The sequence below is a fragment of the Coturnix japonica genome, chromosome 37 (genome assembly GCF_054131305.1).
Source record: "Coturnix japonica strain WE chromosome 37, WE-NBRP24, whole genome shotgun sequence".
Classification (NCBI taxonomy): Eukaryota; Metazoa; Chordata; class Aves; order Galliformes; family Phasianidae; genus Coturnix; species Coturnix japonica.
In genome coordinates this window covers 3493141-3563935 of record NC_140699.1, presented here as the reverse complement: position 1 = coordinate 3563935, position 70795 = coordinate 3493141, and the positions used below count along the sequence as shown (strand labels likewise).

The 70795-nt window shown below is 42.2% G+C and overlaps 5 protein-coding genes and 1 long non-coding RNA gene across 6 annotated transcripts in view; all 6 read right to left on the bottom strand.

The window, feature by feature from the left end:
• The window catches only part of LOC146754959 (uncharacterized), a 9475-nt gene extending 1194 nt beyond the window's left edge, over positions 1–8281 (bottom strand). Inside the window, exons 1-3 of the long non-coding RNA XR_014938551.1 lie at positions 7416–8281; positions 6970–7103; positions 5830–5989 (exon numbers count right to left, since the gene is read on the bottom strand). This is a non-coding gene — a long non-coding RNA (uncharacterized LOC146754959). The remainder of the gene's footprint in view (positions 1–5829; positions 5990–6969; positions 7104–7415) is intronic.
• A 17052-nt stretch (positions 8282–25333) lies between these two features.
• On the bottom strand, positions 25334–28359 carry LOC146754958 (kinesin-like protein KIF20B). The gene is made up of 4 exons (XM_085526646.1): positions 28114–28359; positions 27259–27385; positions 26576–26718; positions 25334–25564 (listed from the first exon to the last, which is right to left on the bottom strand). Exons 1-4 carry the CDS (start codon positions 28150–28152, stop codon positions 25484–25486), a joined length of 390 nt encoding a protein of 129 aa, XP_085382772.1. The 5' UTR covers positions 28153–28359; the 3' UTR covers positions 25334–25483.
• A 709-nt stretch (positions 28360–29068) lies between these two features.
• On the bottom strand, positions 29069–34240 carry LOC146754957 (uncharacterized). Its single transcript, XM_085526597.1, has 7 exons — positions 34089–34240; positions 32970–33160; positions 32391–32529; positions 31539–31661; positions 30981–31142; positions 29867–30031; positions 29069–29232 (listed from the first exon to the last, which is right to left on the bottom strand). Exons 1-7 carry the CDS (start codon positions 34140–34142, stop codon positions 29089–29091), a joined length of 978 nt encoding a protein of 325 aa, XP_085382723.1. The 5' UTR covers positions 34143–34240; the 3' UTR covers positions 29069–29088.
• A 1192-nt stretch (positions 34241–35432) lies between these two features.
• Positions 35433–41941, bottom strand: LOC146754956 (kinesin-like protein KIF20B). The gene is made up of 7 exons (XM_085526502.1): positions 41750–41941; positions 38103–39306; positions 37524–37662; positions 36672–36794; positions 36214–36274; positions 35845–35970; positions 35433–35581 (listed from the first exon to the last, which is right to left on the bottom strand). The coding sequence occupies exons 2-7, from the start codon at positions 39248–39250 to the stop codon at positions 35433–35435; spliced, it is 1746 nt and encodes a 581-aa protein (XP_085382628.1). The 5' UTR covers positions 39251–39306; positions 41750–41941.
• A 1128-nt stretch (positions 41942–43069) lies between these two features.
• LOC146754955 (uncharacterized) lies at positions 43070–46305 on the bottom strand. The gene is made up of 4 exons (XM_085526683.1): positions 46079–46305; positions 44049–44316; positions 43481–43542; positions 43070–43277 (listed from the first exon to the last, which is right to left on the bottom strand). Exons 1-4 carry the CDS (start codon positions 46109–46111, stop codon positions 43071–43073), a joined length of 570 nt encoding a protein of 189 aa, XP_085382809.1. The 5' UTR covers positions 46112–46305; the 3' UTR covers position 43070.
• Positions 46306–53343: 7038 nt separating this feature from the next.
• LOC146754954 (obscurin-like protein 1) lies at positions 53344–56903 on the bottom strand. Its single transcript, XM_085526577.1, has 4 exons — positions 56516–56903; positions 56080–56192; positions 55209–55363; positions 53344–53506 (listed from the first exon to the last, which is right to left on the bottom strand). Exons 1-3 carry the CDS (start codon positions 56772–56774, stop codon positions 55307–55309), a joined length of 429 nt encoding a protein of 142 aa, XP_085382703.1. The 5' UTR covers positions 56775–56903; the 3' UTR covers positions 53344–53506; positions 55209–55306.
• Between the last annotated feature and the right edge of the window lie 13892 nt (positions 56904–70795).

Genomic DNA, 70795 nt, shown 5'->3' with positions numbered 1-70795 from the left:
GCACTTCTAAAAGAGCAGAAAAAAACCTAACAGGAGAATGCTGTCATGTCAATAGCTTTTCTAGTGAGTGTAATGAATGCAGACAACACAAGAGTACTTTGATAGAGGAATCCCATCTGTGTCTAACGAGTAAATCCATGCCACGCAGTTTGCGTTCAGTGCAACCTGTTTCCTTCCTGAGAAAACAGAACACCAGGAGACTTTGAGGTAGAGAATTTAAGGCAGAACCAGTTGGTACAGCCTTATTCAGGATAAATATGAAAGCTCAAGGCAGATTCTCTTGCCCCTACTGTAATATATGCTATAAGTTAAGATCTACATGTATATCCAATCGCATTTGTGAAGGTAGGGAGGGGAAAAAAATCACCGTGTAGTTAGACACAATTAAATGAGTTACATAAAGGGCACATCTTTAAAAAAAAAAAAGTCTGAAAACTTTGAAACTGAAGTGGAATGGAATAGCAGCATGAAATGTCAGAGCTGAGTTAAATCCCAGCTTCAGAATCAGTCCTCGATCCAGCCAGAATAGGTCACCCAGCCTTCATCCTGCCAAATTTACACTGTTTGTTGAAGTATGCAACTCAAAAAGTTAGAACCAAAAGCTGTCCCTCTCCACTGCAGCTCAAACACACCATTCTCCCTACTGAAAAACTGCCAGCGTTTTCTGTTTTCTCTTGTTCCCTTCCAGATTTATTCTTTCCATGCCCAGCTGTGAGCAGGGCAGTGAGCAGGGGGTCGGGGCTGTGCAGGCTTCATGGGGCAGCCTGGGCACTAGCTCCTGTATGCCTTGTGCAGACCCCATACCATGAAGCCATTAGAATTCCTCCTGCAAGCAGCATGCTGAGTCCCTTAGCTCCTTCCTTTCACTTGACCTGAACTATAGATTCTGCTGGTTGTGAGCTCAATCACTGTCCTCCCCAGGTCTGCTATTAAACCTTGGCTCTAAGAAACCAAGAAATTAATCTCTGGTGCCCGACTTTTTGCAGCCCAGCGTGCTCTACAGCAGCTATGCACAACCTCTGATCCCCAACTGCACGGCCTCATCCATAAACAAAGGTACCTTGTGGAGACTGGTGAACCCAGCTGATCCCTCACTAATATCTCCTGGAGCAAGCAGAGCACAAAGCCTTTCAGCTTGGAAGTTTTGCATTCTCTTACTCTTGGATTAAGAAATAAAACAAATTAAACAAGACCCTCACATCCCTACGGTCTTCATTTTCTACAGCACACCCATTGCAACGGGTGAAAAGCATTGCTTTTGCCAGTTACCAGACAGAGTGTTAGTGGGTGAGACAATGCCATGCATCCCTCTGCACTGCAGACCCAGCGTGGCACTGGGGCAGCACAGTGAGGAACAAAGCCACTGTGCATTTGTTAATCTGTCATTCACACTAACAGCTGTGGGTACACGCTGAGAGCCACGGGCAGGGGACAGCCACCAAACCACAGCCAGCAGCACTATCAGAGCAGAGCTGAAGCACTGGGACCTCAGGCCTGTCTGCAGTAATTTTCTTTTGCTGATAGTTACAAGGATCGCTGCAATATAAATTCCGCATGGAGTGCTGAGAAAGGAACGAGGCCCCGCTGCACCAAGCGCGGTGTTAGATAGGAAGAGATGACCATGTAAATAAATGGGGCACAAAGGAAGTATTTTTCCCAATTTTACAGGTGAGGAACCATGGCTAAAAGCCATAAATCAGTTTTATTGAGGGGATACATGGTATTTACAGGAGAAATAAGAACTGCGCCTCAAATCCTTATCCACTGCTCAGTCCCATTTTGTTCCTTTTCTGCTTTGAGGGCCAACAAAGCCCACCAGAACCAATCTTCGTGTCTGCCCATACAGGACAAAGGCAACTTACAATGTGTCCTCCTATCCCTCCAGCCCTGCAGCATGCAACTGCTGCCCCCAGAGACCACCACAAGGAGACCATCCTCACAACACACAGACGTGAGGCTGTCATGGCCAGGGCTGATGCAATTTGGGCACATCCCTCCCCTGCCCTGTCACCCAGCTGCCTGGTTGGCAGCACGTGAACCCATGCTTTGCATCTGCATGAAGAGTTCAAAGCTGGCAGTCCTTAATAATATAAGCACAGCTGCTTCCCTCCACAACTCCCCTCAAATCAAGCAGCCAAGATAGCTTTCTGAATGAACGAGCTATCTTAAGGCACTGAGTGAAATAATTTCTCAGATGCTCAATCTAGTTTTTGAAACAATCTGGAAATGACATTCTCATTAATTACACACCACGTATCTGGAAAATGACAGCGCTACTGAGCTGACAGTGACAAGGAATCAGAAAATAGCTTGTGCAGGTGGAACAAGTCATGGACAAACCTTCGTGTCTATATGGAGGGGATGGACAGAGCTGTGAGGGGCAGCACTGCAGGTGCCTAGAGACCATTTGTGCAGCAGAGCCACAGTGAGCAGTGGGTGATTTCACCCTCCTGGCACTCACAGAGGGAACTTCAAGCAGTGTTTCCCCTTTAAAAACCAAGACAAGCTCAGCCTGGACAATCATTTATATTTGCTTACTCCTTGAGCTTTGGTGCAGTGATTGCTTGCTGGGCTGGGAGCCTCCCAGCCATGTCATAGACCAAGAGGAAAGTCAGAGGTCTTCCCTGGGCTGAGTCCTGAGCAAGTCAATGGGAAGTAAATATAAACCATAAGCACTGAAGTAAGTGAAAATAAACTGTTTGGTGCATGCTTATACAATGACAGAAGTCTTTGCAAATTCATAAAATGGAGAACATGAAAAGCAGCAAATCCTTTTTAAAACAGGAAGGAAGTCAGGTAGGTGAGCAGGAAAAACAGCCCAGTAGTTAATGTGCTAATGTAGGACCTGGAAAACCTGAGTTTACAGGCCTGCAGTGGGCCCATAAACTTCTACATGCTATCACTGAAACTGGAGAACCACACTCCATTACCCCCAAAACTCAGGAACTGCTTATAAGAACTTCAGGAATTGGGTTAAGTCTCACCAAAAAGGGAAAACATGCCTGTTCGACGGAAGCCAACAGCAGAAGGCAGGAAAGCTCACATCACTTGAAACCACAGCTCGCAAGGAACCCAAACTGCCCAGGAGAACTGAGCCCACAGCTCCATGCAAGGCAACTGATCCCCTTCTCAGTGCACAAGAAAACAATACTCTGACCTTTAAGTAACAATTTTAGTTGTATCAAAAAACTGAAGTGACTTGAGAGCCATTTCTCTTGCTCCCTGGAATCATTTACAAGGGGATTTTTGCACCCAGGCAGAGCATGCAGGCAGGGGGCTGCACCCAGGAGCAGTCCATGCAGCCAGAGTTTGTCTTGGCAGGGAGCTGCTGGCTTCCTTTGCATACAGGGAGCAACCCGGTTCTGCTCAAGAACTGCCTGGTTTAGGAACACGCACCTCAGCAGGTTGGAGCCCTGCAGACAGGCTGCTTTCGTGAGAGAGGGCGTGAAAACAGATCAAAGTCTCAGAAGAAGTTTATTTTAAAGTATTTCCTACAGCCCGATCAGATTATGTTTTTAAAAGTTCAATTATCTTCTGATAAACTCAGCAGCCAAATTAGGAAACTAAATACAATTATTAAAGCATAAGAGAATAATTTCAGATCTGCTACAAGAGCCAATTCAAACTTAACAAGCCCACAGATCCTGGCAAGTAACTCCACACAGATCACTCAGCTTCATTTCAAACTAGAAGACCAGATGAATGCCTGGGATATGACTTACATTGATTCTCATGTTTTTAATCAAAACTTACACAGTCCTTTTAGCTGGCCAAACCCAGAACCAAGATTTTGTAGAAAGGTATTCAATTTCTCTATGGAATTGGGGGATTTGAGCAACCCCGTGCTGAGCTATCAAAGCAGTGCACAGAACTTACCTCCGGCGTGCAATGCAAAGCCTGAAAACTTGGAAGAAATATTTCACATAGTGCAGCATTTTGCAGAGCAATCTTTAATCCAGATGCTATCCCAGCAGCTGGGCTGATCTCCTCAACAACTTCAGTACAGTTCTGTTGTGGTCTTTTTTTCCTGAAGAGAACTTCTAAACTCACATCTTGTTGGCCAGTAATTCTGAATTCCCATTCACCAAGTGACCAGCAATGCACCCTGCCATTATACCATATAGCCATGCTCACTTGGGAGCACGGCAGCTGATGTCCCACAGCACACACACATTCATCAGAAGGGAGATGCCCACAGCTGAGGTTATCAAGAGTGGAAACTTCAGTATGCAACAGTGCTGCAGGTGAAGTTTCATCTGACACATTTAACCTTACATATTGTTGCATTTTCTCTCTTCCTGTAGGCAGCGTGGGCTCCTGGACATCACACATCAGTGGCACTAATGAGGAGAAGTGCTGACCACCAGTCAAGAGAAAACGATACCTAACACACCATCTCAGTCTGTAGATTACTGATACCATCATGTTTAAAGGGCAAAGGCCAAAAAGCACGAGCACAGGACCCTTGCCTTTAATAGGGTTGCCATATATACCCAAAACAAAACATACTTTTAAGCTGCCTGCATTTATAAACTCTTGAGGCCCATATTTGAAGGAAAGGGAAAACCTTCCATGCTGACAACTCCTCCCAGCAAGTTACAGAAAGGAGGTATTTAGGGGAGAACATGAATTCCAGCCCCTGATGGAAAAACACACTCCTCTTGCAGCAATTTCTGTTGTTGTATTTTTGTATGGGGGTTAAAAAAGGTTTGATTTTGCAGTTTAGCATGTTGAGGCCTCTCAGTGCTCGCTGTCGGAGGGTGCCGATTACCCAGCTTCATTCATCAAAGTGTCACTTTTCTGACAGCCATTAATAAATATACTGCCAGAGCCCCTCACACCTGGCAGCCATGGCACACTGCAACACACCGCTAACCTAATTTGCTAATTGCTGCTTTCCCCATTAATTTTAGTCCTGTCTTGTTTGGTGTTGACATGGAGGGAAAAAGAAAGAAGAGTGGGGAAAAAGAAGCAGGCAAGAAAGTAAGCTTTGGGAGTTTTCTGATTATTTCTTCACTTGTTCTTCCCCCTCCATCACCATTTACTTGGGGGTATCAGCTTCCTTTTTATCCTTGCCCTTTCTGAGAGGGCTGGCAGCAATGGCAATTTGGGCACTGTGGTGTGAGGGCTTAACAAGCTGCACACCATGTGTTACCCACATACAAGCCCAGACTCTGGCACTGTGTTTCTCTCAGCCCCCCACCCTGAGCTCCCAGCCTATGGCTGCACAACAGTGGGGCTTGGGGTGCTCTGTCCCCCAGACATCATCGGTCTCAGCACTTCACACCTGCCAAAATCCCTACTCTGTTAATTAAATTCCCATCCACTCTCAAGCGAACATCACTCAGTTCCATTAATCATATGATTTTTCTGATAAATATCCTCTTTAAGGCCCAGGTACAGACCAAGTCCTTTGTGACTAAGCTGGACTGAAACGCAGGTCTCCAGCCGAGGTCAATTAAGACAAGGAGTACCAGACCCATCAAGCCTTCAGGCAGTGATGAATTATTGTTGCAGCGCTAGTAAAAGTCTCCCTGCAGGACACTCACCAAGCTGTTGCACTTGGACCACACATTGGGGTCCATATGCTCCAAAGCTTTTCCTTGCCTGATTAGGTCTAGTGATGGCTGCCCGCACCCACTGCTCCAGCTCTGCCTCCCCTTCTCAGGAACAGTGCTCAATCACTGGGGGCACAGAGGCTCCCTGGGCTCTGCACAGCCATCACTTGGCCACCAATGCTTGGTTAAGGACACAGACACCTGTGTTCTGCAGACCTTTCCAGATCATTAATTCTTTTCTCCAATTAATGCAAGAAAAGGGTGCACTTACCCCACAGGTAAGGCCTGTGTGCATGCTCCTGTCCCCTCAGCCAGGCAGCTTGGGTCCATCTTTCTTGGTAAACAGAGCTTCCCACTGCCAAGACACTCAGACCACAACCACACAACATGAGGAATGGTCCTCTCAGTCTGGGACAGCATCCACTGCCAACCTGTGCCAAATACAAGAATTTTGGATGCTTCCTTAGCATTGGGAGGAAAGGAATGAAGGTGGCCAAGTTCCACCTTAAGTGGGTGATTGCAGTCTGCTAAACCCACAACAAATAACCGAGTCTCAAATACAATCCAAACACAGGGCATGTTTTAAAATTGCTTGCAACGAGACACTAGTAGATATGAGCATGAGAGGTTTTGCTGCTTCTGAGCAGACTTTGGTGCAAAACGCATGTTTTTCCCTAAAAGAAGCAGAAGGTTTAAACAGTTTTAAATTGGATAATACTACAAGAAGGCTCAGACTGTTTCGAAATGATGAGCTGGTAAGAAAACCCTTCTTTGAATCAGGATTATTACGATGATATTAGAGGATTAGCACAGGTCTGGGAGCAGGATTCAAGCAAACCTGCCAATTCTGGACATTGGACATTTTGACTGCCTTTGAACCCTTTAGCTATTCTGACAGTTAAAACTGTGCTGCCATGGCACAGCCCTGCTCCCAGCACTTACACCCACAGCTCTCCCTAAGCCACAGGTGAGATCAGTTTGTATTTCCTTTAGCACAGAAGGGCCAGGCTGGCACACACTCACCTTTATGGCTCGTTGCTACTCTGCCAGGGGCAGGACCCACAGGCCAAGCCTTCCAGGAGCCTTATAAGTCAAACACACTGTCCTGTTCCAAGTGGAGTTAAACAGGCCCAGTAAAAAGTAACAGCACTTCAGCTTTTAGCCAAAAGCCTCCATTCACAGCCCTTTAAAGTTAAATTTACTGCCTCCATTTAGCAACATCCCTGTGAAACTCCCTCCTGGTTCAGAACAAAACCTCTGTGCAGTTCAGCTGCGCTGTGGCAAACAAAACATTTCATCCTAGGGATCCAGCCATGCATCTGTCTGCCTTTATTCAGATCTCTGTGTCTCTTTATTCCCTTCGGTTTTCAACAGCTCCAAGCAACCAGATAGCACACCTCGTCCTGCTCACCTTTCTGCTATGGCTGAAGAGCTGATCACAAGGAGGAAAGCCACCAACATGTCTTTTTCCCCTGTGACAGAAGTGGATGCAGCTTTATTGAGCTTCTTGGGCTGCGTCTTCCACCACAGGCAGATCAAGAAAAACTACACAGGGCAGAGAATGAGTAAAATGATCAATGCTCTGCCCTGGAGTATGATAACTCCCATTTTTCAGGAGTCAAGGTTAGCTCAGGGCTTTAGCTGCTCTGCAGGATCAGCCCTGCCCTTTGAAGAACCAATTCGTTCCCTTGCACGAGGCTCACTGTGCCCTGACCCACCACACCACTGCATGTGCCACATGCTTTCTGCACACACACAGCCTTCGTGCTGAAGCCAAAAAGCAAGAAAGCAAGAAAAAAGTTTAGAGCATTTCCTAACAAAAGAGAAAATAAGGGAAAACATTCTGTTGAAAAATACCAGGTCAAATGGAGAAGGGAGTCCTTTCATCTTCCATGCTCTGGGTTGGTTTTATTACACTGCGAAGCCATTTTACTGAATTAGTATCGTAATCATGGCAGGATAATGGGGGTATGGAGCACTGCAGCACAAGCCAGATCCCTCAGCTGGTACAAACCAGCATGGCTCCATTAACTTCAGTGGAGCCAATTTATATCAGCTGAGGATCTGCCCTTTAGTTTTTACTACAGGAAAGCCAGACTACAAATGGGAGAAACCTATATTAAAAACAAATATCTTCAATCACAGCAGCAAGAATGTAGAAAATATTGGCTGAGTCAACTTTTATAGCAATGTTTTCTTTCTCTCCCAAGTGCTCAATTTTGAACACTCCCCTATAAAATTTTCCAAGCCTGGAGCAACTTTCCTCTTTCCTTTGGTTAAAGCCCACCTCACCTGATGGAGGCAACAAGGCTCTGGAGATGCTCAAGTCCTTTCCAGAGCAAAGTAGGGCTTAGGGAACTGGTAGCATCCCTGCACTGAGCCATCTCAGACCTCCAGCCTGCCAGCAGGGCAGTTGTGAAAATGGAGATTGGGCCACAAACATCTGCTCTTCTTGGGAAGCGTGACCCCTTCCCACAAGGAGAAGGTTACTCCAACAGCCCCCTTTAGGAATGCCACTGGGTCCCTCAAATGAAAGCGCACAGAAGAGCTCAGGGCCCCTCAGCAGCCTTGCAGCAAGCACCTTTTGTTCAAAGCCCAGAGCTGTTAATTAAAGGCTGGTGATTAATGATTAAACTCCACGTGGTTCCCATCTCAGGCTTAAAAAGTCCTCAGGATGCTGACTTTGCTGAAGGTTTCATTGTGAAGTTCTGGGATGTGAGGGGCTATTTATAGAGAAGTCCATCAGAGCACTGAAAGGAGGTGCTCCTTCCACATAATTAAGAAGAAAAAGAAAAAAAAATACAATTTCCAAAAAGCATAAAGGTCAAATATTTAGATGAGGTAAATAAGTGATCTGCCTGTATGAGCCGCAGCCAGAAACAAGAGACTATTTCTGTGTGTGCTTTCCCCAGCTGGGCACGTTCAGTTCTTGGACTCGGGTTTCTACAGGCAAATATTCTCCTCTCCCAGGGAGTTCAGAATTCATTGTCCATAAAGATCATGGATCCTCATGCCATATTGCATTCATGAATAATGAATACAAAGGATTTCTACATGCAGGATCTGATGCGTGGATAAGGGCAGCATTTATCCATCCTGCTCACACCCTGGCCTCTCTGCACCCAGCTCAGCCTGAGTGGCACAGGCTGTGGAAATGAAAGCTGGAGATCTCTGAGTTCTACATTGTTGTGGATTAATGTTTTTGGAAGCTTTGAAAACTGACTGAAGTTTAAATTATTTTAAGACACTGGTAATATAAATAATCTGGGTTCCTAGCTTTTGGTCCTTGCTGACCCATGACAGGCCAGGTTTCTTTCCTGATTATAAACTCTTTCTCTGACCGCATTCTATTAAAGAAGGTTGGTTTTTCCTATGAACGTTTGGAACAAACCTCTCTTCTTACAGAAATGTATATACTAGAACTCTTCCCAAAGCTAATAGCTCCTCATGGCACTGAATAGCTGAGTACCATACCAAGTCATACAAATGTTTTCACAGCTCCTCGTTTGCTTCAGCTCAGCAACCCACAAAATCTAGGAAATGATGGTTGGAAGGGCCCTCTGATCCCACCTGCTGCTCCATACTGTTGCCAGCACTAGGCTATGGTTTTAGTTCCATAAATAAGATGGGCCGCTTTGTCCTGTGCTATACCCATACAGTTATTTCTTAACCAAAGGCAGCTGTGCTGCTCAAGCATGATTTGCCCTTCATAAACCCATGCTGATTTTTCAGATTCTCACCTTGTTCCTTCAAACGCTCAGGTCTGAAATTCACCTTTGGGTGGATTCTCTCGGACCCATACATTCAAATACATCTGACTTCTCTGACAAGCCCCTGAACGCCCATTCCTCCACTTTTGGCTGCCCTTTTCCTTCCCATGATGGTTTTGACAAGAACTTCATGTACGTTTTCTTTGGTTTCACAACAAATGCATCAACAGTAAACCTCTGCTGAAACACCATATTTTCAAAACACAAGCTGAAACAAATCAATGTCTCCTCACATAAATACTGCCAAGTCTGAGCCCCACTGCCACCATTTTACATCTTCCAGTCTTCCCGTGGTGCAAAAATGTTTAATTGTGGTTTGGGGTTTTATCTCTCTCCAGCCTTCAATTGTACTTATGGGATGCATGTTAGACGTATTTACATTGAAAACTTAGATAGGAGATCTCAGAGCTTAGTTATGCCCTGTCACAGTGCTGTATATCCTAGATAGCTTGCATAGGTTTCAAGAGATTGCAGATTATTTTTATCCCCTTTTGTCCTCAGTAGTTAGCAAAAAATTTGGGTACTTGCAAGTTTTCCTCTTGTGTAAGGGGAAAAGGACAAACAGCGGAGTCAATGAGCAGATCCTGTCTGTTCACAAAGGACACTGAATGTCCCTTGTTCCCTTCCATGGCATTAAATATGAGAAGAGATTGCTGTGCAGAATTGCCCACACTGTGGCTCTTCTGATCAACACTCAGATCCAAATCCTCCCTCTAGTTTTTCTGACAAAACTATATTTGCAGTATATTTTGCAATGCTATCACTTTCCAATTTCATGGTCTTTCTACAAATATAGTTTATAAACCAGTCTGTAGCTTTTCCATGTATTCCACATGCTCCTGTTTCATATGCAGAAATATTTTGGGGTTTTGGCTGGTGGCTGCTATCATTTGAGCTATGTGGTTTCAAAAATGTCTTCTTACAACTATCCTAGTAAAGGAGTGGCACTTCTGCTTAGTCCATAATGTTACATGACTGGAATTCATTATATGGTTTTCTCTGCTTTGCTTTAGCTTGTGAAAGAATGCATTTGCAACACAGTGCCCCAGGCAGTTCATCAGCACCAGGGCTCAATCCCAGCATGACAGACATTACAGAGTCATGGAATATTCAGAGATTATATTCAGGTTACCGACACTGTGTGTATATCCTTATCCATCCTAGTGATGGTTCTCCTGGCTCCATGATTAAGATAAAAACTGCTTCCAGGGAAAAGAAAGAAAGGAAAAGGAATGGAAGATGCCTTTCGTGGTTAATTAATGCAAGCCTTGAACGAAGTACAACGAATAGGTCCGTTCCAGAATGGGAATAATTAGCCCTTTAATTAAACTTATCTTGCTGCTAGACAAGAGCAATGCTCAGCAACACCTGGCCTGGAATGTTCCCGTCTCTGCAGGCAGCAGATGGAGCACACAGACATGATCCACCTCCCTCCTACCAGGTACACGGTTGCCTGTGCCAGCAATTAAGGTCTGGGACAATGTCTGAATTATTGTGAACTCTGCCAGATATTTCCTAGTCCGATTTGTTCTCGGTAGGTAAAGCAGGACTTTTCTTGCTGCTGACAGTCCCCTCTTCCTTACCTTCCTCTCTGCCATTCTGAGACATGCTCCCCTTGTCATCCTTGGCAATGCAGAAATGAACTCAGATTTTGCAGCGACTTGCATGCAAGTATTTCTCAAAGACCTCAGCGGGGCCTTGCTGGAACAAACTCATCCAGGTGGCAGCAAGTGCAGTCCTGAAGGTGTTAACCTCCAAGATAACTGCTTCTTGGACCCTTTGGTACACTGATGGGGAAATCAATGAGATGTCAGGCCTTGGGGGATCCTTTTCACATCCCTCCTGAAATCATTACAATTAATGACAGAAATGGGGCAGCTAAAAGCCCATCTGATTCTGTGACCTTCCTCCAACCAGCAGCCAGCCTGGGAAAAACAAAAAGTAGGAGCAAGTCAAGCAGCCTTAGCAAGATACGTAACAACATATTCAGTATCTAGTGATAACATTATTCCCATGTATCAGGATACCGGAACCCAGGCAAACTTCCATCTCCCATTACTGCATGGCAAACAGCTCCTTAATGTAACCATATGTCATATGAAAAAGTATCATCTTTTGTTTATATTAAATTTGCAACCTGATAAATCATTATGATGTCTTTCATTTTCTCTTGTGAGAAACGCAATGATCAGGTTCTCCCTACGTGTTTCCTCCTGGCAGCTCAGGCTTTTATTCACTTCTATCACAGCAGAGATTCCTTTTCCAAGCTGAAGAATCCAAAGTTCGCATCTCCATAGAGTGTGACTAATTATTTTGTATTTTTACATCACCTTTGTTCCCCTTTGCTCTACCCTTCCGATTCCCAACATGTATTTGAGATAAGAGGACAAAAACATCACTGTCTATTCAAACTGTATACACACCAAAGGGCAAAACCAATGCATGTTTCACTCCCTAAAACATTCAACTTGGAAAGGCTTCCTGGTTGGTTTGCAGCGAAAATGTGCATGAATTTTCCACCCAACAGATTCAGTTTTAATGAGTAATGTTCTTTATCCGATTCATCCAGCGCTCTTAGTGTAATTATTTTGCCTATCCCACATATCTACATTAAGATTAATAAAAGATTCATCCAGCGCTCTTAGTGTAATTATTTTGCCTATCCCACATATCTACATTAAGATTAAATGGCACAAGGAAAGCAGTTTCTGCCATAGCACCATCAGCACAAAGGGGACTGTTAAACGTCCTGAAAAGCCAAAAGTTACTGCCTTTAAAATCTGGATTGCAAAACCAATGAGAAGAAAAAAAGTTCTGTAAGGATAAGGATAGAAACACTGGGAAATGTAAGGCTCACACTGAGGCATTAGAGTTGGTTGAATAATAATAAAACTAGACTCATTAATATGTTCACAAATAAGCATGCCAGATTTCTGGGGTGACATTAATCATGGCTCGCAATTATTCACTTGAAAAATCAGCATGAGAAAATGAAACATGATGTTTCATCCATTTTAGTACGCTTTCATTCTGTGAAAATTCACACCAGAATTTAGTGACTATTATTCTCTTGTTAGGAAAGGTTCTCTCATCCTATGCAGTAACATTGATTTGGAGTCTATTAGAACTAAACAAAAGAGAAAAACAGTGTTCTAGGGTGAGCTCATCCAATTCCAAGAAGGAAAAAAAAGGCATTTTATTAATAAATTAGAATATTTACCACTAGGCAGAACGAAGCGACTGAGTTTCTAACTGATTCTTCACAGGAAGCATTTTATTTGGAGCACTACTTATTTTTCAAGCGTAAGACAATCATTGACCATAAACAAGAGCATAATGGCTAATAAAGTGATCTTTAAGTCAGCTGTATCCATTTGTTGGAATATTCTGCTTTGTTTCATCCCCTGTTTAAAAGGAGGAGGAGACAGATAAAGTAAAAGTAGAGAAAGGCTCTACACACAAACCAGGCAGCTGGAGGGAGGTGGCTGATTGCTTTACTGAACTATATTCACCATTTTGTTACTGGGATGGAGATATTTGCAGTTCAGTTAACATCTGTGCATCAGCAGCTGCTAATATTGCACCCCAAAGCCCACAGTCCCCAATACTTTCAACTCTCCAACACAAACATCTGCAAACACAGTGTAGTTGAGGTCAGAAGATGTCAAAACCTACATCTTTCTTCCAAGTATTTCTGGCAACATCCTTGAACCATGATCCCTGTCAATGTATGACCAGCGTTCCTTAGGGCACAAAAGGAGAGGCAGCTCCATACTCCAGAAGTATTACATCCAAAATGCCAGTTGTGCTTCTGGATAGCCAGGAGACGAAAGCTGATTCTGTTCACCAAGCAATAAGGAGACCATGGGGTGGAGGTAAGCAGACAGTCCTATCAGAGAAAAGGACACAGCCTCACAAAAGCATCTGTTGGATCATGGATCCATTCGCAGCTCAGACCTTGCTTCTAACCCCTGTCCCCTTGCCACATCTCCCTTCCTTTGGCTGCAAAAGCCTGCAGCAGAACCCAGCAGCCCAAAGAGACACTCTGCTCATAGCATACGCAGTCTGAGCACAATTAGAAACACAAATTGACCATTATGTCCTTTATTAATCTACTCTAATTTTTATGGTGTGAAAACACCCAATTCCACTGCTTTGGCTACTGGCCCCGAACATAACAAGTTACATGGGGCTTGTCTCATCAAAATATCATCATGTCTAAATAGAGGATCTGTCTGAACCACAGTGAAAATGAGTAATGATCACAATTATGGGCCGTATAACAGTCCAATAAAATCTAATTAAAATGATCCACATCCCATCTGCCAACAGCACATAAGCAACACCATCCATTGGGGGGGACAAAGGGGGAAGTAAATAACACTGTCTTCTTTTTTAAAATACCAAATATTTCAAGATGAAAAGGCTACATGTATTTTATCACCAGCACCAAACTGTGCTGCCGAAGAACTTCTGTGATGACTTAGAGCAATTCCTTGCCCTAAAATTATGAGATATTTTGGGGGTTGCTCCATGAGAGAGCATCCCACGAAGAAGTTCCCTCAAAACAAACTTCTCAGCAAGTCTGTGCAGTTTGAGTCCCTAGGCATATTTTCAATTGAATTTAAGCACTGAAAATCCAGGCTTTTAGTAGATCTTAACAACATAAGTACATCTGTACCAGAAATGACTTTGGGGCATCATTCCACTGGTTGTTCTATTCTCAGGACAGCAGGCAAATAAAAATAGCATCATGTCTTACTTCCCATCTCCAAATTTGGAACCTTCCTGGGCTTTCTACAGCCGGTAATAAAAACAGTTCAAGTGACTTTCCACCTCCCTTTCTCAGGCATCTGTTCTCTGCTTTGAGTCTGTGAAGCTAATACTATGCTTTCTGATTACACAAACTATGAGGTTACCAATAAGAAAAGTTGTCAGTGGGCAAAACTGTATCACCTTACTACCCAAGAGCAGAAAACATTTAGACTGACAACATGTTCCACTTACCTTCCTATATGTTTAAGGGAACCCAAGAACCAAAACAGAAAAAAACTGAAGTTTAGGGGGAAAAAAAGGGTGATGAAGTCAGATTTAGGATGGAAGCTAGAATACATTTTCTCACTCGGAGGTGCTATGAAGTGCAGTACAAAGCCATGACTGGAGAGAAGCCAGGATGAGAGTAAAGAGGGAGCAAGCTGGAGACCAGGCACTTGAGATGTCTTTAGGAATGGTGAAGATTACCCTCAAAGCAACACTCAGAGTTTGAATACTTTTCCATATATTAAAGAGAAGTGAAACTGGAGACAGCCCACCCCAAACTGCAGGCAGCAAAGCTCATACTAGGTTTCAATACGTTTGTCTGACTGTAGCTTGAGCTTTGTTACAAGGAACCAACCAGTTTTGGATCCAGATGCTGTCTAGAACCCACCTCGCAGCAAACCTACGTAATAACAGCAAATGTGCACTGCTTTAGCTGAGCTATTTACCAATGCCAAAAGTTAGGATCACTCTTTTAATACTTACTTTAATTGCATTTGTGTTCTGTAACTGATAGCTTGATGAAAGGATGAAAACTCCTCCTTTTCTCCATAGCGCAGCTGTTCTTTATGGTTGGCTTTGGCCTTGCAGAGTAGATGGTTGCTGGTGATTTGATCCGCATCCTTGACCAGCATTCATCCAAGCATGGATAACAGTCTGCAGCATTGGTTCCTTGATGTTAAACCATTCTGAGCAGTTCTTTCTGCTTTTACAAAAACAGATGCAAAGAAATAGATGTAATTCAGTCTAGAAGCTGTGGGACCCATTCCTTAGTTCAGTGGGAACTCAGCTTTCGCTCCAGCTCTGGTGTTTTCATTCAAAAGAAATGTTCCTTGTTTGCATGATATCATCCTAAATGTATCTTGCAACCTCATCCTGTTATCACTGACTTGAGAACCACAGCCTTGGCGAGCTCCTTGAGTGCTTGTCCCAGGAGCACACATGCTGCTGCCCATCCTCTGTTCTTCCTTCACATCAACTACAACTGCACTCTGTGTGCTAAGTCCAAAAATATTGCTTTTATACTTGAAGTTAAGAATGCTATCTCTTGAAATTTTATTCAACAATCAATTTGTACATAAAATCCTATGAATGTCTCTATGTCAAGATACCAAAGCCATCAGCGAAAATGAATTTTCTTCTACCTGAATACCCCGAAGATGGAGTCTGTTTTGGCATGATCTACTATTATTCACCATCCATCTGCAAAATGTTTCTGTCACAGCTGCTCTACTACTGCAGACTTTCAGCACCTTACTGCTTATTTACATAATTTTGGGCCAAGCTGAAGTAGTGCAATTCTTTTTTAAAGGATGCTGAAGCCTTCACAGCTTTGCTTTTACTGTGCTTGCTCAAACCTCTATAACCCCTAATTGACAAAGAAGTTCAGGAATGCAGAGACACAACAGTGGTCTCCAGCATAAGTGTTTTGATAAAATGAAAGAGGAAAAGTACATATTATACACATCACCTCTGGGAAACAGTAATCACAAAAGTTATTAAACATTCTGCCAAAGGCTCTGCAAACTCCTTTTCTCTTTTGGTTTTGTTAGCGATAAAGGCAGCTTGCTAATATTTGTCACTTTCAAATTCATAATTTACTACTCAAAAGGCAGCAAAGATACATTATATTTTCATGAAAGACTATGAAGTTGTCCAATTTTCCAGAGCTGCAGGAGGACTGAAACACTGTGCGGTGGCACAGGTCCTTTCATGCATTATGAATAGGGTGATTTTACAATTCAAAACAGCAGTTCTCACCTTTCCCACTGCCTGGCACAGCTGGGCAGTGCTTTAGGAGACACTGCATCTTTCAGGATCAAGAAATGCACACCCCTTATGAAGGCAAAGGGATTGATAAGAGACTGAAGGAGGCACTCAAAATACAATTACTGTGTTTGGGGATGGGATTTGGTGCTTTTGTCCACAAACCTCCTCGAGTAGGAATAATAGTACTTCAATGGTCTGAAAAACTGTGCTGGAAATTACTGGGATCCAAGTTTTCATTGCTTCCTCTGAGTCGGTAACCTACAGCAGAGGCAGGTGAATTTTAGAACCTCTCTTGGTGTATATTGATGGCATTGATGTAGAGGATTTGGCTACCCTAATTCCCATGGCCACGGCATATTATCTTCAAGTTGCTCCATTAGTTACCATACTTTACAGATTAATATAATATCTTTGGATCTCCTCGTTACAACAGGCTTTAATTGGCTTCTGGTGAGGACATTCCTTTTGGCTTGATCTCATGGAGCCTCTGCTGTAAAACTGGGAGTTGCATTCACAATACAGCTCTTTCTGCAGCTAGAACCCAGAACTCACCAGGCACCCCATTGCCATAAAATTCTTATCAACTTAATATCCTTCAGACCTACACACATCATATGCTTAAAACAAACTGAAAAGGGTTGCTGGTTTGCCTACTGCCTGCAGTCAAGCCTCAGTCTTTTCCAGTTCTTGAAGCAAAATCTCACATCTGCACACTCACTGAAGCCAGCTTTGCCTGACACATCAGAGAAAAATTCCATTTTTTCCATACTCCATATAGACACAGAGCACATTTTCTTACTGTACTGTTAGCTCGGATTGGCTTGAGAAAGGTTTATTTAAATTCTTTTGGGGAAATTGGAGCCCATAGACACCGAGTTTGCTATCCGTATACATTCCAAGAGACACGCCAGCCCTCATCGCATCCTGCAAGAAAAGCTCCCATGTGAAAATTAAAGACAGGTTCTGAAAGCTCCCTCTTCCTGAAGCACTGATTTTGCTACACAGTTAATTCTGCAAGATTTGAAACTCTACTCTCTGCTTTAACGTCCTCCTTTTCCTACAGCCTTGAAAATGTCCACTGACAACCATTCATGATGCACTTTTCCACTACAGATTATATCCTTTCCCCCGTTTTCTTCCCTCCCATTTTGAGAGAGCTTATTTCCAAACCTGTATTTCGTACACTAAAAAAAAACCCTGAAATAATTCCAGATCTTAAGTCTGCTCAATAGAAATATTTATTGATGAAAAAGTTCACTGTAAATGGGTCCACCTATGGAGAACAACAGCAAGCAAATAGCAAACATATAAAATGGGCCATATGACATACGTGCATAATGGGGGGGAAGAAGGAGCTGTATTTGCAAAACAAACATCTGCATTTCCTATAGCACATGTAGGTCCCCATGTTGCCACAGAGAGGGCAGTGAATTATGCATCCTTCTATGGTCAGAACTATGGGGGGGCTACAACCATATGAAAAGGACTGGAAAGACCTAGCGGGTAAGGGAGAAGGAAGGTTTATTACATCAAATGAGATTCAATACTAACACAGCTCACTGCTATAGATCCTGAATCCAATATCCTACATGAGACGGACAATGATATAGTCAGTGGGAGGTCCTTCTAAGAAGGGGAAATCTGCAGTTATATTTTTATACAAATTTTTTTTTATACCTTTCTATCTTGAGCCTTTGCAGAAGAAATGGGACATTTGTCTCATCTCTGCTTTTATCACACACACAAGAGACCAAAGTAGTCTTTGTACTAGATAGCTACTACTATTTAAAGCACACTGTAACAGCATCATTGGGCTGAGATGTAGCTGGATGGAGGGCACCCTGCACATGGCATGGCAGCATTTTGTTGAGCTTCAGGAGGGCAGCCTACCCACAGCATGGCAGTTTTGAGTTGAGCTGCAGCTGGAAAGCACCCTGAATATGGCATGGCAACATTGAGTTGAGCTGCAGAAGGGAGGGCACACTGCACATGGTATGGCAGCATTAGACTGACCTGCAGCTTGATGGAAGGCACCCTGCACATGGCATAACAGCCTTGGTTTGAGCTGCATCTGGATGAAGTTCATGATGTCCATGGCATGGCAACAGTAGGTTGAGCAGCATCTGGAGGGCACCCTGCACATGGCATGGCAGCTTTGGGTTGAGCTGCATGTTGATGGACGGCAACCTGCACATGGCATGACAGCACTGGGTTGAGGTGCAGAAGGCAGGCACCCTGCACACGGCATGGCAGCATTATGACGAGCTGCAGCTGGATGGAGGGTACCCTGCACATGGCATGGCAGCATTGGGTTGAGCTGCAATGGGAGGGCACCCTGCCCATGGCATGGCAGTATTAGGCTGAGTTGCCACTCGAAGGATGGCACCCTACCAATGGCATGGCAGCATTGGATTGAGCTGCATGTGCATGACATCCTGCACTAGTTATGGCAGCATTGGGTTGACCTGCATCTGGAGGGCACCCTGAAAATGGCATGGCAGCATTGGGTTGAGCTGCATGTTGATGGAGGTTACCATGCACATGGCATGGCAGCATTGGGTTGAGCTGCATCTGGAGGGCACCCTGCCCATCACATGGCAGCATTGGGTTGAGCTTGAGCTGCATCGATGGCACCCTGAACATGGCACGGCAGCTTTAGGAAGAACTGCTGGATGGAGGGCAACTTGCACATGGCATAATAGCCTTGGTTTGAGCTGCATCTGGATGCAGTTCACAATGACCATGGAATCGAAACAGTAGGTTGAGCAGCATCTGGAGAGCACCCTGCACATGGCACGGCAGCATTGGGTTGAGGTGCAGAGGTAGGGCACCCTGCACATGGCATGGCATCATTGGGCAGAGCTGCAACTGGAAGGCACCCTGCAAATGGCATAGCAGTATTAGGCTGAGCAGCAGCTGCATGGAGTTCACCCTGCACATGGCATAGTAGCATTGGGCTGAGCTCCAAAGGGAGGTCACCCTGCACATGGCATGGCAGCATTGGGTTGAGCTGCATCTGGAGGTCACCCTGCACATGGCATGGCAGCATTGGGTTGAGCTGCATGTTGATGGAGGGAATCCTACACAAGAAATGGCAGCATTGGGTTGAGCTGCAACTGGAGGGCACAGTGCACATGGCATGGCAGCCTTAGGCTGAGCTGAAGCTGGATGGAGGGCACCCCGCACATGGCATGGCAGCATTGGGATGAGATGCACCTGGGTGTGGCACCCTGCATATGGCAAAGCAGCATTGGGTGGAGCTGCAGCTGGAGGGCACCCTGCACATGGCCTGGTAGCATTGCGTTGAGCTGTAGAAGGAGGGAGGGTACCCTGAACGTGGCATGGAAGCATTGGATTGAGCTGCAGCTGGATGGAAGGCACCCTGCACATGGCATGGCAGCATTGGGTTGTTCTGCCACTGGAGGGCTCCCTGCACATGGCATGGGAGCATTTGGTTGAGCTGCAGCTGGATGGAGGGCACCCTGCAAATGACATGGCATCATTGGTTTTGCTGCAGACGGAGGGCACCCTGTACATGCCATGGCAGTATTGGGTTAATCTGCAGAGGTAGGGCACCCTGCACATGCTACGGCAGCATTGGATTGAGCTTCAAAGGGAGGGCACCCTGCTCTAGTCACGGCAGCATTGTGTTGACCTGTATCTGGAGGGCACCCTTCGCTTGGCATGGCAGCATTGGACTGACCTGCAGCTTGATGGAAGGCACCCTGCACATGGCATAAAAGCCCTGGTTTGAGCTGCATCTGGGTGGAGTTCATAATGTCCATGGCATGGTAACAGTAGGTTGAGCAACATCCGGAGGGCACCCTGCACATGGCATAGCAGCATTGGATTGAGCTGCAGCTTGATGGCACCATACATATGGCACGGCAGCATTGGGTTGAGCTGCAAAGGGCGGGTACCCTGCACACAGCATGGTAGCATTACGCCGAGCTGCAGCTGGATGGAGGGCACCCTGCGCATGGCATGGCAGCATTGGATTGAGCTGCATGTGCATGGCACCCTGCACTATTTATGGCAGCATTGTGTTGACCTGAATCTGGAGGGCACCCTGAACATGGCATGGCAGCATTGGGTTGAGCTGCATCTGGATGACACCCTGAACAAGGCAAGACAGCATTGGATCGATCTGCATCTGGAGAGCATCCTGCAAATGGCATGGCAGCATTGGACTGACCTGCAGTTTGATGGAAGGCACCTTGCACATGTCATGGCAGCCTTAGTTTGAGCTGCATCTGGATGGAGTTCACAATGCCCATGGCATGACAATATTGGGTTGAGCAGCATCTGGAGGGCACCCGGCATATGGCATGGCAGCATTGGGTTTTGCTGCATCTGGATGGAGATCACCCTGCACATGACATGGCACTATTGGGTTGATCTGCAGCTGGAAGGAGGGCACCATGCCAATGGCATGGCAGCATTGGTTTGAGCTGCAGCTGGAGTGCACCCTACACATGGCATGGCAGCATTGGGTTGACCTGTATCTGGAGGGTACCCTTCACATGACATGGCACATTTTTGTTGAGCTGCAGCTGCAATGCACCTTGCACATGGCATGGCAGCATTGAGTTGAGCTGCATCTGGAGTGTGCCCTATGCATGGTTTGACAGCATTGGACTGAGATGCAGATGGATGGAGGGCATCCTGCACAAGTCATGGCAGCATTGGGTTCAGCTGCATCTGGATGGTACAATGAATATGGTATGGCAGCATTTGTCTGAGCTGCAGACCGAAGTCACCTTGCACAAGTTATGGCTGCATTCGGTCTAGATGCAGCTGAATGGGGGGCACCCTGCACATGGCATGGCAGCATTGGCTGGGCTGTAGAGGGTGGGAACATGGCAAATGGCAAGGCAGCATTGGGTTGATCTGCAGAATGAGGGCACCCTGCACTAGTCATGGCAGCACTGGGCTGAGCTGCAGCTGGATGGAAGGCACCCTGCACATGGCATGGCAGCATTGTGCTGAGCTACAGCTGGATGGGTCACGTCACTCCCATATATAAGAAGGGGAGCAGGGAGGACCCAAGGAACTACAGGCTGGTGAGTCTCACCTCTGTGCCTGGGAAGATCATGAAACAGATCCTGCTGGACAACATGCTCAATGACATAAAGAATGAGCATGTGATCGAGACAGCCAGCACAGCTTCAGCAGGGGAAGGTCATACTTACCTAATATTGTGGCCTTCTATGAAAGAGTGACAATGTTGGTGGACAAAGGGAAGGTGACTGATGTCAGTTACCTGACCTGAGCAAGGCCTTTGACATGGTCTCCCACCACATCCTCATCTCCAAATTGGAGGGAAGTGGATTTGATGGGTGGACAACTTGATGGATAAGCAATTGGTTGAAAGGCCGCAGACAGAGGGTGGTGGTCAATGGCTCTATGTCCAGGTGGAGGCCAGTAACGAGCGGTGTCCCTCAAGGGTCTGTCTTGGGACCGGTGCTCTTTAACATCTTTATTAATGACATTGATGAGGGAATTGAGTGCACCCTCAGCAAGTTTGCTGACGACACTAAGCTGAGTGGTGTGGTCGATACGGTGGAGGGAACGGATGCCATTCAGAGGGACCTTGACAGGCTGGAAAGCTGGGCTCGGGTGAACCTAATGAGGTTCAACATGGCAAAGTGCAAGGTTTTGCACTTGGGCCGGAAGAACCCCAGGCACCTGTACAGGCTGGGAGGAGTTGTCCTTGAGAGCAGCTCGGCAGAGAAGGACCTGGGGGTCCTGATAGATGAGAAACTTAACATGAGCCAGCAGTGCGCTCTGGCAGCTCGGAAAGCAAATGGGATCCTGGGCTCCATCAGGAGAGGGGTGGTCAGCAGGGATAGGGAGGTGATTGTCCCTCTTTACTCTGCTCTTGTGAGGCCCCATCTGGAGTACTGTGTCCAGGTGTGGAGCCCTCAGTACAAAAAAGATATGGAGATTTTGGAAAGGGTCCAGAGGAGGGACACGAAGATGATCAGGGGGCTGGAGCACCTCCCCTATGAGGACAGGCTGAGGGAGTTGGGTTTGTTCAGCCTGGAGAAGAGAAGGTTGCGGGGTGACCTCATTGCAGCCTTTCAGTACCTGAAGGGTAATTGTTTAGTTTGTGGAAGACTGTGGTATTTTAGTTTGTGGAAACTGAAAAATTGTACTGTTTGATACATGGGTTTTGAAGGGAATGGGACAAACTGCTTTGATGGTATAAGGAAGTGTAATTGCTATTGGTATACAGAAAGTATAATTGAGGGTGTGTGGAAGTGTAACTGAAGGTACAAATAGTGAAATCGTGTAGAAAGGAAAAAGAGTTAAAGAGAAAGTGAGTTTATGTGTGCTGGTATGAGAGCAACCCCCTGTATTGTTTCCCCCCCCTTGCAAGAACTCTTGGAGTGAGAGAGAGCCGGGTACGGAGACTGTTGCTGTAAGCAGCAAAGGGGGGAGGTGGGGAGGAGGGGGCAATGGAAGTGAGAATAGCCTTCATGTGCAGAGATGTAGGAAACCTGAAATCCCAGTGTTAGCACTGGACACCTGGAGAGAAGGAGGTGAAACTGAAATAGGATGTTAGTAGTTTTTGTAATGATGAGAGTTTGGAAAGTGAGAGAGTTTGGGACAGACACAGGCTGGAGGAGGAAGGACTGGCAAGGTATAACAGGGATGTCAGGACTGAAAAGAGGTGAACGATATGAAAACAAAACAATACTGATTGACAAACAGATAGTAAGGGAATTGGTGATAATAACAGCTGTTACTGTTGTGGTGCCGGAATAGGGCCGTAGGACCCAGAGATCCCCTCAGGGAGAGGTGGGGGAGTGGGGGCTTGAAGTGCCCAGGGAGGGCTCCGCCCCACTGAAAGGAAAGCAGTGTGCAAACTGCAACGGGAAATTGCATCTAGGGAAGCAGGATAAAGAGATTTATTTTCTGGTGGATATGGGTGCTTCTTACTACTCATAGATGGTTTTGTAACAGTAATAGAAGCTACTGCCCAACAAGAAAAGGTTTACGGTTTTTTTTGGATTAATTAAATATAAACTAAGTAGGAATACAGAAATTCTTGTACCTGCCAGGTTGCTCTGGCAAGAAATTTAATAAAACTGGAGCTAAGGGTCCAACAATATTGACTGTTTAAAAACTGTAAGTCTGACATTAGCACAAATGGGGAAAAACAATGTTGTACCCCAGGAGTCACAGCAATATCAAACATGATGCACTTAGGGGTGTGGGCATCAGGGCCAAACATGAAGCCCTGAATAGAAGTTAAAAGCAAGAGATTGCCCAGTCAGGGTAAAGTGGTACCCTATAAGGATACATAACTGTAGAAGGATAGAAGACTTTCTGGAGTTTGGACTCCAATTTTGCAAAAATTTTTGATAGCAAGTGCTGTAGTTTGGTACAACACTTGAAGGCAAGTAGTAGAATTGTTGAATGCATACACTCAGTGGTGGCAAATCCATGCACTTTATTAACCCAGTTAAGGAATGAATAGGTGGAGTTTACCTTCTGGATTTGAAGGATGTTTCTTCTGCCTGCTTTCTGTATCACGGCTTTACAAGTCGGTGTGCAGGTTTGGAGGAGCTATCCCCCTTGCACCCGGCGCTGCGCAACGCTGGAATAAACATACCTGCTTTACAACCCATCTCTGGATTATAGAGTTTGATTCCGCAAGTCAGCTAAACATTTGTGGTTGGTTTTTCTTTTCCCTAAACAAAGCAACCTGTTTTCTGCACTTGCTGTGCCTTACGAAAATGCACAGAAATTAGGCAAGCCTGAGACTCACCAAACACCACATGTGACGTTTTGTAAAAGGTCAGTTTTGCAGCAGAGAACCACATATAATTATACCAAGTGTGCAACTACTTTTCCCATGCAGCAGCAGACAGCAATGAGGCTGTTCTCATAATAAAAATACCATTTGAAAAGTAGTGTAATTAAGTGTATGTCATGATGTACCCAGTAGCAACGAGAGCTCTATTAACAGCTTCTGGAACAAGTAGATCACTCCCATCCCCTGCAATGACTTTGCCTCCAATATCGCATGGCTGATAAATTGCAGTCTTCTGGATATGAAATATTTGCAAGTAATTTGCAAACTGCAGCTAATCAGAACCGTCTTCCATATTGTCACCAACCACTTCAGGCAGCACTGTTCCATTTTGACATCTGGCTATGAGGCATTCATGCACGGCATTCACATACATAGGTCAATCAATAGGAGGGTGGGTGATTTCAAGTACTTATGCTTCCATCAGTTTCTTCTGTGTACCTGTGCAGTAGCTGCCCATCTCACCTGGTAGGTACGAATGCTGTTTTCTACTCCAGGTCAATAAAAGCCTCCATGTTGACATCCACATGCAGATTTGTCCAGCTAACACCATGGAGAAAAGCTTCTAAAAGTCAGTTCAAGATTTTAATGAGATTGCTGAGCATAAAACCACATGATTCCCATGATTGTTCACAGATTGTTTTCTGCAAACCTGGATCTCACAAGCCTACAAGCAAGGAGAAAGCTTATCGGCACAGCAACAAATAGTACGATTGTGGGTTTTTTTAAATACAATCAGTATATTGTTCTATCACCAGCTGCTTTTAAGGCAATTCACTCCCATCAAACTCTCAAATATTCACCCAAGTCGGCTTTCATCCATGTTTTTACCTCCTGAGCAATTGAATCTATAGGAACTATTGGACTAGGAGACAACACAAGGACATACTGCCAGCTGAGAACCTTTCAGCTAATTCATCCAACAGTATCTAAAGGTTCGAAGCTCACTGAGGGGGAGAACAGAATTTGGGATATTAGAATTCCCCCCAAATGTATTGGGTTTATTTTTCTAAGTTTATTAATTTAAAGCTGAATTTGCACAAGTGAGGGAAAGCACCTTTCTTCCACACTGAGGAATTGGCACCATCTTCTCTCCAAAGAAAATTCTTTAAAAAGGCCCAAAAATTAAGTATACATAAATATTAATGTGTATTCATGCTCTTCTCTCTGCCAGAGTTCTGCTAAGTACACCAGTCACGTGAAAAAAGCAAGCCAGGCCATCCTGAACAAGTACAGTTATTACTGCACAGTGGGTAAATAGCAATCAGTCCTAGAGATACTGTTCCTATACAGGGGAGGCAAGACAAAAATAAATAAACCCTTAACCACAATAAAATCCAAACCCAGTTTAAGAAAGCTTGTATTTATTTCAGCCTCAATGGAGTCAGTTTGAAACTGTCAGAGAGACACTGTACACCTATATACAAATTTAAGAACACAACGGAGTAACTGTTACTGTTTATTAACAACCAGTTTTAATTATATGATAAAAGTATGTCCTGAGAAAGGGGAACAAACATGCTTCTTCAAGGTTTTTTAGCTGTTCTGGATCTCAGCCGTCGCTTGATGATCAGATGATCACTTTCCTTCTTTTGTTCCTCAGATTCCTGAAGAAAACATTTCAAAAGTTACTCATCTTTTCACACAAGACTGACAAGCTCTTCTTGACCCACGCAAACATATTTCTTCCCCTAAATGGATTTCAGAATGGCATTTGCTTATTATATTTTATTCAGAAAACTATGGGATACCGAGATCATTTTAATGCAGCTTAATCACAAGGAACAAATATGGAGAATGTTCAAAATCCTGTTTATCTTAAAAAAGCACACACATCTGAGGAAAGCCTGAAGGCAGCTTTCATTTTGAAATACTTGTTTTCAAAAGAGTATTATAATACTTGTTTTGTGAAACATGAAGCGTTCAGAAAACATTTTTAGCCTCAATCCCTGTAGCTATGACTTGCCCAGAATTTCAGTTCTCGGTTCAGTTCCATGTTCTCAGAACTACAGTGAGAGAAGAAATTGTCTCATCTTCATCCTCTAACAAAAAAAATATAACATTTTGGTTTCTGCCCCTATCATTCGTCAAATCATCAAAAAATTCAGAGGGATATTACAGTATGGGCAAATGATCACTTTGCTGAACAGAAAAAGGACTCTAGTATAATTAAAAGATGCAGTTCCAACAGAGCAAGAATGTTCTTAGCACAATAGCTGCCGACAGAGTCATGAAACTGGCACATCAGATCCTTTGCAAGTTGGCTTAGACAGGAGATCATAGTTTAAGCATACCTAAAAAGCTGTCTAAGTTGTGCTCTAGAAAAGCGTGTAGTAGAATAATCCCACTCCAACACACTGAAATTATCTATGATTCCAAATTAGAAGACATCTCCGTGATTGCTACATCACCTACTTAGTAAACTGTAAGCCAGCCAAACACAGAGATCTTTGAGGACAAACTAAAACAGAACAGCAGGAAGACCAACAAGAATGACTTGGTAGAATAAAGAAATACCTCAGTACTTTCAACCTCCTCCTGCAAATAGATGAAACCTCCAGTCTGTTTGGACTCCTTAGTAGTTTATTTTAAGCCAAGACTACAGTATAATCGCTTACCGAAGAAGCAGGTATATCTAGAGGGCCAGAAACGACAGTGGAATACAGCTTCCTTTTGCATCGTTTTGGCTTGGTCTCTCCTTCTTCGAGACTTTCAGGTTTGTTTGATTTAGGAGAACTTACTGCTGACATCAGCTTCTTGGCTAGAAGAAATTTGTTTTGATACATAAACCAATCAACTTACTGGTTTTGTGAGTCTTTAAATCACTGAATGCAAAAAAAGCTTCGTAACAAACTTGGTTTATAAATGACACGTAAAATTTAAGTGAAAATACTCAGAAATTGTATTTGTTCATCGAGGTTCTTTATTGCTTCTATAGCTGAAACAGTTTATAGCTTCAGGTATGGCAGCTTAAAGCACGCATTAAAATGGAGTATGAAAGACAATCATGGCTCAGAAGTCGCTGGAAGTCAGAAACTTCAGCAGGAGTTAAACAACAGGCCTAACTTTCGTGCTGACAGAAGCACAAGACAGAACCAACTTTCTCTGTATACTTGTAGGTTTTCACAAATGTAATAATGAATCTCTGAAGAGACGAATAAATGCATTTACTTCATAAATCAAAGGACAACTTAACATGGCAGACAAGTTCTCTAAGAACACATACATTAATAGCCTACAGCAGAAACAAGCCATTCTACAATGTCTAGAAAACATGGAATAAAACTTATTCTACACCAACCTTTAGAGTGTATAATAGAAGGAGAGCTTTGAATAAAATCTCCAACTTTTTGCAGTGTTTCATCCTTCTTTTTAGTCAGTCTTGAAGCATGTACTCGCTTTCTCAGGAAGTAGTCTTTTCCGGATTTCTGTTCAACAGAGATGTGAACATGTGAAACAAGAGCATTGTTTAAACTTCATTTTAGTTCAACGTTATTTTAAGTTGACATTTTGAGCTTTACTACTGACACCTCTGTTCATTATGCTGATGATACCACAACGGCAAGTAATGTAGACAATTTTATACCCTTTAGGAAGTTGTCAAAATCTCAGCTATTTCAAGGCATACGTTTCTTAAAGTTTCTTAATAAGGCAGTAGTTTCTTTAAAAGTAGCTCCCAAGCTGTGGAGTTGTTTCTTACATAAGCTGTTCTAATTACATAAAATAAACAAACATACAAAACAGAAGACAACAGATGGGAAAAATCTACTACTCATACTCTGACCATGCCAAGGATACTGCTATCACATGTGAACATCTGTTTTTAATAACTGCCATGCATATTAATGATATGAACCTTAGTTTAATACAAGGGCTTCACTTACAAAAGCACACGATAATACACTAAAGCTTCTCTTCCCAACTATTCAGTGTGCAATATCCTTCCCTCCAAATCATTACACAGTACAGCCATTACACGCTCTGGGGACAGACTGACTTGCCCTTTGGTTAGCTTATGGAATTTAATAGGAAGAGCTCATAAGCATGTAAGATTCCCATTCAGGTATACACATAAGGATAAGACACTGCTTCTTTCGTGTGACCACACAATTACAGGAAGTCCCAAGCTAGCTTCAAAACTAGAACAAAAACCAACCATTTTCTCGTCACTTGCAGAGGGTGAATTAAAAGCCATGACAGATTTTGTATTTTTCGTGTTCTCACTTTTCACAAAATCCTGGGAAAATAAGACAAGTTTCAGCCATGATTCTTTTGGAAAGAACAACTGATGTCACAAAAGTGAACACTTTAAACACTTTTGCTAATAGTAGGGAAGTATTTGCTAGTGGTAACTATTCCACTGTAAATCAAATAATAAATAAGCATTCAATTATAAAAACAGGACATTAAGATATCAGTATTAGACATCTTATGATGTCTAAAAAGCTGATTTATGTCTACAGGTTTCAAAGAAAATACACAATGAAGTTAAGAGAAATTCTCTTCTCTTAAACCATTATCACTGAGCTTGGCTATTAGTTTTGTTCATTAAAGCAGTTCATTGATTAAATTCTTCAACTACTTTACTGAGGTAGAAATAGCATTTTTTAATGCTTGTTTTTAATGCTTTTTTTAATTGTTGAAAGACAAAAAGTAGTCAGAGCCACTTTATCAGGCTCTGCTAAGAATCTGAATGGAGTATCACCACCCACTGTATTTCCAAGAATTAAGTTGGTTAATAAATACTTTGTTTTTAAAATATATGTAACTGCTGTTTTATGAAAGTTAGCAATTAAAAACTTATATAGGAATGATTAACATCATCTGCTAACAAAACAATATCCAGAAATCCTGCAGAGGAAGAAAATAAGTTCAATTTGCTGTGCCTGTTTCAGTGGCTCCATGAATTTTTTCCAAGTAACTTATCTAATCATGAGCCACTTCATAAGCATTAACATGAGGAGAGTTTTCAACAGCACCTGACAAAAATTCATCACACAATTGTTTCAACAGCTTTTATTCCTATCAAAGGCTATAAAAACAGGTGATCTGATCACCTTGAAAGGGATAAATAAATTAAAACTTGGGAATATACTCATTCCTTATCAAAAGCAATACAATCACAACATTTTCAGATCTGAAGTTTCATACTAACCTCAGATTCATTTAATGAAGTGAGGCTCCTAGTACATGGACGTGACAAATAACTGTCTTCAGCTTTGCATCTTAATGGAATACTTTCTCCAGTTTTAGTTTTGCTTTGTTGTTTCCTAGGCTGTAAATATTTAAAAGGAGTAAAGATTAGGCTATGCATTAGACCTCCAAAATATCTCGAGTTTTCTAAAGTTACAGTGTAAAACCTCAAGCTCAGACGCCACATGAACACGTAAGCTGAAACACAGCACAAGTGTGGGAAGGTAGTAACATCTATTCATTGTGTGATCTTCAGATACACCCTACTGGGTCTCACTAACAGTCTCAGGCAGTATTCTGCCTCCAAAAGAGAGAAAGCGAGACATTATTTAGGGACAAAATCTGTAACGCTGGTCGTTTTGTCATCCATTCCCCCCATACTCTGCACGCTCACAGCTGCTATGTTAGAACACCAAAGGCTAAACCTCTGCCTAATCTTCAGCATCCACATACGAATACATGGAAAACTGCATGGAAAAGTTCCATAATGTACACAGAGAGATGGTGTTCTAGTAAATAAAATATTTTTGAGAAGATGAGAGCTCATGTTTGAGTGGAAGACAAAAAGAACCAACAAGTACTCATCACTGAATATGTAGTTAAAGGACTATATGCCAAGAACAATGATTCCAGCTCCAGTATCTCCTAGGAAAACAGAAGAACAAAAAGGGGTTAACAAGATGTTAAGTACTGACTTTCTATAAATATAATCATACCTTTTCATTTACAGAGTCATTCCTTCTACTTTGTCTTTCTTCAAGTAAAGGTATTTCTGGCAAACACTGAGGGCTACTGTGGTTAATGCGCTGTTTTAATTCCTTTATAAAGTCATCTTTGTCAGCCAGTTCTTTTCTTAACTCTTCTATCACAGTTGCATTATCCTAATAAACAGTAAAAACTGCTGAGTTGTGGTTTGGCAAAAGGAATTATCACACACAAGCAGCATTGCAATTACTTAGTAGCATCAGTTTTAGAATTGCAGGCTACAACACTTAACTATTCAAGAACAGTAACATTTCACGGATTTGTACGGTCACTGTTACAAGTGCAGTAGTCACAGAATTGCCTGGGAAGTTGTAATACAATATATTTTGATTCATCTATTTTACTTATGTGCTTCAGCCTTCATCTCCCTTAAGATATAATAACCCGAGCTTTTATTTGTTCCCAAATCCTCGGTACTGTGAGAAAGTCGGCAGTTGTAGGGGAAGTTTTGCTATGAGAACATCTTTCTTCTCAGAGAAAGTGAATCCAAACATTCTCAAAAGAGCACAACTCATTTAGTCTTCTGTTTAGCTTCTGAAATTCTATGCTACGGCTTAGATTGGCTATCCTGATTAAAAGCTGGATGTTGAAATAAGAAATGCAACTTCCAGAGATCATCCCCCCTCTGCTTTTTGATGCTTCCCTTAATCTCTCTCCACGTCCCCTTCTGTCTTTTCATGCCATTGTAGATACTACCTCAGAGAAAGCAAAGAAAGTAAGAAACCTGAGACAGAACTACTGTCTGAGTATTGAGCCTAGCTTGGGATCCGGAAATGCTGTGAATTATCAGAAAAAGCTACAGATGTCCAGTATGATTGTAGGATCATAAGCATCAAACTGACATCTGCTTATCTGAACTACTGAAAAAATTGAAATTTTAGTAATTAACAGAAATTCTGTTTCTGAAGAACAAAAATAAAAGCTGGTGCTTTTTTTGGTTAGTCGCACATGATGTCAATACGACAGTGTTCAAGAACAGAACCACACCCAGAATACAAAGAGCAGGTACAGGAGTCTTACAGAATTTATGGGTAGCTAATCAGGTAGGAGGAAAGGAGAGCTGACCTTGCTTGAATCCTTTAAGGCAGATTGTCTCAGTTCTGCTATTTCTGTCTCTTTTTGTATGGCATTAGAAGCCAAAGTTTTGAGCTGTTCTTCCAAAGCTTCTACTAACTGATCTCTCTCCTCACGCCACTTTTGAATATTATGGTCCTCTTCCTCCAGCTCCTATATTTCATGTTGAAAGAAAAGCATACACAGTAGAAACAAGCAGAATCTTTAAGACAGACTAGAATTAATAAGTTTTTCATATAGCATAAATAAGGACTCAAGCTGATAAAAAGAGTTTATGGTAAGACATTTCAATTAACATATCGTGATGTCACTCAACAAGATCAGGTTACATGCATGTATTACATATGTATTTACTATGCAGATTATTGTATTTAAAGCAATCTGCCAGTGCTCTGTAGTGACTAATTATTTGAATATCTTTCATGGTCTACCACTAATTTCAGTTGGCCACTTTCATTTTGCTCTATTTTTTTTCTTTTTTGACCTTTTCCCTGTTGCTTGGAAAACCTGCATCATTCATGTAATAAAAATTAAGAGCAAGTAAAATACCTGTTTAAGTTGTTGGATAGTATAGTCTTTATAATCCAGCTCATCCTTAAACTGGTTATTAATCCTTTCAAGTTCTTCCATCTTGTTCCTGAGGGATTCCTCCACAGAACGCATCGTGGACACCTGTAATGTAAGCACAGCTCACGGTTCATTAAAAGACTTCTGTAATCCAACCTGGCCAAATACTTCTTTGTTAAATAAAGAGGAATTCACAAACAAGTGCTGAGTAGGAAAACGACAGCAAGTGCAAGGTTACCAAGGAAGACATGAATTCATTTTTAAGCTTCAATTTTCCACCCCAAGCACACCCAATAAACTTTCAGACCAAGATCCTGCAAAATGGGTTTTAAAATATCTACTTGTTTAATAATTAAATTTTAACTATTAACATCACTGAAGCTGAAATTGAAGAAAAAAAAAATACATGCTTATATTAAAGAGCCTCTGGAAATTAGTCTATTTCTCTTCAAGTAAATAGCATTCTTCTTCCCAGATATCAGCGTTTTTTCACAAGACTTAGGTTTTAGGCTTTGGAGTTACCACGGATACCAATGGCAAGTCACCAGTAACGTAGAGATAATAACAAGTCCCCTCCAGAGGCAGATTAGCTATTCTCTTCACAAACCTTATTCCAGACTACCAACCAACTTTACTTTCCTCTGTTCATTATCTATGCGAAACCATGTTTTAACTTCTGGTCCCCTCTAGAGCTTCAATGGCAACTTTACCTAAGATTTGCTGCTAGCCACACTAGTGTGAAATTTCCAGCTTCATAGTTAAAGTTTGAGAAGTTTTAACAGCAGAAAGCCAAGCATAATCTTACAGAAAAAAATAGCTCAGTTGACTACAAACCTCTCTTCGTACTTGCTGAATTTGTTTCTCGGCATCTGAATGTTTGTCTTTTAGATCTGCATACTCTTCTTCTTTCCTCTGCAAATCTTTTTTCAAATTCAGTACAAGGGCAGAACTCTCTGAAAGAATATTTTCTAGCCTTATGTTAAAAATAAAGAGACAAAGAACATTACTGTTACACATCTCATGGAAACAGCAATCACAGCTTAATCCATGCCCTGCCTGTTGGTTTCTATTTGTAAATAGACTCTTAAATCTATCTAGACCAGTGACAAGATTTAAACAATTACTTTTGAATTTCAGCTTGCTTCTCATAATCAGATTCTGAAGCAATAAATTATTCAGATGCTATTCTGAGGGATATACAACAAAACCACCAGCAATCCCCATATTATTCTTTATTTCCTTGCACACTCCTGTTTTCCCTTGGAACTCAAGTAGCATACCAAAGCATCCTAAAGTAGTAGTTTGGCCATTGATAAGCATGCAGATGCATTAAGTCAAAGGGATGTTCCCATTAACTATTTTTAACTCTAGTTCATTCTCAAAGGGCTCTAAGTTAACTCAATGGTTACTTACGATTCTATACGTTGCACTTTCTCCATTTCACTCTTTTCCTTTTCCCGAAGAGAATGTTTCATCTGCTCCAAGCTTTCATTTAAAGCCAAACTTTTGAGCTGTTCTTCCAAAGCTTCTACTAACTGATCTCTCTCCTCACGCCACTTTTGAAGATTACGGTCCTTTTCCTCCAGCTGGGCAACAAGTCTTTCCTAAAGGAAGAATAGATGAACAGTGAACATCACCTACTACACACTGAACTGTTCTAACACTTCGGTAGTTAGCACCGTTTTACAGTCTTAGTAAATGTATGATCTCTTCAAGATCCACAGGAGCTCTAGAACTAGTTGCACTACAAACCTACAGAAGCAAAACCATGCTTCTATTAGACAACCTACATTACTCTCCTTGTGAAAAAATATTAGTATTATTTAACAAGTTCAATTTGCTCATTTAATGATTACTAATGAGCTTTAGGAAAATAAAGTCACAAAGTGATAATAATACTAAGCTCCTCACATCCTTCTATGCTGCTTGCAGGTCCAGAAAGTCGGGACTAACTACTTCCAGATGTAAAAAAAGCTTTGCAGAATGTACAGATTCACATGTTTAAGAAGTTACATGACAAGAGCCCAGCAAACAGCTCAAGTAACTCAAGTGACTTTGTTATCAGTCACTATTTGGAAAGTGATAAAGGAGCAAAACTGTGGCCGTTTGACCAAGTATTTTTATTCAGTATCTGGAGAGAAGTTTGTGGGGTTTCTTTAGAAACTCAATTGCCTTTTCTTCCTTATAAAGGCTTAATGGACTTCTGCTTTGCAGAAAAGAGAACAAACAAAAGCTATTGTACAAAATACTTTCTTAGCCTCATTAAATAGTGATCTATTTTTCAACTGTAATTTTCTTATTGATGTCCCACATACGTGACATTTCATTATGCACTTATGAAAGATCTTTCTTTTTGTGGCCCCCCCATTCCTTCCTTTTCCAAATCAAGCAGTTCTCATATGGGCTTTGGCGCATAAGAAAGCAAGGGGACTTGGACAAGCTGCTCTTATGCACCCTTACTGTTAATACTTGGTATGTAGTTGTCTCCAAACTACAGGCACCAGACAACTCTGCCAGGACCTCATCACTTACGATTTCTGCTTGTTGCTTTCCATAATGTTGTTGGTCCTCAGCAAATTGTTTCATTTCTTTGTTGCGAAGATTCTCAGCTTCTTTTATCTGATTTAGGAGCTCTTCTTTCTCCTCCAGCCACTTTTTTCTATCAGTTTGATACTCAGTCTCACTTTCCTATTTCAAAGAAACCAAAAATGAAATAGTGAGTCATTAAGGAATAAAAGTCTTAAAAGCCAGGTCATCATTAAATGGACTTGTTTCTGCAAGATAACAGAAACATTAGCAGTTTTTACTACAGAATATTCCCAAAGGCAGGTATTGGATAATCATTAGTTCTTTTCCATTAAAAAATAATCATTTCCAGTATTTCTTATTCAGACTGGAGAGCCTCCATAAAACATCTCTTTTTCTTTATAAATGTTCACACAAGCTTTACAGAACTTACACCAAAAGTCAGTATAAGAAAAACTCTTTTAACTTAAAAACTTCTAACACTTTACGCTGCCTTGCAGCAGTTGTAGGAAAACTTGCAGCTCCTTCAGGGTTGAAAGACAAAGAAAAGCAACACAGTTTACACTGTAGGAGTAGTCTCCTTTCCTATCAAACCTACTGGCAGACATTCTCATATATAGGACAGAGCACCTGAGAAACCGCTTGGAAAAAATAAAAGTCTTTTAACCAAGGAAAATTAGTAGACCCGCAGCCCAACAAAAAAGGCTTCCTGGTGATAAAGTTAGATGATGATTTCGATAGCTTATATTAGTTGCCCAAGCAACTAACAGAAAACAGTTTTGACAAATACACCGTAAGTTACAATTTGCTTTGAGTTAGTATTCCTTTCTTGCAAACAACAATTGTATAAGTATACTCTGCTTATAGCACATTGACGTGGTATAGAATGAAGCAATGAATGTTCAACTTTCCCCTCTTCTTGAAAAAGGGAATTGGCTCTGCACATTAAAAAAATATATCATGAATAAGCTTACTCAAGGTGAAGGAGGAAAGAAGCTCAGAACCATTCCACTAACAGAGTGGATGTAACCTATTGTATACTCAATTATAAAACTACCACTGCCAGCCCATTACTTTTATTTAAAAAAACAAACAAACAACAACAACAAAAAATAACATCAGATGGGATAAGACAACTAACTGTTCAGAGGCCAGCAAAAGAAGCACTGCTCATGGCAGCATAATGTAGGGAAGGCTACACTTCCTATACTATGGGGGCATCAGTGATGCCATTCTTAACGTACCACAAAAAAGCTGCACCTGGTCCCTATTGCATGTTGCACTGCAGGTTTTACAGTTAGTTTCTGTAATCAATATAACAGTTTACTTTATCAAGTTACAACTTTGAAGTTAAGTTACCTCCAGCTCTTTTTGCAGCTTTATTAATTCTGTACTGTTTTCATTCAAATTTGCCTCATCACTTTCGTTGTTCTTTTGCTGCCAGTCACCATTGCTCTGGTATTCCAGTTCACTGTATTTGTGTTTCCATGCAATCAGTTCTACTCAATACACAAAATGAGGTTAGATAGCATATCATTTCAAATATATATTTGAAATACCACACCAATGACTTTTTACTAAAGCAGCTTCGGTTTTATCTGCTACAGACATAAAGAAATAACAGAAGCCTTTAACTACAAGAGAGTTGTTGTTTACTATGGAACGTTAATGCCTAAGTAACAGTCACATGAAAATGGAAGTGGCTATCACAGTACGTCTAAACCCCTTTTGCATCCCTGCTCCCTTTCCCTGGAAAGATTACCTGAAGCTAATTTTTGGTTCTCTTCTAACTGAGCTTGAAGCATTTCATCTTGTTCAAGCTGCGTTACCTCTTGTTCTTCTAATGCCATCTGCATAACTTCAATTGTTCTATCCCTTGCACACAGATCTGAAGGTTTGAAAATTTACAGATGAACTCCCTACTAGCTCCCATTATTCTCAAATCAAGATTCTCCCATGACCAAAAGCTCTTTTAAAAGAAATAGAGCATCTCCGTTGAAAGATTTACATACAAATACATGCAGATATGTTTTAAAATCGAAACACAGAAGACTCAAAGTCATTAGCAATGTGACAACATTTACACGGATATTCCACACACACACACACACACACACACATAATGGCTGACCGTCACATAGTTGGTCATAGTCTTTGGAGATATCTTCCATCCTCTCAGTTTCCACCAGCTCCTATATTTCATGTTGAAAGAAAAGCATAGACAGTAAAAACAAGCAGAATCTTTAAGACAGCCTAGAATTAATAAGCTTTTCATAAAGCATAAATAAGGACTCAAGCTGATAAAAAGAGTTTATGGTAAGACATTTCAATTAACATATCATGATGTCACTCAACAAGATCAGGTTATATGCATGTATTACATATGTATTTACTATGCAGATTATTGTATTGAAAACAATCTGCCAGTGCTCTGTAGTGACTAATTATTTGAATATCTTTCATGGTCTACCACTAATTTCAGTTGGCCACTTTCATTTTGCTCCAATTTTTTTTTTTTTTTGACCTTTTTCCTGTTGCTTGGAAAACCTGCATCATTCATGTAATAAAAATTAAGAGCAAGTAAAATACCTGCTTAATTTGTTGGATATAGAAGTCTTTATAATCCAGCTCATCCTTAAACTGGTTATTAATCCTTTCAAGTTCTTCCATCCTGTTCCTGAGGGATTCCTCCACAGAACGCATAGTGGACACCTGTAATGTAAGCACAGCTCATGGTTAATTAAAAGACGTCTGTAATCCAACCTGGCCAAATACTTCTTTGTTAAATAAAGAGGAATTCACAAACAAGTGCTGAGTAGGAAAACGACAGCAAGTGCAAGGTTACCAAGGAAGACATGAATTCATTTTTAAGCTTCAATTTTCCACCCCAAGCACACCCAATAAACTTTCAGACCAAGATCCTGCAAAATGGGTTTTAATATATCTTCTTGTTTAATAATTAAATTTTAACTATTAACATCACTGAAGCTGAAATTGAAGAAAAAAAATATACATGCTTATATTAAAGAGCCTCTGGAAATTAGTCTATTTCTCTTCAAGTAAATAGCATTCTTCTTCCCAGTTATCAGCGTTTTTTCACAAGACTTAGGTTTTAGGCTTTGGAGTTACCACGGATACCAATGGCAAGTCACCAGTAACGTAGAGATAATAACAAGTCCCCTCCAGAGGCAGATTAGCTATTCTCTTCACAAACCTTATTCCAGACTACCAACCAACTTTACTTTCCTCTGTTCATTATCTATGTGAAACCATGTTTTAACTTCTGCTCCCCTCTAGAGCTTCAATGGCAACTTTACCTAAGATTTGCTGCTAGCCACACTAGTGTGAAATTTCCAGCTTCATAGTTAAAGTTTGAGAAGTTTTAACAGCAGAAAGCCAAGCATAATCTTACAGAAAAAAATATCTCAGTTGACTACAAACCTCGCTTTGTAGTTGCTGAATTTGTTTCTCGGCATCAGAATGTTTGTCTTTTAGATCTGCATACTCTTCTTCTTTCCTCTTCAAATCTTTTTTCAAATTCAGTACAAGGGCAGAACTCTCAGAAAGAATATTTTCTAGCCTTATGTTAAAAATAAAGAGACAAAGAACATTACTGTTACACATCTCATGGAAACAGCAATCACAGCTTAATCCATGCCCTGCCTGTTGGTTTCTATTTGTAAATAGACTCTTAAATCTATCTAGACCAGTGACAAGATTTAAACAATTACTTTTGAATTTCAGCTTGCTTCTCATAATCAGATTCTGAAGCAATAAATTATTCAGATGCTGTACTGAGGTATGTACAACAAAACCACCAGAAATCCCCATATTATTCTTTATTTCCTTGCACACTCCTGTTTTCCCTTGGAACTCAAGTAGCATACCAAAGCATCCTAAAGTAGTAGTTTGGCCATTGATAAGCATGCAGATGCATTAAGTCGAAGGGATGTTCCCATTAACTATTTTTAACTCTAGTTCATTCTCAAAGGGCTCTAAGTTAACTCAGTGGTTACTTACGATTCTATACGTTGCACTTTCTCCATTTCACTCTTTTCCTTTTCCCGAAGAGAATGTTTCATCTGCTCCAAGCTGTTTTTCAGCTGCATAACTTCTTGAATCAGATTTGCTTCATTGCTAATTAACTCTTCAAAATTTTTGTCTGCATTTGCAGACTTCTCCTGCAGAGTTGCTGTAACTGTCTCCAGATTAACAATAATAGATTCTTTTTCTTTATGTAATTCATTGAGTTTTGACACATTGTCTTCCATTGTCTTGGAAGCCTCCAGGCGATATTCAAGCTCTCTTATTTTTATCTCACAGTTGGCAACTTCCTCCTGAAATTGTGCAATCACTCTCTGATCTTCTGCAGTCTTTTCTTCAAAGTCCTGAGTTTTCTTTTCTATTTGCTCATGTAACTGATTCACAAGATCATCTTCCTGACTAGTCTGAGTTGTAATCTCACATAGCTTCATTACAAGTTGACGATTATGATTTTCAGCATTATTCAGTCCCGCCTTTAGGTTTTCATTGTCTTGAAGCAGTGCTTTGATGTGCTGATTTTTTTGTGAGGAAACATCAACAATACTTCTGCATACTTCCCAAATCCTTTCAAGACTATAGTTAAAGGAGAGGTCCTGCACAAGACCTGAGATGGAAGAAGTCTGTGACTGAATGCATGCAGAACTAATTTGAGATGTCCCTGGCTCATCTTTTTCACAGTCTGAGGAATCCTTTACACTGACAAAGTCAGTACCGATGGCGTGAAACTCTAAGTGACATTTGTATAATTCATCTAATTTGGTCCGAATTTCTTTTACTTGTGACACTTTATCAATTATATATTCTTTGGCAACTTCTATGTTGTTAGTTAGTTGGGCATTTTTGTCTTCTAGTGTCATATTTATAGATTTCTGTTCATCCAGTTCAGAAGCAATTTCCCGATAGTCAGCTTGACCCTGCTGAATTTGTTCACGGAGGACATCAGCTGTTTCTTCAGAAAAAGAAAGCTCAATACGCAGGCTTGTTACCTGCTTACTGAAATCTTCTTTTTTATTTTTTTCTCTTCTGCATTGTTCTTCAAGCACAGTTAAATGATGTTCCAAGATTTCAGTTCTTTCCCTCAGTGCTAGTACTTCCTTTCGGTACGTGGAGCACTTTTGTTTCATGTGTTCAATTTTCTTTTGCTCTACAGTGTTCTTTTTCTTTCTCTCATTTACAACTACTGTAAAACAAACAAACAAACAAAAAAAAAAAGGGAAAAGGAATGTAGCTCAGATTGATTAAAATCATTATTACATAGCAGTTCACAACACCAAGTAGCAACTTCTAAGTGAAAAACTGTCGTAATATGCAAGCCATGCCCTCACATCACATAGTATTTGATACTAGTGAAGGAATTAAAGTCCTCTGAACACGTATTCAGGTGCCTCAGATTTCTATACAGAATTAACAGCAAAAGGTTTTCAGTCTGGAAGAACACTTTTACCATGGCACTACTCAAACCTTCCACTCCACACCAGTAGAAAATCTTATTAGATCTAAGAAACATGGGAACGAGATAGATAATTCACAGCTATATTCTTTCTATCTTCCCTGCTTCAGCAATCCCTATAAGGCAGCCAGGAATCACTCCATCTACATCTAAATGGTAGATAAACAGTTCTCTAAGAAATTTCATTCCAACTCACAGTCCTCTTACTTTCAAAAGAAAGATAAAACCCTGGACAAGTTGATCACTTAAGTGTTGATATCTGTCTCTCTTATTCAGTTGATCTCTAAACAAAATATGAGGATTCCTACTTCTGTCCACACTTACTCTTTTGCATATACAGTTCACGCATAAAGTTGTACAAATTTGCAGATTCAAGTTTCCATAAATATTCCATTAGCTTGGGGCTGTTTTTTTCTTTAACTGGTGAGCAATTAGCTAAAATCACATGCATTTTCTTTCTATCAAAAGCGACTTCTGCTGTATTTCATCACTGCTTTAGAATCCAGTTACGTCCATTCCATAATATGCATACTTTAAGTATTAAAAAAAATAAATATAAGTCAAGACTTACTAGGGATTGTGTCACCACAACAATATATTCCATGGTGATTCTTGTACAGTCCTTTTATTACTACAACTACAGAAATGCAGAATTTTATAGCGCCCACGTGCAGCCTGCATTACATACAGATTCACATGTACTGCATGGAAACAGCCTCTTAACTCATCTAAGGAGTTTTATATACAGCCCTCAACTGATTTAAAAGTCATACTGAAGAAACAGCAGTGGCATATTCCACCCCAAACCAGGTTTTGGGTTTTGACTGCTCACCCAGCAACACTAGTGAGGGGAATATGATTTATAAGTAATCTAAACACTTTATGCTGAAAACAACAAGCAAGCACTAAAGCAAGATAAATAAGACTAGGGAGAAGATGTGTAATGTTCAGTCTAGAAGCTCCTTACACAGGAAGTAGGGAAAAAGCATTATTACAGAGCATAGGAAGAAAGACCTAAAAGCTCAGAGAATGGTGTAAATACCCTGAACTTGAAGCTGAGATAACCTAGCATCTCCTAAAACACTTTTGCTCGTGCTACTTATATAACTAATTCTACAAAAGAACCAGCACAACATACCTGTGCTCATTGTTCTACTGTGTATATTTAACATAGCTAAAGAATATATATTAAGCGGTTTTTGAAATTGGATGCTATTAATACTCACAAATAGAAGAAAATTTTAACATGATTGAATACTCAGTACTTCTTAACCGAAAACTTCATGCTGACATTGTGACTATCAGCTACCTATTTTAATTCCTATGTGGAGCATTGCTGTCATTAATTGTTAAATGAGAGCTTTGGTCATATGATTAGAACAAACCCACTACTATTTGGAGTATGGTGGAGTCCACATCCCTCCCTCAGTCTCTGGTAAGATGCTTATATGTGATGCCATTCAGTGGTCACATTAGGATTCAATATTTACGCCAAATAAAGGCAGCAGGGACAAATCATCCAAGAACAGCATCTCATCCAAAGAAGGCCTTGACTTTCTCCCTTGCACATATTTTGCAAGAGGAATACAAGAAAGGAAGGGACTACAGCTAAGTTTTAGATTTTCCCTTCTACATTGTATATGCCTTCCGTAATTCTAGGAACACTGATGCTCAGCTGTGCCCAGAAGTGAAGTCAAATGCATCAGAGCTTATCCAAACCATTTTGCTCAAATATTGCCCATGAGTGAGCAATTAGCAGGTCGTCAACAATTTTGATAGTTGCTTTAGGAAAAACAAAACAAACAAACAAAAAAAAGCACTTGAACAGCTGATGCTACTCAGAAGATCAGCAACAGCAGTTGAAACAATCCTAAAGAAACTGCTTTAAAACTATTACCAAATCTGCAAGTGCATCAACAGATGAGGAAAAAGCAGCAAAAAGGAAAAAAATAGTGCAAAAAACTTTTATTCTTAAGCATTCAAAAATGAACAGCATAGGACCTTCTGAAAAAGGGATATTTACATAACAGTTACTTCTATTTACAGTTTAACACAGTGGCTTTTCTCCTTATACCATAAGGTACGCGCTTCACAGCCTTTTGCTTCCTATCCGGAATAGGAAGCAATTTATTGTTTTGGAAGACACCCTGTTCAACAATGGAAGAAACTGTACCTTTCTTTGGAGGTGGCTCTTCCACAGTAGGCTTATCTTCATCAGTACTGCGCTTTCTTCCCACTTCCAACTCAGTTTTCTCTTGTTTCAGTGCTTTAACTGAAAGCACTGAAAATTGGCTGCTTTCAGTTCCTTTATTAGTGTTCTCTTCTGCCGGTTCTGCTTTAATGGTAGTTAAATGGTAGGTAGTCTTTTCCTGTATTGATATAAGATCAGTTACATTGAAGCTTAACAAAAGGAGCACTTAAGTCTCAGTAATCTTCTGTAGGCAAATATTTACACAAAACCATACAGCTAAAATATTTACCCAGTGACTCTATAGACATCAGTTACAAATTTCAATAGCAGACAGAACAAGTACACCTTCAGATAATGACAAGTGCAATACTCGGTAGAGTATACAAGGGAAAGCAAGAGCCGAGCAGGTTACAAAGTAAAAGACTTGCACACAATCAAGAGTTTACCAGTTTATCAAAGAATTTCCTGTTTCCAAGAAGTCAACAAAATTACAAACATGGTCAAAGAGCAAATGGTCAGCTCTCATACAAGTTCATCACATCACACTTCTGCTAAGCTGCTAAAATCACTTTCATCGTGACAGATATAATCCAACCTTAAAGCTTAGTCAGCTCTGTCACACATATTTTAGATTGTGTCCTTGACCACAAGTGAAGCTTCCTTACTTACAAGATGACGATTGTTAAGCCATGCTGGCACTGCCAAGGACTGATCTTTAGTAACTTATGAAAAGAAAAGCCTCAGAAGTGTTCAGGCCACACAATCTCACAGATAGAGTTGGAGCCTTGTTCTTGGAAGAAGTAATAGGCGAGGACATGACTACTCATCACAGTCAGCTTTAATACCATGGAAATACTGAGTTGCAGTGATGCAGACAGTCAAAGACTAAGAAGGGTCAAGTTGCTAAGCTTACAAGGTTAGAGATCTGAGTGACAGAATTAACTATAAATGTTTTCAGAGCTACTTCAGGCTACCAAACATCAAAAAATGAACAAAAACCACCAGAAGTGGTATGCACACATACTTAATCAAGCTAGTCTTCACATATTCAGTAGCTCGCAGTACATTAGTCAGGATAAAGTTTTATAGACTGCATAGAACGTGGAGATATCCTGACCATTCATACTCGTACTTCCAACTCTACTCAACATACTTTTACTGTTGCTCTTCCTCTGATGTAGGAGTGTGAGGCAGGAGTTAGTGGAACACGCTGATATTTTTGTTGTTTGTGTTAACAACAACTACCTTCAGATAAATTTGAATTGTTTACAATTTCAAGAGAGTACCAGCTACACACAGAAAATCAGTTTTCCAAAAATGTGTTGATTACAAGCATAGAATTAGTGTTTTCCTTTTTTTGTATAAGGATACGGAGATGTGTAAAACTCACATAATCTTTTACTTTTTCTTCTAAATGAGATTTTAAGTCTTGTAGCTCTGTAATAATGTCATCTTTCTGCACCACGATGTCCATTAGCTCTCGAATACTTTCATTTTGTGCATTCATTTTCTTAGAAATAAAAAATAAAAAAAATTCAGTCATCAGTTTCTAATGGAGTGTTAAGTAGCTGAATTACACAATGCATTAAAGGCAAATTCAGTTAAGCTAAGCTCGGTAAGAAATCTATTAATGGAGCCTACTGGAATAGCATTTTAAGCTACCACAAGTTGGTATTAAAACAATTTTACACAACATCTTCTTGATAAAGTTACCTCAGTTGCTTCTTTAAGTTGCTCATCAGACTCATCCAATTTAATCATCTGCATTTCAAAGTCTGTAACACACAGAAAAGGTTGTATTACATAAGTAGCCAATAGATAGTTTATTAAGTAATCAATTTTTCCAGATATTCTAATGTTTAGGTAGCTTTTGAACAGATTAATTAATTTGCATGTGGTCTTCACTTATTGGGAGTGATTCAAAAGTTTTCTATATTTCTTGGAACGAAAACATTGCATCAACAAGACATAAAGAAGAGTAGAGATTACAATATAAAAGTAAAAATCAAGATATAGATATATAAGATATATTTAACCCCATACTTATGAAAGCGTAAAGCTGCTAGTTGCAGTTTAAAGGAGAGGGGGGAAAAAAGAAAAGAAATAACCAAAAACCGTGGAATTGCTGAACCTGAATATACACAAGGAACAAACTATCACTTATCTACAGGCTATGGTTCCAAAGGTAGAACATCTCCTCTAATTCCTATTCAAACTGGTTATTTCTCTTTTAGATTAATGAACTATTTCTGTCTTCTACCTTTCACATCGCATAACTCACCTTTGTTCTTCTGCATCAGCTCTTCTTCAGTTTTAAGTAGTTTGGTGTTTTTCTCTGTTAGCTCTTCTTTGGTCTCCATCAGTTCAAAGTTAGTTTTCTCCAGCTGCTTTTCAAACCAGCCAGTATCTTCCTTCGGGTCCCCCAGGGATACAATGGAACTATGTGCTGCCTCAGCTTGCTCTTTAATATCCATGACATCATAATGCACAGAATCAAGAATGCCCTCAGGATCAACACAGGTGTCAGGCACTATGCTATGTTCTCCACCCTGAAACGTAATTTATAATCAGTTAAAACTGGTGAATAGCTGACTACATAATAGCTGTTATTTCTACAGATAGTCTGGATAGCCACTATGAAGACAGCCATACAAGAAGTTTTTAATTTCAGCCTCAAAACCCACCTCACAAATTCACATACAACATGACAGTGATTCGTATCGGGGGAAGATAAGTGGCATTCTAGTAACAGCTAATATATTTTATAGTATTTGATGACCACACTCCCTTTTTTTTTTTTTTTTTTTTTTTTAAATATTACCCCAGATTGATCTCCTTCAAATTTAACGTACAAGTTCGGACTCCCCTTTTCCTTGTATACAGCGTAAATTTTCATTTTGTGTTGCAGAAACAAGGAAAATGCCCAAATTCCCAAAGCTTTCTGAAACTGTTCTTAAGGCTCAGCAACTATTCCTGCTAGATGAAGAATAGATGTATCTTGCTCATCATACAGCAACACAGCATGCACTTCTTTGTAAACAGCCTTGTGTTTCTATAAGATGTGCCCATAACATTTAAATAGTAAAAAGGAAAATATTTAAGAAAAAAAAAAGGAAAATATTTAAGAAAAAAAAAAAGAAAAATACCAGGGTGCCATGGTTTAATAATTTTGTAATTTTGCTATCAGTATTCCACATCATAACGTCATATAAAGCATGAATAATTTTACTGCTCCCGAACACTTGCAGTATATTGATGATATTGTCGTGTGGGGCCATACAGCAGCAGAGATTTTCAAGAAAAGAAAACAGATAATCCAAATTCTTTTGCAAGCTGGTTTTGCCATTAAGCGCAGCAAGGTGAAGGGGTCTGCCCAGGAAATCCTGTTCTTAGGTGTAAAATGGCAAGATGGGCATCGACACATCCCAGCAGATGTGATTGAAAAAATCACTGCTATGTCTCCTCCCACCAACAAGACAGAGACCCAATCTTTTCTGGGAGTAGTGGGCTTTTGGAGAATGCATGTCCCAAACTACAGCCACATAGTGAGCCCCCTCTATCAGGTAACACGGAAGAAGAATAAATTCTCATGGGGTCCTGAGCAGCAGCAGGCTTTTGAGCAGAGAAAACAAGAGATAGCCCGTGCCGTGGCCTTGGGGCCAGTACGGACAGGACAGGATGTAAAGAACATCCTCTACACTGCTGCTGGAGAGAAAGGTCCCACTTGGAGTTTGTGGCAAAGAGCTTTAGGAGAAACCCAAGGCCAACCCCCGGGACTTTGGAGTCGAGCATATAAAGGGTCTGAGGAGTGCTACACTCCAACTGAGAAGGAGATCTTAGCCATGTACGAGGGGGTTTGGGCTGCTTCTGAAGTAGTTGGGACAGAGGTTCAGCTCCTTCTAGCACCTCGCTTGCCTGTGGCCCCCCTGTCACGGACACAGGTAGATTTTTGTTTAAACCGTGACAACTACCCAGAATGCAGCATAAGGGAATTTTTGCCTAGAACTCTGGAGGACTATTTGTAACTCAGAAAGGTCAGAGATAGAAAGTTCACACTGATTTCTGGGTCACCAGCCTCACCGTACATCAGCATTTTTGGTTTTTAAATGATACATAAAGTTCTCAATGGCACTGCTCTAGTCGGTAGTTCTTTCCCTTTCCGTGCAGCTCGCTCTGTGCATGGCTTGTGAACCGCTATTCAGGTCAGACAGCTGCAGCCCCAAAGACCTGCCATAAATGTACAAATTCTACCAGGATAATGTCTTGGTAGTGGAGAAACAGGATGCGCAGTCATATGGCTCTCACACATACCTTGTACAACCAGCTTGGCTCTGGACTGGGCATCACCAATGTCACAGGTGTACACGTCACTGTCACTTTTCTCCAGATTTTTTATGCACAGCTGCAGGTCTCGTCCTTTCTGTGCCCTCTTGTACTTCCTGCCAGGCCTGAGCTCAGCAATGCCTTTCCTCCATATGACGAAGGATGCGGCTTTCTCGCTCTGACATGTAAAAAGTGCACTTCCACTTTCTTCAATTTTCACATCTGAAAGTTCCTTGATAAAGTAATTAGGTTTTTCTGGAAGGAAAAAAAAAAGGATGAGGGTGTAGGACAAAGGGATTTGTTACCCCAACAAGTCCCAAGCATACAGAGGTGTCCTGAATCTCCTTTGCCCTCATTTCAGAATATCACATAGAGATGCAAAGAGTCTAAGAAGACCACAGAGTCCACCCATTTACATAGGTTTGATAATTCCAGTAGATATCTGGAAAGTTCAATACCATTATACATGCGCTGGTAGGATCTCATCTGATCAACTGCATATAGTTTTGATTATAGTTATGATAGTTATGATCACAGAATCATAGAGTGGCCTGAATAGAAAAGGACCTCAAAGATCATCTAGTTTCAAACCCCCTGCCAAGGGGTCACCAACCACCAGACCAGGCTGCCCAGATCCACATCACACTGGAGAATCATTCAGTTTCCAGATTATTTTAAGGAAAAGATTTTAATCCATCATATTTTCTGAAAACTAAGAATTGATCCTGCTCAAGGAAACAGAAGAGAAAAACATCACCCACAGGCTGCAGATATTTACCTCGACTTCTCTACATGCCATCCCCAGTGTGCTTTTCAACTCACCTTGCACAGTGACCCTGGCTTTTGTTATGGAGTCCTCTGTCTCACAGGGGTACTCCCCACTGTCCTTGGCAGTAGAGTCATGGATGATCAGAATGGCCCCACTTCCCTCCTGCTGCAAGTCATACTTCTGGCTTTTTCTGATTTCTTTGCCATCCTTGTACCACCTGATGTTCAAATCCGGTTTTGACAGCTCACAGCTCAGGCTGATGTCCTGCCCTGCTGCTGCTGTCTTATCCTCCAGCTGTTTTGAAACCTCAGTAGGTTTTCCTGGAAGAAAACATGCTTTTTGAGTAACATACACTTAGGGTAGGATGCCTCTCTCAAAATACATGCATCTACATGCTGGAGATAAGTTAGAGAGGCACTTGCAACAGACGCCATCCTACAGCCAGCAGTAATCTGCAAAGTACAGACAATAGAATTCCAGGCAGCATTTATTCTCTCTTAAATCTACCCAATTGAGGATGATGAACCATGTCTGAAAACTGCCTCTTTCTTCTCTCCACTCATCACACTGGGAGCCTCGGATGATGCTCTCAGATGCACATGTTCTAGATAGGAATTTGTTGTACAGCTAGATGATGTGAAGGCCATCCCTTCAGCTTATACTTAGAGGATATTTGCTCCCACAGTTCCCTCAACAGAGCATTCCTGATTTACTGTTAATGGAACAAGCTGTAGTGAGATGCCCATTTCCAACACTACCCCAGTGCTTTGGGTAGTTCTCTCATTTGTGTAAAATGTTTCCTCCTTTTACTTATTTTTAAGAGAAATTCTCAGTGCTTCAAGGTTCAAGTAGAAGGTTGCTATTCACTTTAACCATATTATGAGTTAGCTCTCACGACAATCTTATCAGAAGACAGTTGAAGGAATCAGACCCCAGAATCTCTCCCATCTCATTGCCTTTCACAGAGAGGCTTTGGAGGTTAGACCACGGGCAGTAAAAAACGACTTCCCCAGCGTCAGTAGGAGTCACACTTTTGATAAGGAGAGCCTATTTCTGACTCACGTTAGAAGCTTTAAATCGCCCACCACTTTCCACTGTGCTTCCATTCAGTGTCCAGTTGAACTCATCAATGCTTTCATGGGACGGAATGCATTCAAAAGTACAATCTTCTCCCTCCTGGATTTCAGTGTTTTTCAGCCGTTTGCTAATGCCACTATTCAGCTCTGGAAGGTAAGAGATAGGTTAGTATGAGGTTTATATGGAGAAAAGGCATTTGTGACTGACATGAGTAGCAGCACTGGTGTTTTAACTCAGGATTTGCAGAACATGGCTGCATTCCTTACAGATGTATTCTCTAAGACATTCTCCACTCAGAATTACCAGAAAGCTATTAAAAAAAAGAGACGTGAATCTCTTGTCTTTGCTCTGGAAGAACTACAAGGCGAGCAGCTCAGTCCATGGAGCAGAATGAAGATTCAATGAGCCACAGAAGGAACAACCTAACAGAGAGGACAACTCTAGGATGCTGTGTGAGAAAAAGGGTTTTGCCTATGACAAGAAATTAAATGTTTCTATTAGCTAATTTGTTACCATCCTACCCCTACTGGTGTTCAAACCATTTCTCCATTTTAGGGATGTTTAGAAAGGAAATATTTCCAGGACATTCTTGATGTGTTTGGTGATTTTCATGGCAAAATGAGACACATTTACATCAAAAGCAATGGGAATTTTCCAGACATCACTGCGCTAAATTGCAGTAATACACTTCTATTGTAGAAACTATTAAGGCTCGTGGGGGAATATGTGTAAGACATAGTGACCACACTGAATGTGCTTTCAGCACTCCTTTATTTTCCACAGTACTTACCCTGAACGCCGACCTTTGACTTGGCAACATCAGTGCCAATATCACAGGTATAGAAACCTGCATCTGACTTCTCGAGGTCATGGATAAGGGGACATAGGGTCTTCCCAGACTGTACCAGCTCATACTTGTTGCCAGAAGAGAGCACAACACCGTCCTTTTTCCACACTGGTTTGACCTTCTCTTTAGAGACTTCGCATTCCAATTTAATCACACCCCGCTCCTCACCAAAAACATCATCCAAGGACTTCACGAAGACAGCAGGCTTCTCTGCAATTAAACAGGCAAAACAGAACAACGTGATACAGAAGTTGAGACATTTCCAGTTGCTTTCAGATTTTTAAATAGGGATCAATAAATCTTTACCAGTACTGACGACACCAGTATAGAACCTAAAGCGATTTCATGTCCGTTGACTGAATGCGCTTTATGGTATTCTAAACTAATCAGGAGGAGAATACAGGGAACAGGAGGGACAGCCTGCATTGCCGGTGGGTGGGACTGATATCATATGAAGTAATTGGGATGCAGCTCTTCTAAAGCTGGAGAGCCGGCATTGCCCTCACGTACAGCAGAGCTCATACAGCAGGCCACAGGATTAAGAAGATAAGCTGCTGAACAATTTTGATTTTCCTGTTTTATTGACTCCTTTTATCTATCTTCTATTTCACACATCAGATGTTTATAATGGGGAAAAAACACCCACCAAATGCAAAAGAAAGGAGAAAAATGAAATCCTTCAAACTCTGGAGTGCATAAAGAGCTTAATTGCTGGGGAGATCAGATTAGAATCACAGTATCCTTAGAATTGGAAGAGACCCTTAAAGGCCATCTAGCCCAGCTCCGCTGCAATAAACAGGGACATTCACAGCTAGATCAGGTTACTCACAGCCTGGTCATTAGTCATTCCAGAGGCAAAACACACACTGAATGAGCTCTCCCTTCAGTCATAAATACTTGGAGACAACAGCATTGACACTGCATGTTACTGAAGCAGTAAAAGAAATTGCTCTTGTAACTCTTCTTGTGTTAAGTAAAATGATGATAAAAAGCAATGGAATGCTATGGCAGGACACCAAAACCATCCTCCTTCCTTGATATCTGCTGCAATGGAACCTTCCACTGGAAGAAAGCCCCTGATGTCTTGTCACCCCAGAGAGGTGAGCTTTAGAAGCAGGACTGCTGCACAACAGAATGAACTGGGGCTCCTTAGCATCTCTTACATCCAGGAGGGATGTGATCAGACCCACCTATCACCTTCAGGCACGTGCTTTCTGACACCTTGTCTGACTTCACTGTCACTGGGCCAGCATCCTCAGGCTTAACCTGCTTCATTGTCAGTTTGCAGCAATTGCCAACGTTCTTGATGTCCTTGTAATTGTTGGTGTAAATGAGGTTGCCATTCAGGAACCATTCCACGTCCTCGTCATCATGGGACAGCTCGCAGGAGAAGACAGCAGAGCTCTCTTCTTCAATTTCCACATCCTGCAAGTGCTTCGTTACTTCTACATTGCGGGCTGTGGGGAAACAAGGTGAACTGTTACCACTGTTACTTTAAATCATACTGGGATGTGGTAGAATGGTTGGACTAGACGATCTTTGTGTAGTATTCTCAGTGAAGATTATACATTTATAAAGTTAGCAGGAGAGAACGGCAGAAATCATCCTCAAGAAAAGAAATCTGAGGTGAAATAGGACATGTAAGAGACTACCCCCCCGCTCTTACCTTCAGCTGTCAGCGTGGTTTCAGTCTCTGCAATTCCTGCCTTGCACTTGTACACACCAGCATCATTGGGCTTCAGCTTCAGAATCTTGAGCTCTGCTGAATGCTTATCCCTCTTGATCTTGTACTTCTCAGAGGGTTCGATGGGTGTGTGGCCCTTGAACTATTTCACAACCTTTGGAGAAGGCCTGAAGTCACAGGACAGGATGACAGAATGACGTTCCAAAGCTGTCTTGTCCTCCAACTTCCTGGTGATTTCTATATGGTAATCTGCAAAGCAGGGGTGGAAGAGAAGAAAGGATGAGGACAATTGGAAGAAGAGGAAAGTCTCTTGCATGTATTCAATTACAATTAATGTCATGTTCACAATGGTTTTTTGAACCACTCCAACGATAAAACAAATGATTGTCTATAGGGAATGCCATTGACTACATTTCTATGAAGTAATACTGTACAGTATCTACCAAATGCAAGGTCCAGCTCTTGTTCTGTGCTAATTAAATTGCTCCCATTTGTTGAGGCTTTTATTCAAATAAGAGTGAGTTGAAAACATAACAAGTACTTTAGGATGTGAATGGAGACTCTTACGCTGGGGACAGCAGCAGATAAAAAGCCTGCAAGTTTCTTTCAGATGAAATCAATGAAAAACTGCATCAAATTTACGTGCTACCAAACTTAAACTTGTCTAGTTCAGAAATACAATTAATTTCACCTGATTTGACTTCTTTGGTATAGCCAAGGACAAAACCTCAGCTCTGTAGATCTGAATAGTAAGCACATCACAGCTATTCAAACAGATCTTTTACTGAGATGCAGCTGTCTCATTTAGTGTCCAACGACTTTGAACTGGAAATGGAGCAGACCGTCCAGACACACACACAATATTTCAAAGACCCCAGTGAAGGAAGGCTGTATGTTAATTAATTCTTCATCTTCATGATGTAAACCAAGCCTGGATATGTTACCTCTGACAAGCAGATTGGCTGTGGATTTTGATTTGCCAATTGAGAACTGAATGGTGCTTGTCATATCAGTGGTGGTTTTCGGTATGGTCAGCTGGTGGATGGTGCCTTCTTGCTGCATAATCAAGTTTCTGCCAGCCTGTAAGACTTCCCCACGTAGGAATACCACTTGGGAGGTTTCACAGAAGGAATGGATATCTCGCATTCAAATTTGGCTTCTTCAGGCTCAGTCACATCCTCATCACACAGCTCCTTTACTAGATTAATGGATTGCTCTTTAAGAAGGATGGAACAAGAGAAAGCAGAGATTTAGAAGGAATGTAAAAAACCCTTACATTATCACCCCACTTACTTACGTCAGCATTACTGCACATGAACACTACACCTATCAGCTCAGAATGCCTTGAAACATCATTAAAAAATAATAGAAAGAAAAGAATGTTGTTAAGAAGTCAGACAATAAGACTGACAATCTGAAAAGAGCCCAGATCTTCTGATTCCCAGTCCAACATCTAAATCAAACCATGACCTTCCCATCCCAATATCAAACTCCTCGCATTACGAAATGGAAAAGAGGTTCAATGAAACACGGACATTGATAATTACTTTGGTTAAATACAGCAACTTAGCTCTGAACAACAAGTTTTCACCTAGTAAAGGTCTCTGTAGCTCAAATGTAATGACTCTACTTAGGAGAAATTCATTTTCCAGGAAGTTCTTGCCCTTATAATGGTAACAGTGGCAAAGGTAACAGTGGCAAAGCTGGGGACTGAACTCTTGAGTAGTGTGCTAACTCAAATGTCTCCCTTTTCTTTATCACACTTAACGTCATATATATACCCTAACATTGTATATATATAAAAAAAAACCAAAACCCTGTGTTCTTTTCAAACAGCAAGAGAAAATGAAGAAAAAGTCAAGCTATGTTTTTTATCCCTCAACGTTCAAACACAAATCTGAAGTCTAAACGTAGAAAATCAACCTCCTAAGAAAAAAATCTGTTTTACTTAGCAAAAGTAAATTCCAAAAGAGAAGCTGGATATTTTGTGGGCAAAAAGGTAGGTAGGTAGGAGTTTTTATTTCTGTGAAAAGCCCTGGTGGTGTTTAACTTCTTTGACATTAAAGCAAAGGATGTTAGCTCGTTTATAACATAAGATAATTTAATCAAAATCGTCATCAGAAGCATAATTACCTTTAACTGTAAGATGGGCACAAGATTCACGAGATTCTGCCTTTTCTGCTACAGATTTTATTTCTGCTGCATCCTTGACTTGGACACGTGTGTAAGTCAGCGTGTAGCTCTTTCCTGAAGCAGAGAACCAGAGTCACTAAGGCTGGAAAAGACCACTAAGGTCATCTAGTCCAACCGCCAGCTCATCCCTACCAAACTGTGCTCTTGAGAGCAAACCCACAACTACACTTGGCTTCCTTGAGCAAAGAGCTCTGAGGCACATGGCCAGGCTGAGCATCATCCATCTGGTTTCACAGCATCACTGCCTGTTCTCTCAAGTCAATGAAACCACCCATTCCCCCACGTCCACATCCCCACCAAAGTGTAATCTAAACATGGCTTCTACAAGGACTGACCAAATGTGGCCGCCGTCACCTTCAAAGTACCTGATACAGAAGGATCACACTCACTGTCAGACAAAACCTCTTTGGAGAGGTGAACTGACTGCCCTGTTCACCCCCACGTTGGAAATAACTGCACTGATTTCCTACCTGCTCCCGGCAGTGTGGGATGGTGGGATAGCATCACACTTCCCACACTAAGCATCCCACCATGTCACTTGTTCCACCCTAACCTCAGTCCCAAAACAAAAGGGGAACTCCCTTCGTAACCCTCTTCACTTCATTTCAGATGTCTTATATGCTTGATCTCCAACCCACCCCCCACTCAGGAGAAAGATCCCCCTCTTACACCCTACCATCTTGCCGCATTCTGATGTTGTCATCAGCCTTCAGCTTGTTGTCATCTTTGTACCACTGGGTCTGAAACTCATCGTGTGAAATCTCAGACAAAAGATGCACTCCCATATTCATTCACTTCCACATCTTCCAGTGGTTTAACAATCTTGATATCTCCAGCTGTGAAACACTAGAGATATATTTGTCAGGATATTTCCAGAACTGAGTGCAGCATCTTTTCCTTACACATATTTGCATAGAAAATAAGTAGGATTATGTTTTATTCTAAACCATCATCCATTCCTGAGTCATTTCTCTCTTCAACACAGTCAATGCATTATTGCCCTTGAACTTAAAGACAGACTTACTAGCTACAATGGAGCTCCCTGCAAACAGTTTTCATGGAAACCAGAATCTCATTTATTCTAAAACCTTTCAAGCAAAATTAAGGGTAGAAAAACAATAGAACTGAATGAATCTTTAAGGTCATTTAGTTCCAATCCCCCTGCTATAGGCAGGGACACCTCCCTCCAGACCATCTCTTCTCCTCAGGGTCAAGGCTTCTCTCAAATCATTCTCCTCTAAGCCTGTGCCTGTGCTTGGGATTGCCCTGACCCAGGTGCAGGGCCTTGTACTTGGCCACACTCAAGTTCATGAGGCTGCCAAGGGCCCACCTCTCCAGCCTGTCCAGGTCCCTCTGGGTAGCATCCCTTCCCTCTAGCACATCAACAGCACCGCTCAGCTTGGTGTCATCTGCAAACTTGCTGAGGGTTCACTTGATTCCACTGTCCATGTTGCCTACAAAAATGTTAAATAACACTGGTCCCAACAACACCCTCCACCTGGACCCTGAGCTATTGACTGCAGCTCTCTGAGTGTGACCATCCAGACAGTTCCCTATCCTGCAACTGGTCCATCCATCAAAACCATTTTTCTCCACTTTGGTGACCAGGATGTCATGCAGGACAGGATCAAATGCTCTGCACAAGTCCAAGTAGATGATGTCAGTTGCTCTCCCATTATCCACTGATGCTGTTACTCCATCATGAAAGGCCACCAAGTTTGGCAGGCATGGCTTGAATTTGAGGAAGCCATATTGGTTACCACCAATCTCCTCATCTTCATTTTCCAAACTATGCCAAGGAGAACTAGACAGAACTCTACAGTGTTGTGTCACTACAAACCTGTCTGAATCATTGGCTTCTCTGCATGCTCATCACTAGTCTCTCCTTAGCTTGTGTGCCCACAGTGTATGGGGAATATCAGCCACAAATCTTACCTAGGGGACATCTTTGCTTCAAAATCCCTTGAACATCACACAATCCCTTTTAACTCTCTAGGTCTGCACTTATTTATGTCAGAATCAGACCATATTTCTGTGCTGCTATTTCCCTTTCCTTCTGAAGGGCCTGGATACAACTTAGATTAACCTCAGGAGCAGAGTTCCTGCATAAAACAGCCAGTACTGAAACAGCAACCCAACCTGGTTGCAGACTGAGAGAGAAAATGAGAGATCACCAAAGTCATGGGACAGGACAGATGTTCATGCTCATGCTAACACTGAACCCAAGTGGCCACATGAGGACAGCATCTAGTAGGAAATCGGAAAAAAAGCATCCTTTCAGACGTCCCTTAGGAAGGTGGAATCTACCAGGGCACAGCAGACCCGTGTGTTCAGTAACCAGTCTGATGCTTCAGAGCCTGGTGATGAGCTACAAACTGGGGTTTAACCAATGCAACACATGGAGGGAAAATCTGTCTTGAGCATAAAGAAGAAAGAGAAAGGTATCCAAAAGGACTAACCAAGAAGTGCCCAAACTGCACATGAAGCATTTCTTCCTGTGGTGCAAAATACCACAGTAGGATTTATTTGCTCTTTCAGTTAAACATACCATGAACCTTTAGGGTAGCTGATGTCTTGTCTTCAGCTGCTTGGCACGTGTATGTTCCCTGATCTTCAAATTCACACTAGTGAATAATAAGACTTCCCTTATTTCCCTGGGAAGTAATGCCCACTTCTTTTCCTTTGACGGAGCTCCTTCCCATCCTAGAAAGGAAAATATCAAATCAGATCTCCATGAGTCCTTCCATCTCTGCACTGAGCAAAGGGAGCCTTCAGATCTATGCTTAATTCACCCACTCCCCTAGAATTAATGGAACTGTGCTTACTGGAACATATGCTGAAGCTTAAGCACAGTGCAGTGTTTTCAACATGTAGGAATGGCTATAGAACTTGCATAAATTCTGGCTGACCTATGACAGCTTAAAGCACTGCGGAGGACTGTTAACAAGCCCATTTGGACATCACCTTGAATAAATGACGTTATCCCCAAGTAAGGGAAGGAACAGCTGAGCACCGGGGAGGTACACAAAGTGCCAGAGCAAATTCTCACACTGTCAGGTGCAAAGAAAACTGAGATTTCACCCTAAAACCCAGTTCACAACAAGGCTACAAAATCCCGGCTGAGAATTTCTGTGTTAGACTTGAAGCTCAAGACTGTACTCCAACCAACAATATTTTGTGCAGCATGACCTGAGGAGTTCACAATAAACCCAAAACAAACTTCCATTTCTACTTGATAAATGAACTCAGGACATAATAACAAAGAGTGCTGATCTGGGCAAGTAAAAGAGCACAAAGAAAAGGGAGCAATGCAAAAGCTATCAAGCAAAAGCTCAGACTCGCATCCCTTGGAAGTGAAATTAAAGGCTCTCATTCATTTCCAGAGAAGTCAGAAAGGAAAATACCATTACATGCCATACCTTGAACCACTTGACGTCCACCTTGGGCCTGGACAGCTCACACTCAAATGTGACCTTGTCCTTCTGAATGACGCTAATGTCTGCAAATGGTCTGCTGATTTTCACAGGCAATTCTGAGAAGGAGAAAGAAGGATGTGGATTTAGTTGGGAATGAGGTCTCTAGGAGAATCTGGCATAAGGAATAATGAAAGGCAGTGCCTACTTGCCATGCTTAATATAGCTTGTAATTAACAACAAAAAAACCTATTGTTTTGAGCACATTATCATTACTTGTGCTAGATACAATCATGTTACAACAATCCTCTTGATATTTCAGGGATACTCTGGTGGCAATAGCCCAGTGCATAACATTCTTTGCAGCTGGAAGGAAAGCTGGTTCTGCTGTTCAAGTAATCTGGGACAAGAGCAGATAATGACACCTTGCACCAACCAATACCTGTCACAGTGAGCCTCCCCGATGAATTCATGCCTTCTGCTTTAAAGGAAATGAGTCCTGCATCTTCAAGGGTCACAGAAGAAAGTGTCAAGGAATGTTTCTTCCCCTGGACACCCATCGTGATATTTGGTGCAGCCTTCAGCCGCACGCCGTCCTTCTGCCAAGTCCCTTCCACATCCTCATGGGACACCTCCACCGAAAAGGTGACAGTTCCCTTCTCAGGGAATTCCAGGGGCTGCAGACCTTTCACCAGCTTCATCTGCCGCACTGAAAGACAACGGGGAGAGGTTGGAGATCTCACACCAGCAGCTGAGAAATAGAATCATCAAAGGAATCAGAGAAAGGTTTAGGTTGGAAGGGACCTTTGAGATCACCCAGTTCCAAACCCCCTGCTGTAGGCAGGGATGCTTCCCTCTAGACCAGACTGCACAAAGCCCCATCCAGCCTGGCCTTGAATGCTTGAATAGCATCAGGACTTCCAAAACAAGTTACTTCCCTCTTCCTCTCCCAGGTACAGTATCTGCCAATTAAGCAACAGCCTTTGCAAAGAAGAAAACTTGTTCATAACCAGGTCCATGGGTGCTCTTAAATGGATCTTTCCAGATGGAAAAAACATTTCAGGTGGCCTCCTAGATTTTACCCCTTTTTGTGTTGCACACAAGACTGAAAAAAAAATATATTACTTTTGCAAAGTTCTTCTTGTCATAATGAAACAAACATTTGGGGAATGGCAGAACCAGGTAAAGTTTACCTTCACGTCAAGAAATTTGAAATATCACTCACATGTTCTTGGTGTGGTGTTTCTGCTATAATTATTTGGACTAATTAAGCTTTTCCCTGATGAAAGCCTAGAAGTATATCACAAGAAGGACCAACTTACCCGTGACCTTTTATTTGTCTTACTCAAGCATCTCCTCCTGACCATAACTGACAATAAAATATTCAGCCAGACTACAGGTTTGAGCAGCTGAGTTTTTTCTAGGATCTCCTGCAGTCTCAAGCTTGGAACACACACTTGTCCTTTGACTAAGTGTCTTTTATAGTGCACTAAAACAACAGGTTTTCACATGGCTATTCCTCATTTACCTTGCTCTGAACTCATTCTCAAACCATGCGGGATCAGTCCAGGGAGAAGGCGAGGAGAGAGGAAGGGAAAGGGGAAGTCCACGGTCCTCTAAAATCAGGCTTCTCAGCCTAAAGCTCAACAGCAAATAGCAGTCCACTTCCCCACATTGCTAGACTCCGAGCATTTAAAGAACATCAGCTGACCTCATTATGAGCTCTAACATAGCCAAAGGAATTCATATATTCAAATATTCTCTTGCGTGATGAGAAATATGGAGCATAACTTCAGACTTCTGCTGTTAAACTCTCACTTCTATCATAAACCAGGGTAAGAGTTCAATGCTGTTTTAGATGGAGGAATCATATTTTAAATAACTCATCTTGGATTCCCTACTACAATTAGCTAAATTCCAGTTTGGATCATGCTTCACCTTGGATCACTTAGGGCTTCAGCCACTTATTGGAACTAACTTAGTTTGTCTACAGAGAAGCTGTTTTCTATAGCAACAATAAGCTGTGATTGCTACTGGATGTCGGGAGAGCACAAATCCCGCAGTTATCCTGTACCAACATCCTCTCCTTCCATCAGAACAGCAAGTTTTTAAACCAGACTCATGCAAGCTTGCATGACACACCTTGTGCAAAACTGTTGGCAGCCATCAGGACAGCCAGTTGCTTCCTGTATAGACACTGTTCCATCAGTTTGGGTTTTTTGCCTCGCTAGAACAACAGCCAGTGTCTGAAAACTCACACAACTGAAGCAACCACGCTGATATACCACAGTCACTGGAGGTTCTCAAGAGCCACGGGTATGTGGCACTGGGGACGTGGTTAGTAAGTCCAGTGAGGGTGGGCAGGGGTTGGACTCAGCTATCTCAGTGGTCTTTTCCAGCCTTGGGTGCAACTTGTAAGAGGGAATGAAGCAGCAAACTGCCCAGCGCTGAGCTGCATTCTTCTGACACGTGGTATCAGTGAACTGCTGTATTTCCCTATCTTCTCTGGAGCTATTCATCTAACCTAACTGAAAAAGTAATCCTGAACCTAGATATAAATCAGGATCATAGTCACCCGTGGTTGCTTATATATTCAGAAAGATACTCTAGAGGGTAATTCAGTGCACCTAGAAATTAAAGTAGAAGTTCCTTAGTCAGAAGTATTCCACAGCCAGGTTTTCAGCTCGCTACCACTACATTAAAAAGGAGAATCCAATTAGTGGTGTGGGTCATTGATATTGTTCCAGGGGGAACTGTGGCTGTTCCATGCCCACAGGGTAGAAGACAGCCAGTCTTCCTCTAAGCCACATAAACAGCTGCTTAGTGCTCCCAAAGCGAATGCTCACCAGTTGTTTCCAACTTGAAGGTCATCTTCTGGCCAGCAGCCTCGCAGATGTATTCTCCAGCATCTTTCTTCTCCAGCTGCTCCACAACCAGACGCCGTGCTTTGCCCACAGATTCCATTTGGAACTTTCTGGAGGAGGCAAGCAGTCTTCCATCCTTGTACCATTTTACTCCAGTTGGATCCTGTGCTACTTCACAGCTGAGGGAGGCACTTGCTGCCAGGGCAGCACTCACCTCTTTCTGCACCTTCTCCTGGTTTATAAACACAGGTTTTGGCTTTGAGGGGAAAAAAGAAAAAGTATTGACTGAGGGACTGAAATGAGACCATCTTGCAGGTTTGTATGTACAGGTTGGCACAGGTTTAGGTTACCACTTGTGCCCAAACTAATAGCCTTCACTAGAGAATATCAGCTCTTCTGTTGAAACTAAGTGTCAAATCTAGGCAAGAAAGAACCTAGGAACTGAAGGAACCAAGAGGGTCCTTGAACACCAGTCCCATGGTTGCAAGTCACTATGCAAACATATTGAACCCAAAAGAACATCTGTCCTGCAGGCAACCAAAACCTGAGTTCTTTTAACTTAAGACCCACTGTGAAACATCAAAACACATAAACATGTGATAGTCAAACCACTGGCTGCCTTTTCATGACCCAGAACAGTACTCCTGGCTTCCTGAACAGACTCCTCATGGCCTCTACCATTGCCACAACTGTGACTGTCAAAGGCACAAAGGAAATATGCTCACCAACGCAGTCCTTTGTTCTTTGTGTGTGATTTGCAGATATCTATCTTACTTTGAGCTCTGGGAATAGTCAGCTCTACCAGGTCTCTTACTGTGAGTAGCAGACTCACCTATCCAGATGCAGCCTCCAACATAAAGGCATAGTAAAAAGGCAGTGTACTACTAGGAGAAGTTCCTGCTTCTCCTGCCACGAAAGGCTGCACGTAGAACATGCACTCCAGCCTCACTGCACATACTTATCTTAGTCAAATGTTTAGGTGAACAAGAATTACAGTTTGGGATCTCAGGCACAGGAGAGATTTGAATAATATCTTGAATATTGCTTCCATTGTACATATATCAGTAATTATTATTCTACAGACTGAAACAGGTCTTTGTGCCATACTAAAACCAAATACTTTCTACAAACCCAGGCAGTCAAGTATAGGGAAAAAACCTCAGCACAGACTACTGCACCTGGATCACTGTATAATGGAAACTAGATTTTACTTTACTGTTCTCTGCTGTATTTCATACAACACCTGTCTTACCTGTGACATGAATCTTGAAGGTGAGTCTCTGGCCAGCAGCCTCGCAGCTGTACTCCCCTGCATCTTTCTTCTCCACCTGGCTCACCACCAGCCGACGCTGTTTGCCCTCTGACTCAGCCTTGAACTTCTTGCTCGAGGTGATCAGTTTCCCCTCCTTGTACCACTTCACCTCCGTCTTCTCCTGGGCCACCTCGCAGCTCAGCGTGGCATTTTGAGTCAGTACAGCCTTCACCTCCTTTTGTACCTTGTCCTTGTTTGTAAACACGTCTTCTTTTTCTGCAGGGACATCACAACAGTCTCACAGTTTTGCTGTAGTCTGCTGCAGAGCTAACTCCAGCTCCCCGTTTTCACTATACTTGCCCTTCACAGGGACCATCGTGATGCCTCATTAAGACAGGAAAATACTTTCCCCTCTATTTTGCCTTGGGAAATGATAGGCATATCATTTCATATCATATCATAAATCTAAACATTTCGCAGTCTGATAGCAGATTTGGACATGAGATTTAGAACACCTGCATGCACTGCTGAACCTCCTCCCTTATCTTTTTTTCTTCTGATGTCTCTCTACATTTCCAGTAAATCAGAAGGGAACGGCCCTCTAGAACAGGTTGCCCAAGGAGACTGTGGATGCTCCATCCCTGCAGGCATTCAAGGCCAGGCTGGATGTGGTTCTGGGCAACCTGGGCTGCTGCTTGGCAACCCTGCACATAGGAAGAAGGGGGTTGGAACTGGATGAGCACTGTGGGGCTTTGCAACCCAGGCCATTTATGAGTCTGATTAGTGGCATTTTCCACCTAATTGTGTCATTAAAATTTTGTAACCAGATCTCTTCAAACACCTCCCCTTTTCTCACTCCTTGCATGCCTGGTGTGCTCTTGCACTGTAACCCAGCAGACACCAGCTGACTACAAGAGCTGCACAAGTTACCCTCCTTGCCTATGGTTTGTTGCAGTAATTCATTCCTGGATGGAAAAGCACATGTAGAAAAGTGTTGCTATGACACTAGATGACAAAGAAAGTCCTATAGCCAAAATGTTTTGCACCAGAGAGGCTGTAAGTTGATCCTCGAAAGGCAAGACACACAAAATGAAGCATTCCTTTCTCTCCGGGATTTCAAGCATTTTCTCACCTCTGACTTTCACTTGGAATGTTGCTTTGTCATCTTTTGTTTCACAGCTGTAGCTCCCTTGGTCTTTCAGGGTCACAGTTTTGACCATGAGCTTGCGGTGCATCCCCTGGGAGATGATGGTTGTCCTCTGGTCCTGCTTCACCTCTGTTTGATCTTTCTTCCATACGACAGCTCCACTTGCAGCTGACACCTCACACACCAGCTCCAGGTCTTCAGAAGGACTGACTGATATTTTTGGAGTCGTTTTGGGCTTGTTGACAAAATTAATGGCTTCATCTGAAGAAAAAAAGAGAAAGTGGTTTACATCCTGACTCAGGCTTATTCAGCACTGCATTAAGATACAGTTAGAGCTGATTGTAATGTCTCTGCTCATTACATTTGGGTGATCGAGTTTCACCTCTGGAGGTACTCACATACAAACGTGTGCTTGATTCTCCTGTGTAAAGGAAAGAGTAAGTTCTATGCAGACAGTTCTTATTTCTTTTAATCAATTCTGTATTCTGCACATGTTCTTCTGAATCTAAAATGAAGGTAGCTAAGTAACGTGTTTGCAATACATGAACAAACCTATTCAACACTTTATCTCTAAGCTAACAAGCAGCGTTTGATGAGCACATCAGTATTTCATGCCCTTCATTCCATCCAGACAGAACCTGCCTGAGGAGCAAGCTGATGGCTGTCAGCTACAGGCAGACCTAGCTTAGTATTGCATTTCTTAGAGCAACAACAGTTGCTTTCAGTCACTGAATATACCAAGGCCAATTGCTATGCCAGGCACATTTATGGCATCAGTGAACAAATAATGCCTTAAAAATTGTAATAGACAGGAGCCATGAATTCTTTTAAAACTAGGTGACCAAAGAAGAACAGTCCCTCTAGAGTCAAGCTGTTAAGAACTAATACCATCAAGCAATATCACATAGATAGATTACTTCCCTGCCCTAAGACCATCTTGTGACCATTTGGTGCTATTAATTAAGCCCTCTTGATGGCTTTTTTGTCTGAGCCATGTGACATTTTGTGATAGGAGTTACTGCTAGTGTTCCCTTAACCCAACACCAAAGTAGGAGGTATCCATTCTCAGGGAATCATGCAGGCTTCCTCTGTATTTGATGCTCAGAGACAGCCCCAGAACTTTTTAAATCTTAGCTTAGCTCTCATCCAATAATGTTCATCAAACAGTGCAACTTGTCCTTTGGGGATGCCTTTGTTCTGCATCAACCAGTTCCAACGGAGTCTTCTTGGATTGTTTTAGATCAGTTTTTTAACAGATAAAGCCAGGGTCTTTGAATTACAAAGTGAAATTGCAGAATGCATGATTCTCAACCAAACAGAACAGGAGGTGGGATGCAGGGTGAATACCTGAGCCAACACCACCTGCAAGCAATCCTTCAGTATCTTAGGAATCTCTAGCCATCCCAATCCAGTGTTGTGCTTGATCTGTCATCTCTGATGAGTTTTTAGCTAGCTGATGGTGAGCATCATGGTGGTGATAGGTGAGCAGTCAGACTAGAGGGTCTTAATCAACCTTAAGTATCCTGTGATCAGAGGAACGTGAATGTGCTGTTAAAGGTCACAAGCGCTGCACTGCAGCATGAGCATACACAGTGAAAGGCTTTCAGTAGAGCTTCAGTTCATAAATGAGGACTGGTTTATGGAAAATAGGCTCAAGATATAAACCAGAAAACAGATCTTAACGCCAGGTGCTGTGAATGCAACCAGCTGAATTTCACAGATATTGAATTTCAATGACAATTTCTTGTGTTATTTTACCCTCCAGCTCCACCCTGAACAGGAACAGGTCAGTGACAAGCATTACTCCTCCAGGCTTGACCTGACAGTGTTTTACTTGCACTATGAGCTAATGGCTGTGCTTACAGCACCTCAGGCAGACACCTCAGAGATCACAGCATCCTTCGGGTACAGCAGGAGACACTGAACTCTCCAAATATGGAGTTTAATTTGTCCAAAGAGGAGACAGGATTCCCATGCTAAGAACTTAGGACCATTTCAGTCAGAGGTTTAAACATGATGTAAGCACTGAGGCAATTCATGAACTAGAAGAATGAAGCCCAGATGTGAGGGCTCAAGTCATGACTCCAGCGTCAGTTGGAGCTAAGGCTGTCCTGAATTCATCACAACACAGTTACATTATTTGCTCATCCTGTGGATTTGCATAGGGACAACAGTAAGGTCAGAATTGCTTCAATAGAGCTATGCAATCTTTGTCCTAAATACTGGAAACCCACAGGGCTGGACAAATAAAATGAATTAAGTCTGAAGTGCTTTACATGGATTGTGATCCCATGTTTGCCTCACAAACTTACCTGAGACTTTCCAATCAAAAATCAGAGTGTCACCTCCAATTTTGCAGATGTTCCCTCGTCTTCTTTCGTTACAGCTGAAGCCACAAGCTTATGCAGTTTCCCTTTATCTTCCATTGTGAATTTCTTACTGGTTGTGATTTCTTTGCCATTTTTGTACCACTTCACCATGACATTGGCTTCAGAGGTCTCAGAAACAAATTCAGCGTGTTTTCCAGCAACTGCTCTGATAACTCCTCCAGTTGTCTCTTTGTTTATGAAGTCTGCCAGTGCTGAAACAAAATATGGACACTCAAAATATGTATGATGGTAAAGAACTGCAGGGACATTGGTGACCATGAGGCATTCATTTATCGTAAGACCAAACGTACACGTTTAATCCTAGTTCTAATTGCTGGATTCTAATTCAGAAGCTGGCAAATTGGCAGCTTTTATAAACCACGTACCAGATTACCTTATCTCCAGAGATTGAAGGACATACACTGTACAGGGGACAGAGCCAAAGGAAGAAGCCCAAGGCTTCAAGAAAATGTCGGAAATAGGAAACCTGAGGAAAGAATTGGAACAAGCAAACTAGAAGGAAATCAATGGAGGGTGTTCTATTACTGCACTGTAACCCCCTGGCAAACAAATCGAGCCTAAAAGATAGAGATATCACTTAGGACTGAAAAGAAAAACAGAATTCCTTTATGGAAATTAATTGGAGCACAAAAGTTAGATGATGAAACTGGCCCCTATTAACACACAGTGGAATAATTGACTTCAAAGATTCAAAATCTCACCACTGTCTTAGCCAAAGGTTTAAGCCTAAGGCCACGGTCCTATTTTACTCCAGGTAATGGAGTTTGTTTTCCAACTTCTTGTTAAAATATCATTTCAAAACAGCGCACACAACTGAGTTGGGTCTGTTGAGACAGCACAGTCAGAGCTTCTAAAATCAAAGTCTGGATTATGCATGCATTTGTTCTGAAGTTCCAAGAACACGCATGTATAATACAAATTCAACAACGTTCTACAGAATGCCTGTCTTTTAGGAGCTCGAGAGCCAGCTGATGGACACTGGGATGCCTGAGATCCTGTCAATACATTTAACTCCGTCCTATCATACAGTCAAATTTCATTCATTTTTTCAGCAACTGTCTCTTATCATTGTAGTCCCCTCACCACTGCTGGATGTGAGCTCAGCCACACAAAAGCAGGTGCTGGTTTTCACTGCAGATACTGCAGTAAGGAGGAACAGCCTCCAGACTGGACCAGCTGAGCGTGGCCCTACCAGGATTTGCTCCAAAGGTCTTATTACCAGTAGTGCTTCCTGATGAAATACATGGGGGTCCTCCTTTGATTCCAACCCCAACCCACCCCACCATGCCCCCTGATAATATCCATCAGGGCCACATCTCAACAGCTCCTGAACACCTCCAGGGATCCCACCACCTCCCTGGGCAGCCTGTGCCAGTTAATTCTGTGGGCAGACCTGCCAGTATGAAATATTATGCTAACATGACAAAGAGAGAGAAGAAAAGCAAAATTAAGACTAGCTGACAAGCCTTGGCAGGAAGTTCTGCTCTCCATCAATTTAGTCCCTGTGACTCTTCACAGGTGTTTTCTACATTTGGGATCACTGCTACAAAAAGAGCTGTTTACATCATCTCTCGTGGCCACCCTGAGAGAAGAGCAGGAAGGCTGGGATGCTCTTTTTCCTGTCTTTCCCTTGATTTCCTCTATATCTTAGGGACGAATCACAGGACAGAACACAGAAATCAAATGGCTCTACAAAGCAGATTGGCCAGTTCAAGTCAAAACAGCCACTGAAAACACCCCAGATGCTGTCTGACAACAGCTGGACTGTCGGGGAGTCAGGTGAATGCAGTCTGCTGGCCCTGGGCAGGAGGAGCACAGCCCAGACTGTCACATACCTTTCAGTGAAAGCTGATAGAGCATTTTATCCCCCTCACAGATGCACTGACAACTTCCAGCATCATCCATTGAGTCGTTGTGAATTTTCAGGGTGTGTCTCTTCCCCACAATGTGCAGTTCATAATTTTCACTGGCCTTGAGCTCCTTCCCATCCTTCATCCACTCCACAGTAGCACCTGTGTCTGAAAGCTCAGCCTGCAGTTTGGCTTCCTCACGCAGCTGAGCGGAGATCTTTTCTACATCTTTGCCCTTATTGGTAAATCTCACTGCAGCACCTGTCAGGAGCAAAGACCTCGTTATTTCAATTGATATCAGGCTAACGTGGTCAATGTTTGCCCCAAGATCTCTGAAAAAGTATCACCTTCTGTTCCTGCACTCATCATTGTGTCAGTGCTGAGCAATTCAAGATATTTCATTTGGTCTTCTTGCAGGATTTAGTAAGTAAAAATCAACCAAACATCTCCTTCTACTGATTAAGAATGCTCTAAACATGCTTCTGCAGAGGTTTCCACCCAATGACAAACAGCTCCTCCCATCATGAATGTTTATTTGTTCTATTTCTCATGCAAAGCTGATTGATAGAGATATTATTGGAATGATTGCTCCCCTACTTCTAAACTATTCCAGTGCAATCAGAAAGTCTATCTGAACCTGGAGCTGAAAGTACTGCTCTATGGTGATGCAGTGGTAAACCTGCTGACTGAATGCACTGGCCAGTAGCTGTGAATTGCAGACATTCATCAGCTGGCATGGAGCAATCTGGTTCAGCTGGGTACATTGGCTTACCCTACACTCAGTGCTATCATGTTTAGGTCATTACCAGGACTCACGTCAGTCCATGGGATGCAATTTCAGGTATTTGGTACAGTCAGTGAATGCCTGCAGCCCCAGTTCTAATCATCAGATCACAGCAACTCTGCCTTGACTGTAAGAGGAAAGGAGAAGGATCAAAGCAAATACCTTCTCACTCCCATCTTGCTGCTGACATCAACATTTTTGGCAACAAATTTCACTTCTGCTCCATCATCGTTCTTGGTGACGTTCTTTATCATTAGGCTGTGAGTAGTTTGGGTTCTCTTGATGATCCAGGTCTCACTTTCCTGTAAGACTTTACCATTGAGGTACCAAGTGCCGCAACACGTTGTTGTAAGGTCAATAGTAAACATGGCATCCCCTCCAGGTACAGCTTCACCAGTTGTTAGGGGGGATTTCACAACCAGGACTGGGTCTGAGGAAGAACAACATGGATGTCTTAATGCTCTTTAGATGCAAGTCTGGTATCTCATTTAGAGATGGAAGATTAAATCATAGGGACATTTCTACTTCTCCCTTTGCATGAGTGCTAGAAGAAGCACTTCTGTGCTTAAGATCTGTTACAGAAAGTTCTGCCTCTTGCACATGTGAGATATCAAAAGATAAGGATATTCATATCTCTGTCACAGAAATAGAACTTGTATCACTTTAGTGGTAGCTGGAGGTTGATAGGAGATAGGAGAACTGGGAATAAAGGAAAGCATTTGTTGTGTTAATGCACTACTATCCTTAAAGTCAAAGTAAACATCTTTAGGGAACCAACACAGCTGCTCAGCACACACTGACCCATTTCCATTGGGGTTTTTGTGCTTACCAAGGTACACGCTCCCTGGGAATTCCAGATACAGGCTCTGTCCATGCGCATTGACTGCAGACACTCGGAACTGATCATCAGCCTCTTCAGACAGATTGCTCACCTTGAACTCTGGGACGGGGACATGAGACTCGTGGCACCTCACCCAGGTGAAGCCAGTTAGTTTCTTGCATTCCACAATGTAGCCATTGACTGGAATGGGGCAGTGCATCTTCGCAGGGGACCATGCCAGCGTCACTGAGGTTTCTGTTTTATTTTTCACCACGGGGTCAGCTGGGGGCTGGGTGGGAGGTTTTCTGGGAGCTGAACAGAAATAAAATTCAGAAATATTAGCATAAGGTCATGTAGGCTGGAAAAGACCTTCAAAAGACCTTCAAGATCAGCAGACTCAACTTTCAGCATGACCTACTGAGTCCCACCATTAACTACTGTGGTACCTGAGGACATACATGGCAAGCTTATTCCTGCAGGTATTTGCATAGAGAATATATTGACCCTCTGGTTGCTTTGGAACATTTTAGAGGTTAAAATCCCATCAGACTTTTTCACTGTGTGCAGCCACTGATACAGGGAGGAGGCTGGGAATTACCTGATAAGCTCTAGTTACAGACTACTGACACAGTAAAGGATTGATTTCACTTCATTTTGGCCATCAGAAAGTTTGGTGTCTGGTTTAAGTCACCCATCTAGACTCCAATTATCATCATATGGAGAACAGCACATTCAGGAGAACTCATCTCATCTCAATAAACCTGAATGAAATCACAGAATCATAGGATCACGGGAGGGTTTGGGTTGGAAGAAACCTTCAAGATCATCCAGTTCTAAACACCCTGCCATGGGCTGGCTGCCCACTAACCAGCTCAGGCTGCCCATCACCCATCCAACCTCGCCTTCAACACCAAGGACAGGCACCCACAGCTTCTCTGGGCAGCCTGAAATGGAAGCAATGAGCCACATGTTGAAGATACTCAAATATTCATGACTGTAGAGAGAGCCAAATACTCCATACATATTGCCTGCCTGGTCAATGGTATTAAAATGCCAACAACAGACTCATCCAGCTGATTGAAAATGGTGTGAACATGGCATACAGGATTCTTCCAGTAGCTAGTTAGATCTGCAAAGAGTAAAAATAGGAAATCTCAATGCGATACAATTTTCCCTCATAACATAAATAGACACATAACTGTTTTGGGGTGCACTGTTACCAGCCTGTCAGTTGCTGTTGGTCAGTGCTAGATGCCAAAGGTCCCACTAACATAGCGTGAAGCCGAAAGCTAGACGCTGGAATCAGATCTCCTGACCTTACCATCAGAAACTGAGATGTCATATTTTGCTCAGAGGTGCCTGCTTGTAGGAGGGACAGCTTCCGAGCTTTTTCTGCTCCAGGAACCAGCTCCAGCTTCAGAATTTAAACAGCAGTCAGAAATTAAACTGAGCTTTGTCACCTCCATCAAACAGAAGGAGTGGTTGGGTGGTACAGCTTTCCAAATAACTTAGAAACTGGCACAACAATCAGATGCCTACCTTTTCTTTTTGAACTTGTTAATACATAGAGCTTAATAGCATCAGAATGCCCCAAGCACTTCAGATAACATGACAGCTATAAACCCTTCTTTAAGGATTCCTTAGAGTAACTGTAATTCAGTGGTGCTGGTGGGAGAAGGGAAGTCGTGATCTTCCCAGATGGTGAATAGAGTTGATGTTCACATGCAGACTGGTGCTGCAGCACAGCCAGAAACCACTCATTTGGGAAACACAGCACCAAGAAAACAATGGGAATAGCTTCATAAAATCAGGCAGCTTCACCCAAATTTCATGTCAGGTCCATTATTCTTCCTATTTTCAGGAAGAAATGATTTCCATTTTTCTTGTAGTTTTATTTTCTTTTCCTTTCCAGCAAGCAGCTTTGTAGCTTACAAATTGTTTTCTAATCACCTCCTGGTGTGGACAAATCACACAGGTCTGACTCCATGTTTTACATAGTTAGCATTTTATATTTGTTCCACTATGGAACTGTACAGTCATAGAATGGCCTGGGTTGAAAAGGATCCCAAAGATCATCCAGTTCCAACCCCCTGCTATGTGCAGGGTCGCCAACCACCAGACCAGGCTGCCCAGAGCCACATCCAGCCTGGCCTTGAATGCCTGCAGGGATGGGGCATCCACAGCCTCCTTGGGCAACCTGTTCCAGTGCGTCACCACCCTCTGAGCAAAAAACATCTTCCTAAGATCCAACCTAAACCTCCCCTGTCTCAGTTTAAAACCATTCCCCCTTGTTCTATCACTGTCCACCCTCATAAACAGCCATTCCCCCTCCGGTTTATACGCTCCAATCAAGTACTCAAAGGCCACAGTGAGGTCTCCCCACAGCCTTCCATTCTCCAGGCTAAACAAGCCCAGATCCCTCCACCTTTCCTCATAGGAGAGCTGCTCCAGCCCTCTGATCATCACAGTGGCCCTCCTCTGGACCCCCCCCAACAGCTCCCCATCCTTCCCAGGCCTGGACACAGTGCTGCAAATAGGGCCTCACAAGAGCTGAGCAGGAGGGGACAATCACCTCCCTCTCCTGCTGGCCACCCCTTTTTCAGTGCAGCCCAGAACACACATGGATCTATCTTTTCCATACGGATATTCCCATCTGTGTACATACATATACCACACCTACCCCCCCACAATCTGCTACAACTCCATAGAATTTTCAAGGTTGGAAAAGACCTGGATGATCTTATGATCTCAAATCTTATGATCTGGATGATCTTATGATCATCCAGTCCAACCATCACCAATACTTCCCAGTTAAATCACATCCCTCAACACAACAACCAAACTTTTTGTGAACTTCCCAGGGTTGGTGACTCTACATGAGAGAAAAGGGCACTCAGATAAGGGATTCTGCATTTGCTATTAGCAGGGGTGGGATGAGACCGAGCACTGCCCCAGCTCCTGGGATAACGCAGAAGGGCTGAGACCTTCCAGCTGCTTCCACCCAGGGTCACACAGCAAATCCGACCCTGCAGGAGTCTGCATCATTCTTTGCATGGCATTGCTAAGAGGAAGATCCCCCCCCTACCCTTGGCTCTACACTCCAGCTGCTGTCTGCCATCTGTAAAGCCACCACAGCTCTCCTACTGGAGTTCCCATCTGCACAGTGACAGCTTGGTTTCTTCTTACTGTCAAAGCAGCCACAGCCTCAGTGCTTCTCAAATCTCCCCTTTTCAGCTAATTTCCTCTTTCTAGTGGCTGGGCAATTCCTCCCTCTCACAGTCATCCCTCTGCCCCACTCTGTGCCCACAGACCCACAGAGGGCACACAGAGCCAGCCCTGTCCCAGCTGCTGCTGCTTCACATCTGACAGTCTCAGGAGCTGAGATCCAGGCCGAGACAGCAATGCCCAGACATGGTTTGTAGGACGTTTGTGATAGGAAATAGGGAGGTTTGTGATTAAACCTGCCCCCTAAGGAGGAAGGCAATGCTGCCTGCAGCCCCAGCAGGCATTACAAAACATCCCCATTTACAGGAGGGTTTTAAATAGCACAATTCAGGAACTACAACTGCACAAATTCCCGCATGCCCTGGAATAAGTTTGGGAATGGACAAGGTT

Coding starts and splice junctions, on each gene's coding strand:
- LOC146754955 (XM_085526683.1), bottom strand. CDS start 46,111: ATGCCCAGTCCAGAGCCAAGCTGGTTGTACAAG. Junction 44,317..46,078: donor AGCCAAGCTGGTTGTACAAG/GTATGTGTGAGA, acceptor ATTACGTTTCAG/GGTGGAGAACATAGCATAGT. Junction 43,543..44,048: donor GCTGATGCAGAAGAACAAAG/GTGAGTTATGCG, acceptor TGTGTGTTACAG/ACTTTGAAATGCAGATGATT.
- LOC146754954 (XM_085526577.1), bottom strand. CDS start 56,774: ATGAAGCTGGTGAAAGGTCTGCAGCCCCTGGAATTCCCTGAGAAGGGA. Junction 56,193..56,515: donor GGGGAGGCTCACTGTGACAG/GTATTGGTTGGT, acceptor TCTCCTTCTCAG/AATTGCCTGTGAAAATCAGC. Junction 55,364..56,079: donor TGGACGTCAAGTGGTTCAAG/GTATGGCATGTA, acceptor TTTCCTTTCTAG/GATGGGAAGGAGCTCCGTCA.
- LOC146754957 (XM_085526597.1), bottom strand. CDS start 34,142: ATGAAACAATTTGCTGAGGACCAACAACATTATGGAAAGCAACAAGCA. Junction 32,530..32,969: donor AAAGTGCAACGTATAGAATC/GTAAGTAACCAT, acceptor TTTTAACATAAG/GCTAGAAAATATTCTTTCAG. Junction 31,662..32,390: donor TTCAGCAAGTACGAAGAGAG/GTTTGTAGTCAA, acceptor CTTACATTACAG/GTGTCCACGATGCGTTCTGT.
- LOC146754956 (XM_085526502.1), bottom strand. CDS start 39,250: ATGAAACAAAAGTGCTCCACGTACCGAAAGGAAGTACTAGCACTGAGG. Junction 36,795..37,523: donor TTCAGCAACTACAAAGCGAG/GTTTGTAGTCAA, acceptor CTTACATTACAG/GTGTCCACTATGCGTTCTGT. Junction 35,582..35,844: donor GAACCAAAAATTAGCTTCAG/GTAATCTTTCCA, acceptor TGTATTGAGTAG/AACTGATTGCATGGAAACAC.
- LOC146754958 (XM_085526646.1), bottom strand. CDS start 28,152: ATGGCTTTTAATTCACCCTCTGCAAGTGACGAGAAAATG. Junction 27,386..28,113: donor CTGCAAGTGACGAGAAAATG/GTTGGTTTTTGT, acceptor TCTGTTGAACAG/AAATCCGGAAAAGACTACTT. Junction 26,719..27,258: donor TTCTATTATACACTCTAAAG/GTTGGTGTAGAA, acceptor AATTTCTTCTAG/CCAAGAAGCTGATGTCAGCA.